Source organism: Ranitomeya variabilis, chromosome 1 (genome assembly GCF_051348905.1).
Source record: "Ranitomeya variabilis isolate aRanVar5 chromosome 1, aRanVar5.hap1, whole genome shotgun sequence".
Classification (NCBI taxonomy): domain Eukaryota; kingdom Metazoa; phylum Chordata; class Amphibia; order Anura; family Dendrobatidae; genus Ranitomeya; species Ranitomeya variabilis.
The window spans coordinates 227,928,776-228,000,864 of record NC_135232.1 but is presented as its reverse complement, the minus strand read 5'-3'; the positions used below and the strand labels follow the sequence as shown (position 1 = coordinate 228,000,864).

The 72,089-nt window shown below is 44.4% G+C and overlaps 2 protein-coding genes across 3 annotated transcripts; one reads left to right on the top strand and one right to left on the bottom strand.

The window, feature by feature from the left end:
- Positions 1 to 12,250: 12,250 nt before the first annotated feature.
- Positions 12,251 to 41,829, bottom strand: GTF2H3 (general transcription factor IIH subunit 3). 2 transcript variants are annotated; one of them, XM_077293218.1, is made up of 13 exons: positions 41,769 to 41,829; positions 39,758 to 39,837; positions 39,561 to 39,667; positions 39,316 to 39,476; positions 39,076 to 39,141; positions 35,585 to 35,614; positions 35,462 to 35,490; positions 35,298 to 35,372; positions 34,804 to 34,857; positions 30,793 to 30,861; positions 27,615 to 27,750; positions 17,252 to 17,288; positions 12,251 to 12,702 (listed from the first exon to the last, which is right to left on the bottom strand). In XM_077293218.1, the coding sequence occupies exons 1-13, from the start codon at positions 41,776 to 41,778 to the stop codon at positions 12,633 to 12,635; spliced, it is 924 nt and encodes a 307-aa protein (XP_077149333.1). In that variant the 5' UTR covers positions 41,779 to 41,829; the 3' UTR covers positions 12,251 to 12,632. The 2 variants fall into 2 exon arrangements, with proteins under 2 accessions (XP_077149333.1, XP_077149334.1); XM_077293219.1 differs by lacking the exon at positions 41,769 to 41,829 and adding an exon at positions 41,602 to 41,761.
- Positions 41,830 to 41,851: 22 nt separating this feature from the next.
- On the top strand, positions 41,852 to 66,627 carry EIF2B1 (eukaryotic translation initiation factor 2B subunit alpha). Its single transcript, XM_077293220.1, has 9 exons — positions 41,852 to 41,988; positions 42,459 to 42,560; positions 43,811 to 43,950; positions 49,621 to 49,737; positions 50,028 to 50,140; positions 50,478 to 50,546; positions 50,621 to 50,696; positions 63,722 to 63,847; positions 65,793 to 66,627. Exons 1-9 carry the CDS (start codon positions 41,976 to 41,978, stop codon positions 65,946 to 65,948), a joined length of 912 nt encoding a protein of 303 aa, XP_077149335.1. The 5' UTR covers positions 41,852 to 41,975; the 3' UTR covers positions 65,949 to 66,627.
- The last annotated feature ends 5,462 nt before the right edge of the window (positions 66,628 to 72,089 follow it).

Below are 72,089 nucleotides of genomic sequence, written 5' to 3'. Positions count from 1 at the left end.
CAGACCAAAGCGGATAGAATTTCGCACATCCCTCCCATAAACAAGCAGAAACCTGGACTGCGATCTCTACCAACAGAAGAAGGACTGCAGTTCCAGCACCACACTCTTATCTAATCATACTACCTTAGAGCTGGAGGATAGAACTATTTCTAGATTAAGGATGGATTCTAATCCTGGAACATCACTGGCTTTTTTGTATAAAACCGATCCGTTTTACACTCATTGCCTCTCGGATTTAATGTCTGCTCCACAATATGTAACCAACCAATTTCTGAAGGAGCAAAGGAACCTTACAGCGGTGAGTGATGGATCTGCACGCATATCTATGCAATATCTGCCGGTAGATGTGAAGGTCTAGATATTTATTTTGTTGTACAGATTTGATTTTTGATAACTCCTAATTGAACTCTGCTCCAAATTTTAATTTACCAAAATAGAAAACTAATGGAGCACATGCTGTATCATTATCTTCCAATATTGCTTTAAACAGATCTGATCTCAATGACTATTAAGTACCGTACTTTCTTTGTTTAAATGTTTCTATATATAAAGTCTTTATTACAAATGTCCTATTTCCGCTACAGCTCCTATGCAGAACTATGTGGCAGTGTTTTCCAAATATCCTCTTTTTTATTACTTAATATACATATGATCGCATAATGAAAGACAAATGTAAGGGAGCATCTGCAGGACTGGACTACATGGAATCTGTAGTCTGTTACCATGGAGATGCATAGGTCTACATCTAGTTGAAACCAGAAGTTTACATACAATATATATATATATATATATATATATATATATATATATATATATATATACACACACATACACATGTTTTTCTCAATATCTGAGTTGAAATTAGAATAAACCTTTCCAATTTTAGGTCAATTGGGATTACCATTCTTATTAATATTTTCCAGAATAATGTGAGAGAGAATGTTTTAAGGCATTTTTATTACTTACTGCAAAGTCAAAAGTTTACATACATTTCATTAGTATTCGATACCATTGCCCTTAAACTGAATGACTTGGGTCAAACATTTGGGATATCCTTCCACAAGCTTCTCACAGTAGTTGGTTGGAAGTTGGGCCCATTCCTCCTGACAAAACTGGTGTAACTGATCCCGGCTTGTAGGTTGCCTTGTTCGCACCGGCCTATTCAGCTTTGCCCATAAATTTTCATAAAATGCCTTACCACATTCTCTCTCTCATTATTCTGACATTTGGCAAATATTACTAATTATGGATCTTTAGTTACAATTTCTACAAGAAATAAAATGAGCAAAAACTGAAACCAAGCTCAATTTTTGTGTTTTTTCTTTAGTTACAATTTGACTATTTGTTGTGAACAGTCAGACAACAAAACTAGTTTCATGTACCCTGGGGGTCTTCCTGTTTACTTCTTGTTAAGAAGTAGTAAATGCTTTGACACCTAATTCAGAGGAGCTGTGTTGCAGTTAAGTGACCTGCCAGAGGGGCTTAAAGGGGTTGTTGAGGTTTGCCATGGAAGTCTGCAGTCGCTCTATGTGCAGACCTCTGAATCCTCACAGCACGCACACTTCATACTGGCAGGATTTTCTGCAGCGAGAATGAGCGGTCGCTAGACTGGAAGCATACAATTTGCTTACATGCAGTCATGTGCAGAGAAAATGTGATTGGCCTCGCTCAATTCCTTGTATTGAGCGAGGCTGCGCATGTCTAGTCAAAATGTGGACGGAAGTATGCAAATAACATACTTACTGTCACATGACCTCCCTCTCTCACCGCGAGCACCAGAGAATCCTGACAGCATGAAGTGTTCACGCCATGAGGATTGAGAAGTCTGCAATCACGTAGAGTGACTGCAGATTTTCATCCCAAACCTGAACAACCCCTTAAGGGCTCATACTCGTTTGTAAGAAAAATGGAATAGTGCAATCTGATAAAGAAAAATCGGATTGCACTCTGACCAATGTTAATCTATGAGTCAATGCTCTTCTGCAATTTTTTTATTCGCTCAGATTGGGATGAGAAAGAAATCGCAGTATGCCACAATTGTCCTCGAACTCGTCAATGCAATGGGTTTAATAAAAAATAACAAACACGGCACTCCGATTTTTCCACACCCATATACTTGTAAACGTGACATTTCATAAGCCGCGCACAGTAAAATCACATCGTGACCTGACAAAATAGAATATATATACATAGAATAGATAGATATAAAGATGTCAGTCACATATGTAATTAGTGCAGTGCTTGTGTAGCTTACTGTGCATGTATTTTATGAGTAAATAAATTATTTTACGAAAAAACTGGCATGGGGTCCCCCAAAAGTTTATTAACCAGCAGTGGAAAAGCAGACAGCTGGGGCTGAAGTTTATAGCCAGAGAAAGGGGTAATACCTATGGAGCTTCCCAGACTATTAATACCAGCTCACAGCTGTATACTTAGCCTTTATTGGTTAGTAAACTGGGGAACACCCAAAAAATGATGTGGGGCCCCCCTAATTAATAATCAACAAAGGCTAGTTGTTGGCTCATATTTATAGCCTAGGAAGGGAACATTAATATTAGCCTCCTCCCAGACTAAAAACATCAGCTCCCAGCCGCCCCAGAAATGGTGCATCTGTAAGACCGTAAATTAACCAAAAACATATTCACTTTACTCCCAATCCACTGAAGCCAATGCCCCCTGTAAAAGATTTAAAATAATAAACAACCATATTCCTCACCTGTCCGCCAAGAACATAATAATCCAATTGGCGGCAGCGCCTCTAGCTCTGCTACATCTACATGGCAGGCTGCATTATTGCATTGATGCGACTATACAGCCTGTCACCCAGCAGACACTGAGCTGCGCATGCTTGCGCAGCCGCCTCGCGGTCACATACTAAAGTTGAGCTGAGTTCATACTGAATGAACTCCATTGACCTCACTGATGTTACTGTGAGCGTGAGAAAGTTCCCCTTCCTAGGCTATTAATATCAGCTGGCAAGTGTCTGCCTAGTCTTTGTTGATTATTAATTATAGGGGGACCCCAAGTTATATAACCAGTAAAGGCTTAGTATAGTGCTTTGAGCTGATAGTAATAGCCTGCAAAGCTCCATCGGTATTACACCCTTAAAAGGTTATAAACATCTGCTTCCAGCTATCCACTTTCCCTCTGCTGGTTAATAAAAATTTTGGGGACCTCACACTATTTTTTTCACAAAATAATTTATTTATTAATAAAATACATGTACAATAAGCTACATATGAAAGCACTCATATCTCACTCATACTGTATTTATATGTAACTTTCTGTATCTATCTTTCAGTATATCTATCTTATATATAGACACATACATACATACAAGTGCTTCTGACAAAATTAGAATATCATCGAAAAGATCATTTATTTCAGTTCTTCAATACAAAAAGGAAATTCATATATTATATGGAGTCATTACAAACAGAGTGATCTATTTCAAGCATTTATTTCTGTTAATGTTGATGATTATGGCTTACAACTAGTGATGAGCACGTATACTCGTTGCTCGGGTGATCTCCGAGTATTTGTTAGTGCTTGGAGATTTATTTCGTTGCCTCAGCTGCATGATTTACGGCTGCTGGACAGCCTAAATACATGTGGGAATTCTCTGACAAACAGGCATTCTTCACTGGTATTCAGCCTGTCTAGCAGCTGTAAACCATGCAGCTGCGGCAACGAAAACTAAATCTCCGAGCACTAAGAAATACTCGGAGACCACCCGAGCGTCCTCGGGAAAACGCGAACGAGTATACTCGCTCATCACTACTTACAGCCAATGAAAACCCAAAACTCATTACCTCAGTAAATTAAAATAATTAACAAAAACACCTGCAAAGGCTTCCTAAGCATTTAAAAAGGTCCCTTAGTCTGTTTCCGTAGGCTCCACAATCATGGGGAAGACTGCTGACTTGACAGATGTCCATAAGGCAGTCATTGACAAACTCCACAAAGAGGGTAAGCCACAAGAGGTCATTGCTAATCCACAGTGGACCATTACGTGTGCACATAGCCTCAATGTCTTACCTCTTTATCAGCCAGTCTCATGTGAATAGGGAGGGTAAGATTATGTGCACACGATGCGGAAAACACTGCGTGTCCACAGCGTTTCCGCAGCTGCGAGTCCGCAGCAGTTTCCTATGAGTTTACATTACAATGTAAACCTATGGGAAACAAAAAACGCTGTGCACATGCTGCGGAAAAAAACGTGCGGAAAGGCAGCGGTTTACATTCCGCAGCATGTCACTTCTTTCTGCGGATTCCACAGCGGCTTTACAACTGCTCCAATGGAAAACCGCAGTTGGAAAACCGCAGTAAAACCGCTGTAAATCTGCGCTAAATCTGCAGCAAAAACGCAGCGTTTTTGCCCTGCAGATTTATCAAATCCGCTGCGGAAAAATCTGCAGTGGACCAGAATATGTGTGCACATAGCCTAAAGGAAACTAGGTATAGCTCACAATTAAAACCTTACATGGGAAAGATGGGTGGATAAGATGTACAGGAAAAAAAATCGTATAGCTAAAAATGTACTGTAATCTCGTCCTGCAAAGAATGCGGCCCTTCAAATTCCATTTTTTTCTATGGGCGGCCCATATACCCCTGTATTATATTGCTACAATAGATTTTGTTTGTGTTTATTCTTGGGTAGTGATGAGCGAATATACTCGTTATTCGAGATTTTCTGAGCACGCTCCGGTGTCATCCGAGTATTTTTTAGTGCTCGGAGATTTAGTTTTCTTCTCCGCAGCTGGATGATTTACATCCGTTAGCCAGCTTGATTACATGTGGGGATTCCCTAACAACCAGGCAACCCCCACATGTACTTATGCTGGCTAACAGATGTAAATCATTCAGCTGCGGAGAAGAAAACTAAATCTCAGAACACTAAAAAATACTTGGAGGACCCCCGAGCGTGCTTGTGAAATCTCGAATAACGAGTATATTCACTCATCACTATTCTTGGGATGATTTAGTTGATGTTATTTGAATGAAAAACATGTAGGACATATCCTCATAACATGGTATTAATGATTGGACCTGATATTTTCATATTTTAGTCACTGAAAAAGATAGATCACTGCCAGCTGAGCAGAATGGCTCAACTGAATGAAGAGAAGAAACAGTTTACTCTCCAGATGAGGAGGAGGTTGGCCCCAAGAGCCAGTCGGCTCTCCACCTTGGGAGGAGAGAGAGAAACCAGGAGTTTATCTACAATTACCTTTTCAGATCTATCATCTGTCAAATCCAGCATTCGAAGTTATGAGTCCACGTTGGCAGCATCCAGATACAGAAGTCAACAATCAGGATCCATGTCGTCAAGTAGTGCAGAGTGGTACAGCGGCCAGGGTCATATCAAAGTAAGTGACGTTATCACATTATCTAGTTTGGTAGCGGCTTTGGTGTATGTACTGCATATATAAACTTGTCTCCACCTGCTGTTGACCCTCTGCGAGTGAAATGTTTTCACTCCATAGCATACAGTTCTTTGGAATCAATGGGTCATAATATTATTATTGCACATTATATAGATATTTTTAAACAGCGCACACCACAGGATTTCATCTATTTATATAATTGCCTTGTAATGTTTTCATTTCCTATTCTGTCCAGATGTCACCGTATCCCAGAATTCCAAGCGGAGGAAGTTCACCAACCGCCATATTGGGACACCCAAGTGATGGGTGTCTTAATATGGAAACTGCTGCTGGTACGAAACTATTGGGCGGTACCACCAGCAGAACACCGTCGCACCACACACACAAACACTCTATACGCCATACGCACCACATACTCACATGCAGCCTCTTGCGCGGTACCACCAGCGGAACACCGTCGCGAACACGCCACCTGCCGGGATCAGCCGAATGATTCACTGACTGCCACCATCTTTGTACAGGAGGCGCGCATGCGCAGTTTTAATGTGACCGCAGCTATCTGTCTGCAAAGATGGAGGCGGTCTGATTTACTGCGCCTGCGCAAATTACGCACAGGTGCAGTGAATCATTCGGCTGATCCCGGCGGCAGATGCGCGACGTGTCTACAGGCAGAGCCGGTCACATTAAAAGGGGTTTTCCCACTAACGAAAGTTCATTTTAAAAATTGACTGTGTCTGACCGTGTATGAGAGCACACCACATCTCCTGGGCAGTGGAGGAAGCAAAAGACAATACTGACATTACAGCAGGGGATCACAGTGGATTCATTTTGTGAGGTAAAATTTTTCACTGACTGTTTTTAAAAAATATTTTACCTCACAAAATGGATCCTCTGCGATCTCCTGCTGTAATGTCAGTATTGTCTTTGAGGGGAGAAAACAGCACAGGAAGGAGAGACAGAGGGGATAGCACATGGGGTAGACAGGTCAAAGAGAGCACAGACGGGAGAAGTCAGCACATGGGTAAAAAAAGAGTAGATAGGTGTGTGAGCACATGGGCGGGGGGAATATTCTCAACACTGCAAAGCCTGCCCCCATCGCGACATTACCGCCCTCCCGCTGCGATAGCATCAGGCCTCCATCTAGTACACACATAAATGTCAAACAGTAAGCGAATACCATTTGTCAATTAACTTCTAGTACAATTTAGCCTTTGTTGTCTACGATATTCATTCCACTTTTTTATTACTACAATATACAGAGTAAATACTATGCTAATTTCCCCTACAAACGTTGGCAGTCAATAGTAATATTTTCATTGCTTAATTTTAATATCTTATTTTCTTCAGGATTCCCAGTATTTCTTTATCACTCTTCTACCAGCTGGAAAGGATCAACAAGGAAAGACGCCTAAACTAATAAGAAGCTGTTATTCTGCTCTTCATTCAGAAAACATTGGAAAAACCATTTCCCGGGCAGCTTATAGGGTTAAATAAGGGGCCGAAGGAAATACAATAATATGTTTTTATCTCACAGTGGGTAAAGAAAACACTACAAGAGAAAATGCAGTCATATAATATCATAAAGTTTTCATTGTTACTCGTTAGTGTTATTATACATACAATGATAAGAAAAAAAATAAAGCAATGAACTGGAATATAAGAAGGTATGCATATAACTTGTAGGCGCATGTTGATACTGGCCACTAAACAGACAAAACCTAAGATAAAAACTAGATGAACAAACACCCTACAGTAAATAAATAAAATAGTTTTGATTTAAACAAAAAAGAGTAAAAGACGTCCCACCACGTCAAGGTGACCCTACTCAGGACAGTTCTAACCACTTGTATTAAAACCTTACTATATGTCAAATTTTGTAAATATCATTAACGACCGAGACCCCTTTACTGGCAGTGTGAACATGCGCCTACACGTTGCATGCATACCAACTTATATTCCAGTTAATTTCTTTCAGGTTTTTCTTTAGGTTTCGGCACTCTGAGCAAATAAGTGCATGGCCTCTCTGAGCTGGACATCACGTTTATATACAGTGCCTAGTGAAAGTATTCGGCCCCCTGGAACTTTTCAACCTTTTCCCACATATCATACTTCAAACATAAAGATACCAAATGTACATTTTTGGTGAAGAATCAACAACAAGTGGAACACAATTGTGAAGTGGAACAAAATTTATTGGTTATTTTACATTTTTGTGGTTATTCAAAAACTGAAAAGTGGGGCGTGCAATATTATTCGGCCCCTTTAACTTAATGATTTGTTGCTCCACCTTTTGCTGCGATTACAGCTGCAAGTCGCTTGGGGTATGTCTCTATCAGTTTTGTACATCGAGAGACTGAAATTCTTGCCCATTCTTCCTTGGCAAACAGCTTGAGCTCAGTGAGGTTTGATGGAGATCTTTTGTGAACAGCAGTTTTCAGCTCTTTCCACAGATTCCTGATTGAATTGAGGTCTGAACTTTGACTTGGCCATTCTAACACCTGGATACGTTTATTTATTAACCATTCCATTGTAGATTTTGCTTTATGTTCGGGAAGACAAATCTCCGTCCCAGTCTCAGGTCTTTTGCAGACAGGTTTTCTTCAAGAATGGTCCTGTATTTGGCTCCATCCATCTTCCCATCAATTTTATCCATCTTCCCTGTCCCTGCTGAAGAAAAGCATGCCCAAACCATGATGCTGCCACCACCATGTTTGACAGTGGGGATGGTGTGTTCAGGGTGATGAGCTGTGTTGCCTTTACGCCAAACATATCATTTGGCATTGTTGCCAAAAAGTTCAATTTTGGTTTCATCTGACCAGAGCACCTTATTCCACATGTTTTGGTGTGTCTCCCAGATGGCTTGTTGCAAACTTTAAACGACCCTTTTTATGGATATGTTTGAGAAATGGCTTTCTTCTTGACACTCTTCCATAAAGGCCAGATTTGTGCAGTGTACAACTCATTGTTGTCCTATGGACAGACTATCACACCTCGGCTGTAGATCTCTGCAGTTCATCCAGAGTGATCATGGGCCTCTTGGCTGCATCTCTGATCAGTCTTCTCCTTGTTTGAGATCTTGGGTCTTGGTAGATTTGCAGTGGTATGATACTCCTTCCATTTCAATATGATCGCTTGCACAGTGCTCCTTGGGATGTTTAAAGTTTTGGAAATCATTTTGTATCCAAATCCGGCTTTAAACTTCTCCACAACAGTATCACAGACCAACCTGTTGTGTTCCTTGGTCTTCATGATAGTCTCAGGGTTCTGTTTTGAAGCACAGAGAGCATCACAGAGCAGGTGCATTTATACGGAGACTTGATTACACACAGGTGGATTATATTTATCATCATTAGGCATTTAGGACAACATTGGATCATTCAGAGATCCACAATGAACTTCTGGAGTGAGTTTTCTGCACTGAAAGTAAAGGGGCTCGATCTACAAAACTGATAGAGACATACCCCAAACGACTTGCAGCTGTAATTGCAGCAAACGGTGGAGCAACAAAGTATTAAGTTAAAGGGGCCGAAAAATATTGCATGCCGCACTTTTCAGTTTTTGAATTTCAACAAAAATTTAAAACAACAAATACATTTCGTTCAACATCACAATTGTGTTCCACTTGTTGTTGATTCTTCACCAAGAATGTACATTTGGTATCTTTATGTTTGAAGCACGATATGTGGGAAAAGGTTGAAAAGTTCCAGGGAGCTGAATACTTTCGCAAGGCACTGTAGCTCCCCATGGCTAGGTGTCCAATAGCCGGGAATCTGTCAGCAGTTTTTTTTTCACCTAATCTGAGAGCAGTATGATGTAAGGGCAGAGAACCGGATTCCAGTGATTCATCATTTACTGAGTTACTTGTTGGGAGTTTCAATAAAATCAGTGTTTTATAAGCAGGAGATTATCACTAGAGCACAAGTAAACCTGCTGCCATGTAGTCCTTCATACTCCTGAGCTCTTTATAACCCCGCCCACACCATTGAGTGACAGCTTTCTGACTATGCACAGTGTACACAGAAAGCTGCCAATCAGTGGGATGGGAAGAGTTATACAGACCTCCACATTCAGAGAATTAGACGATCTACAGCAGATAAAACAGGGATTTTCTCACAACTGCGACAAGAAGCCCAGTGAGTGATACATCGCTGGAATTAGGGCCTCTACATCATGCGGGTATTAGATTAAATAGCAAAAATCTGCTGACAAATTTCATTTAAGGGTTTGTCTGGTGAAAAAAAAAAGTTATCACCTATCTAGTGGACACGTGATAATTTATTGATCAGTGGGGGTTCGACTGCTGCAACCTGCACTGATAGGAATACAAATACCGCATTTTGCCAGTTAGAATGGAGCAGATGTGCACATTGCTCGATAGCCACTACATTCCCCATAGGGTTGCCGAGGGATGCGCTATGGAGAATGAATGTAAGGGCTCATTTCCACATGCGAGGCACACGTCCGTATCTCGCATGTGGAAACCAAGCTGTGGAGCCGGCACTCCAGAGCGGAGCGTGCGGCCGCATAGGAACACATGGAGCTGCACAGCTCCGCTCCAAAGTGCCGGCTCCACAGTTTGGTTTCCACATGCGAGATACGGACGTGTGCCTCGCATGTGGAAATGAGCCCTTACAGGAATAAAAGTGACTTGTTGGTGATTTGAGTCCTCTGTGGTGGATACCTTTTAATGGCTAACAGAAAAGATGGTAAATTGCAAGCTTTCGAGACTTTCAGATCTCTCCATCAGGCATTTGTTGGTGATAAAATGTTCCCGTTCTGTTGATCAGTGCGAGTTCAAGCAATCAAGTCCTCGCCGATCAGTACGTGGATTGGTGATAACATGCTTTCGCCAGACGACCTCTTTAAAGGTAGATATTCTTTAGATAAATCAGATCAATGCTAGAAATATTGTATGAGAAACCAAAGCAATTCAAAGCTTCACCCATCTAACTTGACTTATTCCCAAGGAGGAAATGAATATTTGACTTCCGTTAAACTATGTAAAATCTTTACAAAAAGCTTTCCAGATTTAGAGACCTAAGAGTCACCACAGTAAGACTAAAAACCTGCGTATTCAGACATTGCAGTCATGCTCCCTTCCATCCCTTTCCTATTTCTTGCTAACATACATTGCATTGGATTGACGATAGTATGGCAGCAGGGTTTGTCTTTTAAAAACAAAAAACTGATCTTTAAAAAAAATTAAACTTTCCTATATACCCATTTTAGATGTGCATCACATCACCTCATTGTTCCCAGGTAAATGCTATAGGGGAAGGCTATCATGACTACTTACCTACGTGTACGTCGGACACCCAACTGTGCAGAAAGTCTCTGATTTATTTATTTTTTTAACTTATATAGATTATTTTGTCTGTAATTATAATTTTACAGTTCACAATGAATGCAATTGATGACATTTCTGAATTATGGGTTGTGGTCATTTATCAGATATAGTCATAATGATTTATCATGGTTTTTCCTTCTGTCCATAAAAAAAAAAAAAAAAGTAAGATTTTTTTGATAAGCTGTCCACAAAAAATAAAAAAAGCAAAGTGGGCAACCCTGTTGACATCCTGGGTCATCAGCTGATCTTCACTTCTTGTAGCTTTGATGCTGCGCATATCTCTGCCGGAAGTTCCGTTACCGGCGTTCCGGTTAGTGACGCTTTTAGCGGAGGCGTGTTCTGTATGGTCATGTGAAACAAAGTGTCTGATGACTGTGCTGTTGTAGTTCTGACCACACCGCTCAGTCCGTTTTATTTAGGTCAGAACGGTGGTATACGCTTTTCACAGGAATTGTTACGATTGGGCAGCATCAGAGGGTGGAAAGTGTACACCCATGAACTTGACTGTAATAAACCAAAATGTTGAACGATAAATAAATTTACCCCTAAGGCACTAGTAACTTTGGTGCATTATAATCTCTATAACAGAGCAGAAAAAAAATGTAAAAAAAAAAAGTTACGGACCCAAAATTTTGTGAAAGGTGCTCTTTTAAAGAAGCCCTCCTCCAATGAAAGTTTATATCATCTTAACATATTGCCATCATCATATTATATAGCACTGTCATTTCTTCCTTTCTACCCAGTAAATTCTTCTCTTTTCCCTGCTCTATGTAGAAACAGGAAGTCTTGTATCCCTGCATTTATCATCCCCCTCTTCAACTCCTGACCCAGCTGCTCCCTCCGCCCCCATGCCAGGGACTTTTGCAGTCTCAAACAAAAAGGCAGCACACTGTAGCGCCATAGCATGCAAATATGAAAAATTGAATTGCATTACTGCATTAGAAACATTTGAAAATTAAATATATAAAGTTAAGAACGTTTAGCGCATAAATTGGCCAATTCATGTGTACCTGGAAGCCACGATAAGGCATTTCTCATTTCCAGGGCCTAAACAATGCCTTTTCTCTCTGAGAATAAAGTCTTCATCTGAATGGGAACCTAATGTGCCTTTTTGTTTGAGAGTATATGAGTTGGTGACTCTAGGTTCAGCACCTGTTCACACTTGGTCTGTGTTTGAATGTGACGGTCAGTTTTTTGAAGGACTTTTGCAGTGACTCATGAGTCATGATGGGAAAAGAGACTTTCTATTTCTACATAGAGCTTAGAAGGATTCACCTAGTCAGTTTTTCATCACGTGATGTCATAGACCTAATGGAAAAGAGAAGAATTAGCTGGGTAGAAAGGCAAAATGAGCAATTGTAAGCACACAGTGCTATATAATATGATAACTGCAATATATCAAGAGGATAAAAATTTTGATTGGAGCGCTTCTCAAGATAAACTTGAAGGTTTCAATTTGTTTTGTTTTTCTTACTCAGCAAAATTCTTTACATATATACTGTATGATATGCATATATAACATTAAATTGTCCACATTTTTTATTTTCTTTCATTTTTTTTTTTTTACAAAAATTGTGCATGTATAAATAACGGAAGCAAATAAAAATATTGCAAAGAGCAATGTTCTTGTTGATATAAAACACAATACTGTGCATGATTTATAAACTCTTGGAATTATCCGTAAGTGAGTTCTTATGACTTGTGCAGGTATCTGCCGAATATGAGCACCTCCTGCCACGACTCCTTTGTTGCCATGTCGCTTTCTTTGTGATGAGTGAATTATGGCTTTCCTGTTTGGTACTGTGTGGTTAAAATATGATATAGTGTTATTAATTAAAGAAGGTCTGAGAAGTTCATTTATGTCTTGTTGTAATTTGCAAAGCAACCAATCCTCCTCCTTAAAACAAAGGTTTTAATTTCTTCTTCTTTGCCTTCATGACCGGAGGCAATGAGATCTTGAAGGCAGTTCTGTAAAGAGACAGACGGATTAGTACTTTTTTTTTTTTTTTTAATTGGATGCAAACGTGAATATGAGTGTATATATTTCTAAAAACGGATATTATAGGTTAAAAGAATTTTGAGTAAATAAGTAGTGAAAATTCCTGTAACTCAAATCATTATTTGAGTTAATTTTCACTACTTATTTACTCTAATACAAACTGTACAAGATGTTGTTGTGATGGCAAATTTACAGAGTTGGGATACGTTCACACAGCCACAATTTCAGTCCAAGTACGGTCTGTGAAAAAAAAAGCTGACCGCACTCAGACCGATGTTATTCAATAGGGCTGGTCAAATGAACATTTTTCTTTTCATAGGCTGAATGCCATGCGTGAAAAAAAAAATGCAGGATGCACTAGCTTTTTCTATATTTCAGATGAGAATCACCTATTCATTTTTTTTTCTGGATGCAATAAGTATTGTTTCTCCTTACGGAGAGTGACATGTTAAGTATGTCGAGGTGAGGAGACTTAAAGCCGCAATGCTGCTCCTCTGGGAAATATGCAAATTGTCTCTTCAGAGAGGAAGAGAACTAGAACTCTAGTGCCACCTATTTGGCTGATTCAGAGGCGTCTGACCGCTACTTCCAATAGGTGGCACTAGAGTTCTAGTCCTCTTCCTCTCTAAAGAGACAATTAGAATATTTCCCAGAGGAGCATTGCAGCTTTAAGTCTCCTCACCTCGACATGCTTAACATGTCACTCTCTGCAAGGAGAAACAATACTTCTTGGATCCCGATCAGACGCCTCTCAATCAGCCAAACCAGATCTCCGCTTTGCACTGACGAGGGGCAGTACCCCGAAACACAGTGTCTGCAAATTGAGATTCTGGTTTGGCTTTTATCCTAAGTCATGTGACAAGGCTCGTTAAAGGGTCGACATTGACTGTTAGGATTGCTACTTCCAATAGGTGGCACTAGAGTTCTAGTCCTCTTCCTCTCTGAAGAGACAATTTGCATTTTTTTGTGGATGAAAATGGGACTATGTTTTTACATGCTTTATAATAACTTAGTCTTAGGCCGGCGTCACACTCAGCGTAAGACAATACGCCACGTATTATACGTCCGTACTACGGCTGTAATAAGGAGAAATGTTCCCAAAATATTGATTTGTAGTCAGGGTGTGTCAGCGTATTTTGCGCATGGCATCCTCCGTATGTAATCCGTATGGCATCCGTACTGCGAGATTTTCGCGCAGGCTTGCAAAACCGACATCTAATGGATTTATGTGCTCAAATGTTCGGGAAAACATATATACAATATATATATATATATATATATATATATATATATATATATATATATATATATATATATATATATATATATATATATATCATTGAGACACATATATATATTCTGTATTTAGATTTCATTCTGCGCGATATCTGTGAAAAGCCGGTAATTCAATTGCCGGCTTTTCATTTCTCCTGCACAAACCCGACAGGATATGAGACATGGTTTACATACAGTAAACCATCTCGTATCCCTTTTTTTTGCATATTCCACACTACTAATGTTAGTAGTGTGTATGTGCAAAATTTCAGCGCTGTAGCTGCTAAAATAAAGGGTTAAATTGCGGAAAAAATTGGCGTGGGCTCCCGCGCAATTTTCTCCGCCAGAATGGTAAAGCCAGTGACTGACGGCAGATATTAATAGCCAGGAGAGGGTCCATGGTTATTGGCCCCCCCCGTGGCTAAAAACATCTGCCCCCAGCCACCCCAGAAAAGGCACATCTGGAAGATGCGCCTATTCTGGCACTTGGCCACTCTCTTCCCACTCCCTGTAGCGGTGGGATATGGGGTAATGAAGGGTTAATGCCACCTTGCTATTGTAAGGTGACATTAAGCCAGATTAATAATGGAGAGGCGTCAATTATGACACCTATCCATTATTAATCCAATTGTTTGAAAGGGTTAAAACACACACACACACGATTTAAAAGTATTTTAATGAAATAAACACAGCGGTTGTTTTAATATTTTATTGCTCTCTCAATCCATTTGCAGGCCCTCGCTTGGCAAAATAATAAACGCACAAGATACATACCTTCTGATGTCCGATCACGTCCCACGAGGTAATCCATCTGAAGGGGTTAACTAATATTACAGGCACGAGCTGCGATAAACCACTCGCTCGTGCCTGTAATCCCCGGGTGCTGAAAGGAAAGCAGAGTGATCTATACTTACATTCAGTCGCGGTGATGCGCCCCTGCTGGATGTTCTCATGAACTGCAGCCTGGGAACTTTTTCCCACGCTCCAGGTCATATGAGGACATCCACCAGGGGGCGCATCACCGCGACTGAAGAAAATGTAGGTCAATGACCTACATTTCCTTCATTCGCCGGGGAGTTACAAGCACGAGCACACAGCTGCATTAGCAGGGCTCCTGCTTGTAAATTATTTTAACCCCTTCAGATGGATTACATCGTGGGACGTGACGGTTCAGCTGAGGGTATGTATCTTGTGCGGTTATTATTTTGCCAAGCGAGGGCCTGCAAATGGATTGAGAGAGCAATAAAATATTAAAACAACCGCTGTGTTTATTTCATTAAAATACTTTTAAATCATGTGTGTGTGTGTTTTTTAACCCTTTCAAACAATTGGATTAATAATGGATAGGTGTCATAATTGACGCCTCTCTATTATTAATCTGGCTTAATGTCACCTTACAATAGCAAGGTGGCATTAACCCTTCATTACCCCATATCCCACAGCTACAGGGAGTGGGAAGAGAGTGGCCAAGTGCCAGAATAGGCGCATCTTCCAGATGTGCCTTTTCTGGGGTGGCTGGGGGCAGATATTTTTAGCCACGGGGGGGCCAATAACCATGGACCCTCTCCTGGCTATTAATATCTGCCCTCAGTCACTGGCTTTACCATTCTGGCGGAGAAAATTGTGCGGGAGCCCACGCCAATTTTTTCCGCCATTTAACCCTTTATTTTAGCAGCTACAGCGCTGAAATTTTGCACATACACACTACTAACATTAGTAGTGTGGAATATGCAAAAAAAAAGGGGATATGAGATGGTTTACTGTATGTAAACCATGTCTCATATCCTGTCGGGTTTAGGCAGGAGAAATGAAAAGCTGGCAATTGAATTACCGACTTTTCACTAACACCGCTGCGTATTTCTCGCAAGTCACACTGCTGGTCCGTGTGGAATCCGTATTTTTCTCGCCCCCATAGACTTTCATTGGCGTATTATTTGCGCAATACGCTGACAAACACAGCATGCTGCGATTTTCTACGGCAGTAGAAAGCCGTATATTACGGATCCGTAATATACGGCTGATAGGAGCAGCCCCATTGAGAATAATTGTGCCGTATGTTATGCGAGTTTTACGGACGTAGTTTCTGCGCTCTTACGTCCGTAAAACACGCATGTGTGACGCCGGCCTTATAGTTTCCAGTTTTGTACTTTCGCTGATTCTCCAATATCACAAAGTAACTTTTATATACTTTTTTACCTTCCCATATCGCAGACTATGATGTGTTATTTAAAAGGGTTTTAACAATAATGGTCAATAAACTGGAGATGTCTTAAAATACTTGGTGTTGCATTGCCAACTGTGCATTTTCTTCCGCTGTGTCTCGTTGAACTAGACACCACTTCTGAAAATGTCCAGGAAAGGATCTTGCTCCCCATTGAATGTGTCTGACCAGTCAATATGGCGTGTATATGATATTCTGTCATATGTTCCTTAATTTTTAGGAATATTGAGTTAAGATCATAAAACTGGTACTTTGTGTGCATCAACTGATAATGTAGAGATAATCAATTTACAGACCCCTATAATTAAAAATGAATTAACGGTGGCTCAGTGGTTATCACCACAGCCTTGCAGCGCTGGGGTCCTGGGATCAAATCTGTAAAGAGTTTGTATGTTCTCCCCGTGTTTGCATGGGCTTCCTCAGAGTACTCTGGTTTTCTACCACACTCCAAAAAATCCTGATAGGCACTTTAGATTGTGAGCCCCAATGCGGACAGAGCTGATAACGTCTGTAAAACGATGTGGAATTAATGGCGCTATAGAAGAGTTTTAAATAAATACATTATACCGTGAACTATGGTCATCTGAAAACCTGTAAAATGTTAAATTCTGCCAGATCGAGTTTATGCTCCCATGATCCCATAATGATTAATGATTACGGACATTGTCCATACCGTTACAGACTGATGCTACATGACACACTTCCCTAGTGATTAACTAATTGGAAATATTGGTGCAGGAGCAGATAATTTTCCAATAGTAGTAAAGAGATCAGTGCGGCACCATGGAAAAGAAAAGTGCACTGTATTATAGGGGCTCTGTGGCGGGCATAATTCTGGAATATTAGCTCATCATGGGTACTTGTGAATTTGTACCTTAGGGTTTAGGTTGGATTTTACATCTAGGAGGTATTGTGCTCAGTTGCCGCTGAATGGCAGTCATAACTTATTTTATTGGCACCCCGATCTCTCCTATTTTAAAGCCAATGTGTGCTAGATGTAAGGCATCATTCACACTACTTACTCGCAGGTTGTGCAGATGGGGCTGAAATTACAGAATACTGAAGAAAAAAAAGAGACAAGAAAAAATACAGTGAATACAAAACAGTACAAGACTGGAGTTATTGAGGCTGTCCGATACTTTAGCATTGATGACCTATTTTTAGGATAGGTCATCCAAGTCTGATCGGTCGGAGCCCTACACCCAGCACCCCCGCTGATCAGCTATTCTCAGTGCCCGGAAATCCTCACTTGTGGAGCTGGCCGTCTTCTGATAGTGGTCCCGGCAGGGTACTGCGCATCCACCTCCTATTGATTTGAATAGGAGGCGGATGTGTCGTACTCAGCCGTGGCCACTATCAGATGACAGCCAGCTCCGCAAGTGAGGATTTCTTGCAGCCGGTGTCACCAAAAACAGCTGATTTGTCGACATCCGACACAGACACAGACGACCTATCCCAAGAACAGGTCATCAATGCTAAAGCAGTGGACATCCTCTTTAAGTGTCCGTTATAAAATTTAAAAAAAAAATGCAAAAACTTCTAAAAGAATCAGCAGGAACTTAATTTTTGTGTTTGGACATGAAGCAGTAAATAAGTAATTAAAAGGCTGCAGTTGTGAAGCAACTGGCTACAGAAATTAGATGCGTGTTACCATTGTACATAAGAAAACTGCTCTGCATGGATGCTATAGGCAACTAATATTTTTCAGCTTTGTTCATATTAAGGGGTTTTCCACTACTGTTATATTGATGACCTTAGGATAGGTCATTAATATCAGGCTGATCTGCCCCAAGCACACCCACCCATCAGCTGTTTGCAGCACCACTAAAGGCTGGGTTTAAACAGTGTGCTAAGCTAAATACCACCAGTCCGCCACACCGCTTGGTGGCCACCAGTCCGCCACACTGCTTCATGGCCACTAGTGGTTTCCTGCTGATCAGCTCCTATTAGTTGAATCAAAGTGGTGGAAAACCCATTAAGTGTAAGAATTATTAATTTATGATAACAATTAGTGAAGGGCACAGAATAAAGGACAAGAAGGAGAAAATCTAAATCCCCGTCCTATCAGAATTGAAGCCTACTCACTGAATGTAAACACTATGTTGGCAAAGCATGAGTGTAAAACACAACATTTAATATAATGCTAAAACAATTGCAGCTGCAATTCACCAAAGAACAAATATAAAACGCCTATCACAAATATAAAAAGTGATTTTTTTTTTTGTTCATGTGATAAGATGGTTTTATATTTGTTCTCTCGTAATTTGCAGCTGCAATTATTTTAAAGGTATATTAAATGTTTTACACTCACGTTTTGCTAACATAGCAAGATAACAATTAAAGAGATACTTAAAGTGGTGGTGCTACGACACACTTTGCTGATAAAAGCTCCTAATCAGGTATAAATGTTCACAGAAAAAAGGTTTAAAGTGGATAACTTGATTAAAAAAGACCTTTTTATATATTCTCTGATTTGCTTGTGGCCCCCTACATGTCATAGTAAACAGAAGAAATTGTGGGAAGAGTGTAAAGAAGACCCATGTGACCACAGCTGCCTCCTTCATTGTCTCAGGGGCCGCATCACTGCGGGGGGTCAAATAGTCCCCTACTACATTCCAGCTTCCCATTAGCCCACTCTTTTTTCTAAAAATGGGCAGTCATTATTTCACTCCCAAAAAACATATACCTGTCTAATAGTCATCATATGCTTGAATATGAATTCTATATATGTTATAAACCTATGTTTGTATACACTTATACGTGGAGCGCATATTCATTACTTTAATGAGCGGTACTATGTGACCGCTCAACAAAGTAACAAGCTGCCGCAGACCATCAGAGAAGTAGGGACATACAGAGAGACCGCACCAGGATGGGATGAGTATGACGGGGGAGGGTGAGCCATGCGATATTCACCTGTCCATGTTCCACTGCCGGGCTGTCTTCCGTGTCCTCTGGCTGTGACGTTCAGGTCAGAGGGCGCGATAAAATGTTTAGTGCACGCCCTCTGCCTGAAAAGTCACTGCAGAGACCCGGAAGACACAGCGGTGCGCGGCGGTGGAACGGGAACAGGCAAACAGCGCAAGTGCCAGGGGCCTGAGCAAGCGGCGACTCCGGCACCTGACCCCCATAGTGCACCGGTGTCCCCGCCTGCTCAGGCCCCCGGCACTCAACGATGAGAGGTGAGTATGCAATTTTTTTATTTCTTTAATGGCAGCAGCAGCATACGGGCCATATTTTTCTATGGAGCATCTTATGGAGCCATCAACCTTTATGGAGCAGCATATGGGGTATAATATTCTATGGAGCATCTTATGGGGCCATCAACCTTTATGGAGCAGCATATGGGGCATAATATTCTATGGAGCATCTTATGGGGCATCAACCTTTATAGAGCAGAATATGGAGCATCTTATGGGGCCAACTACCTTTGTGCAGCATTCTATGGAGCATCTTATGGGGCCATCATTAACCTTTTATGGAGCATTATATGGGGCATATTTTAATATGGAGCATCTTATGGGGCCCATCATGAACTGTATGGAGAATTATATGGGGCTCCTGATTCAATATGGATATTCAAAAACATTTAACCTACTGATGTCTCAATTAATTTTACTTTTATTGGTATCCATTTTTATTTTTGACATTTACCGGTAGCTGCTGCATTTCCCACCCTAGGCTTATACTCGAGTCAATAAGTTTTTCCATTTTTTTGTGGCAAAATTAGGGGGGGTCGGCTTATACTCGGGTCGGCTTAGGCTACTTTCACACTGGTGTTAACTGCATTACGTCGCAATGCGTCGTTTTGCCGAAAAAACGCATCCTGCAAAAGTGCTTGCAGGATGCGTTTTCTCTGCATTGACTACCATTAGCGACGCATTTGCGACGCAATGACACACATCGCAACCGTTGTGCGACGGTTGCGCCGTGCTGTGGCGGACCGTCGGGAGCAAAAAAGTTACATGTAACGTTTTTTGCTCCCGACGGTCCGCTTTTTCCGACCGCGCATGCGCGGCCGGAACTCCGCCCCCACCTCCCCGCACCTCACAATGGGGCAGCGGATGCGCTGGAAAAATGCATCCGCTGCCCCCGTTGTGCGGCGGAGACAACGCTAGCGTCGGGAACCTCGGCCCGACGCACCGCGAGGGGCCGAGCCCGACGCTAGTGTGAAAGTAGCCTTAGGCTACTTTCACACTGGCGTTAACTGCATTCCGTCACAATGCGTCGTTTTGCCGAAAAAACGCATCCTGCAAAAGTGTTTTCAGGATGCGTTTTTTCACCATTGATTAACATTAAGCGACGCATTGTGACGGATTGCCACACGTCGCACCCGTCGTGCGACGGATGCGTCGTGCAGTGGCGGACCTTCGGGAGCAAAAAACATTGCTTGCAACGTTTTTTTGCTCAGTCGTAAACGTCTTTTCCGACCGCGCATGCGTGGCCGGAACTCCGCCCCCACCTCCCCGCACCTCACAATGGGGCAGCGGATGCGCTGGAAACACCGGATTACGTACCGGTAATGCTCTTTTATAGAGCCACGACAGCACCCACTGAGAGAGGGGATCCGCCCCTAGGAACAGGAAACCCTACGGAGAGATAAAAGGGGCGGTCCCCCTCGCTCCCACAGTTTGGGTTACAGAGATTGCGAGGAACCGCCCACCAGTATTAGTAGGCAATTCTATATTATCATTTTATCTTATACTACTAATATTTACAAGAACCAATCACCCTTATTTGTGCTTATATGCAAACTAATATATATATAAGGGAGGGAAGTGAAGGGGTGCTGTCGTGGCTCTATAAAAGAGCATTACCGGTACGTAATCCGGTGTTTTCTCTTCGCCACGACAGCACCCACTGAGAGACTTTCAGAGATAGTTATTTGGGGGGGATTATCGTGTTAAGAACCGATCTACCGAAACACAGGTCAGTGGAGGCAGATAAATCTAATCTATAGTGACTATAGAAGGTAGTAGGAGACGACCAGGTTGCGGCCTTACATATGAGTTCTATTGGAACTTCTGCTCGCTCTGCCCAGGATGATGCTATCGCCCGGGTGGAGTGTGCCTTTATAGTCTCAGGTGGATCTTCCCCTTTAGACAAATAGGCCAGGTATATCGCCTCCCGAATCCATCGGGATAATGTGTTTTTCGTAACACCAGCTCCTTTCCTTTGACCCTGGAAGGAAACAAAGAGAGCCCTGCTCTTCCTCCAGGCGCTAGTCTTATCTAGATAGGTTATTACAGCCCTTCTCACATCTAAAGTATGGTATTTTTCTTCTTCCTGATTTGTAGGATTATTGTAGAAGGCAGGAAGAAGAATTTCTTGAGATCTATGGAATTTGGTACTCATTTTAGGTAAGTAGGAAGGGTCTGTCTTTAGGACAATCCTATCTGGCAATATTGACATAAATGGAGGATCTACCGATAGTGCCTGTATGTCACTTACCCTTCTTGCCGATACTAAGGCAACAAGAAGAGCTGTTTTGAGGGAGACATGTTTAATGTGAGCAGAATGTAGAGGCTCAAACGGGTGACTTGTTAAGGCTTCAAGGACCAGATTAACATCCCAAGGAGGTGAGTTGGGAATATGGACTGGTTCTGCTCTCTGGCAGGCTGAGATGAATCTGGATATCCATCTATCTCCTGCAACGTTGTGACTATACAAAGCCCCTAGCGCTGAAACTTGTACTTTCAAGGTGTTAACTGAAAGGCCTAAATCACGTCCTCTTTGGAGAAATTCAAGAATAATAGGGACTGGAATTTCATTTGACAGGGCTGAGGGATAGAGGCCTAAAAATTTCTTCCATACTTTTACATAGATCGATGTAGTGGATCTTTTTCTACTCAGCAATAGGGTATCAATTACTTTATCAGAGAAGCCCCTTAGTTTTAACAGCTGCCTCTCAAATCCCAGGCTGTCAACCGTAGACCCTTCACATGAGGGTGGTTGAAGGGCCCCTGGAAAAGCAGATCTTGATTCTCTGGGAGAATCCATGGATCCGAGATGGACATGGCTCTGAGCAGGGAAAACCATGGTCTCTTTGGCCAGAATGGAGCGATCAATATTACATTCGCTCTGTCCTCTCTTATCTTCCTGATGACTGTTGGAAGAAGAATCATCGGGGGAAAGGCATATGCTTTCCGAAATGTCCATGGAATCTGGAGGGCGTCGAGAACATCGGGGTTGTCTGTTCGAAACATTGAGGCGAATGTTTTTACTTGCCTGTTGTCTCTTGTGGCAAAGAGATCTATGTCGGGCATACCCCATTTTATAGTTATCATACTGAATATCCGACGATTTAACACCCACTCTCCCTGATGGAGGGTATGACGACTGAGAAAGTCCGCTTTTGCGTTGTCTATCCCTCGGACATGTAGTGCTGATAAGGACAGAAGATGATTTTCGGCTATAGTCAAGATGTTTTCGGTTATAGACATGAGAGTGCCTGATCTCGTTCCGCCTTGATGGTTGACGTAAGCCACCGATGTCATGTTGTCTGAGAGTACCCTGGTATGTGTTCCGTGCAACTGTGGGAGGAATTCACATAGGGCATGATAGATGGCTTTTAGTTCTTTTTTATTAGAGGAGTCGTCTAATTCCGTAACCGACCACAGCCCCTGGACAACCTGGTTCCCCAAGTGTGCTCCCCAACCATGAGGGCTGGCATCCGTAAAAATTATGTTTGAGGGTTTAATCTCCCAGGGAACCCCACTAACTAGATGATCTGGCTGTAGCCACCAGGTTAGGGATTGGATTACGTCATTAGAAAGGGAAATCTTACCGTTTAACCGCCCTTGTAATTTTATCTCCTCATGTAAAATTGTATACTGTAAGGACCTCGAGTGGAACTGGGCCCACGGAACCGCTGGGATACATGATGTGAAGGAGCCAAGCAAGGACATGCCTTCCCGGAGGGAAATTATAGGTTTATCTAGTATGGACTGAACTTTATCCCTAATTTTTATCTGTTTAGATTCTGGGAGGAAACACTTTTGACTTACAGAATCTAATATAATCCCCAAAAATACCTGCCGGGTTGTCGGAATCAGTCTAGATTTTTCCCAATTTATTACCCATCCCAAGTTCTGTAAGGATGAGATCATATGACATAGTCTTTGCTGACATTGTGAGGGGGATCTTCCCACTACTAGCAGGTCGTCTAAGTACGGGATTATGAGTGTGTCTTTTAATCTTAGATAAGACATAACCTCTGACATTAGTTTAGTAAATACCCTAGGAGCAATTGATAGTCCAAAGGGCATTGCTGTGTACTGAAAGTGCCGTATACATCCATTTAATATAACCGCTACGCGGAGAAATTGTTGATGCTCTTTAAAGATTGGTAGATGGTAATACGCATCTTTCAAGTCCAGAACCGCCATAAAGCAATGGGGAAACAGGAGTTTTACGGTGGATCGAATGGATTCCATTTTAAAAGTTTGATTTTCTAGGAAGGTGTTCAGTTTTTTAAGATTTATGATGGTTCTGAATGATCCATCAGGTTTTGTAATTAGAAACAGCGGGGAATAGAACCCTTTCCCTTCCTGAAGAAATGGAACCTCCACCAAAACTCCTTTGGATAGCAGATTCATTACTTCTTGCTGTAATGCCTCCTGTTGAGACTGTGACTTTAAGGAAGTCAATAGAAATGAGTCCGAAGGGACTCGGGCAAATTTTAATTTTAAGCCAGAGGTGACGAGATTATTTGCCCAATTGTTCGAAGTTATTTTCCTCCATTGGTCTGAAAAAGAGGATAATCTACCTCCCACAGGTAGATCTGCTCTAACGGGGCTTGTCTTCAGATTTAAAAGGGCGCTTCCCAAAGAATGCACCTCTTTGTTTGGCGTCTCTAGGGGTCCAGCGATCTTGGTTTTTAAAATCTTTTCTTTTATTAAATATGGGCTTCCGGAACGCTTTCCTATAGAATGGAAGGTAATTATTATTAGGGAAGCCCTTCTTTCTTTCCCCCGCTTTAGTTAGAATCTCGTCCAGTTTGGTACCAAACAGGTACTCACCCTGACATGGGAGGCCACATAACTTAGACTTTGTCTGTGGATCGCCTTTCCAGCCCTTAAGCCATAGGGCTCTGCGTGCCGCGTTTGTGAGACCTGCTGATTTGGCTGCCAGACGTATAGAATCGGCCGATGAATCCGCCAAAAAAGCTGTAGCCCCTCTAATTAAGGGTATAGAAGACAGCAGTTTGTCTCTGGAAAGACCACTTTTAAGACCTTCCTCTAAGTCACTCAGCCAGACCAACATGGACCTAGCGGTGCATGTAGCAGAGATAGATGGTCTGAAGGCTCCCGTACACGACTCCCAGGCTCTTTTTAATAGTGAGTCGGCTTTACGGTCTAACGGGTCCTGTAATGAACCTGAATCCTCCACCGGTAGCAAAGATTTTTTAGATGTAGATGCTACCGCAGCGTCCACTTTTGGCGCTTTTGACCATGTCGAAAACTCTTCATCATTGAAGGGATACCGTCTCTTTGAGGATGGAGGTAAACCCCTTTGGCCCTGGCTTTCCCATTCTTTTTTAACTAAAGATTTTATTGCTGCTATCACCGGAAAAGAAGGCCTTTTCTTTTCCGATAAGCCAGCGAACATAATGTCCTGCTGTGTTCTGGGAATTTTAGAATCTTCGATACCCATCGTATTACACACGGACCTGACAAGGTTGTCAATACTATCCGTGGGAAAGCATGTATCCTGGTCCTCGTCCGAGGAAACATATTCGCAGGAGATGTCAGAATCCGCTTTCTCTCTATCCGAAGATGGGTCAGATATAGGGGATTCATATCCTTTTTTACTTTTAGTATGCGGCTCTTTATCAGAACCTCTCAAGGCTTGTAACTCTTGCCTTATCATGAGCCTGATGTCCTCAGATTTAATTGAGGCATCCTCCCGCAAGGTAGAAGCAATACATGATTTGCACAGTCTCTTTTTATAACTATCCGGGAGGGGCTGGAGACATAATGCACACTGTTTGTGCTTCGTTTTCTCTGTTTTCTTTCCCTAGGTGTATAAAGGGAAAGGGAACACCAGTCAGCTTATGAGGGTAGATGCACACTTACCCCAGTGAAGCTTTTACGGTACCGATTGACGAGGAGATTTAGGTGGAGAACCGGATTTTTTCCTGGAGGATCCGCTCTGTTTGGAGCGACTGCTGCTGCCCCGTGTACGTGGGGTAGCCGCGGTGTCTTCTATGGAGAGCATCGCAGGGGTCTGTGACGAATCCATTGTGGACACCGGGCGCTTGTGCCGGCGTCCTTTTACATGGGGGCCGCCATCTTCTTCCGGTTGAACCCGGAAGTGCTAACCACTTCCGGGTCGCGGCCATACTGTATGCACTCGCGCTGTCACCGGCATCAGCGCGGGTGCCGTCCACCTCCTCCTTCACCCGGAGTTTCAATTCTGGACTCCCGGGGAAATCGTGGAGCTCCACGCCGCCTGAGCGCTCGCCAAAGCGCAGCGCTTACCTCTCCTCGGCGCTAGGTCCCGCAGACTGCCCGGATGGATCCCCATGAGCCAGGAACCCCAGCAGTTGTGGCCTCATGGTGTCTGCCAGCAGAGGGGGGAAGCTGAGAAGAGGACCCCCGACGCTGCATCCAGCCCTGGAGCCCTTGCCGTCCTCACAGGTAAACTGCGCAAGCGGCATCCAGGCTAGGCATCCTCTTCTCCGTGGATTCCCATAGGAACAGGAAACCAAACTGTGGGAGCGAGGGGGACCGCCCCTTTTATCTCTCCGTAGGGTTTCCTGTTCCTAGGGGCGGATCCCCTCTCTCAGTGGGTGCTGTCGTGGCGAAGAGAAAAAATGCATCCGCTGCCCCCGTTGTGCGGCGGAGACAACACTAGCGTCGACACCGAGCCCGACGCTAGTGTGAAAGTAGCCTTATACTCGAGTATATACGGTACATTTTTTTCTTCTCTCTCAGCTCTGCTGTGTTGTAACAATATTGCAACCCTGTCTGCCTGTGAGATGGAAGCTAAAGCTGAGAGGAAGAAGCAGATTTCAGTTATCAGGACAGCAGAGAGCACCCATTACACTCACACTGGTAACAGTGGTAACCATGTCACATCACACAGATAAGTCCCCTTCATGTAAAATAAGCTCTGGAGGCAGAGTTATCTCCCAAGCAGCATCTGCCCTATAGCCTGGAAGGGGTCACTTATATAAAGTGATAAAAGATGATTTCTCACCAACACCACATCTTATATGAGACCCACTGGAGGACTGTTTTCAGCATTCTATAATCTGTATGCCCGTATCAATAGTTTAGATAGGTCAAATATGGTGACAGATTCCCTTTAAAATATAAAAAAAAAAATTAACCCAGTTGATAAAAATAGTAAACAGAACACAAATAACATTTTTTGGTCACTACAATACTGCAAAAAATGCTGTAACAAGCAATGAAAAAGTCATGTGTCCCAAAATGGCATCAATAAACATGTTGTCTGGCCCTGCAAAAAATAAGACCGCACACAGCTCCAATGACCGAAAAATTAAACCGCTAACGCTATGGGTCTTGGAAAATGGCAACTTTTTTTTTAAATTTATGATTTTCTTTTCAACACTAAAATATAAAAATTCGACCAGTTTGGTCTCACTGTAACCTGATGAGAATCATATTGTGACATCCTTTTTAGAACACAATGTATGCTGTAAAAATATTTCACCGTACTTTGAATTTTTTTTCCCTGTTTTCCAGTAAGCTATCTGGTAAAATTAATATTGTCAATCAAAAGTACAACTGGTCCTGCAAAATACAAGTCCTCACATGTCTATGTGGATAGAGAAATAAAGTTATGGCTCTGGGGAGGAAAAACGGGGGGGGGGGGGGGGGGGGGAGATGGGGAACAACAAAACAAAAATTGGTTGTCAAGCGAAGGGGTTAAAAATGCCGGTACACAATGGCATAGCATGGGATGCAGGCACTTGGGACATGAAGTATTTTGCACCCCATAAGAGCACATTTAGACAAACTGGTATTCCGGAACAAACATTCCTAGGGACTCTAGTTTCCCGATTATCAACCTCTAAACTGGCCACCAATCATCTGATGGACAAGTAATGTTCAGCAGGTGGAATTATCTACAGTGCTATATGACACATCAAAGGTACATATATTAGACTGGGGCATCAATTTTAAAAGGTATAAATTACAAAAAAAAAAAAAAAGGCTTTGTTCCCTTGGTGTCTGCAGCATTACCTACATGGTGGCACAGCCCATTTAAGGCAAAAGGTGTATAGTTAGGTCTAGTGTGGGGGCCTAAGAGGCAAAGAGAATTTCTGCTCCATAAACTTTCCTTATCCCCTACATTACATATACCGCAATGTATTTGATCAGAAAGGAAAGGTTACCGCTGGCTGATACTTACTAGATAGGCAGACAGAACAAACATAACCAATTTCTATCAGATTCCGATGGCAGAAACATGCTGCCCTGTAATCCACGTGAACAGGAGGGGGAAGGTTTAGCTGCGACCGTTGATCCGGATCAGGGAGGAAAACCCACTAATGAACAAAGAATAGAGACGACAACTGAAAAAGTGAGAGATACAGTGGGGCTTCAATCTCAAATTAAAATAGGCCTCAGTATGTAATGAAAGAGTACATATGTATGTTACTTACACAAATAATGAAAGGGTTGAGTACTACTTAGATATTGATGGCCTAACCTTAGGAAAGATCATTAATATCAGATTGGTACAGGTCTGCACCCCACTGATCATCTATTTGCAGCTCCGGCAGCGACTGGATGTTAACAGTTTAAATAAACAAAACAGCAGGGCGCCATCTCTGTGTAGTGGTCATTCTTGGGTACTGCAGCTGCCATATCTACTATATAATTGTCTAAGGGTACTTCCGTCTGTCCTTCTGTCTGTCTGTCTGTCGTGGTTATTCGTTCGCTGATTGGTCGCGGCAGCCATGACAGGCAGCTGGCGAGACCAATCAGCGACGCGCACAGTCCGGAAAAAAAATGGCCGCTCCTTACTCCCCGCACTCACTGCCCGGCACCCGCATACACCCCTCCGGTCACCGCTCACACAGGGTTAATGCCGGCGGTAACGGACCGCGTTATGCCGCGGGTAACGCACTCCGTTACTGCCGCTATTAACCCTGTGTGTCCCCAACTTTGTACTATTGACGCTGCCTATGCGGCATCAATAGTACAAAATGTAATGTTAAAAATAATAAATAATAAAAAAAAAACCTGCTATACTCACCCTCTGTAGTCCGCTGAGCCGCCCGCCATCTAACGTTGCAGGTTGCGGTGGCAAAGATGGTATGGCAGAAGGACCTGCCATGACGTCACGGTCATGTGACCGCTACACGGTCATGTGACCGCTACACGGTCATGTGACCCCTACACGGTCATGTGACCCCTACACGGTCATGTGACCCCTACACGGTCATGTGACCCCTACACGGTCATGTGACCGCGACGTCATCACAGGTCCTGCGCTCAAACCAACCCTGGGACCGGAAGCTGCCGTGGACTACAAGGGGCCCTCGGAAAGGTGAGTATATGTTTATTTTTTAACCTGTGACAAACGTGGCTGGGCAATATACTACGTGACTGGCCAATATACTACGTGGCTCTGTGCTGTATACTACTTCGCTGTGCAATATACTACGTGGCGCTGTGCTGTATACTACGTCACTGGGCAATATACTACGTAACTGGGCAATATACTACGTGGCTGGGCAATATACTACGTAATTGGGCAATATACTACGGCGCTGAACAATATACTACGTCGCTGGGCAATATACTACTTCGCTGGGCAATATACTACGTCGCCGGGCAATATACTACGTCGCCGGGCAATATACTACGTGGCTGTGCAATATACTACGTGGCTGTGCAATATACTACGTGGCTCGGCAATATACTACATCACTGGGCAATATACTGCGTGGCTGGGCAATATACTACGTGGACATGCATATTCTAGAATACCCGATGCGTTAGAATCGGGCCACCATCTAGTAGAATCATAGAATGTTAAGAGTTGGAAGGGACCTCCTGGGTCATCTGGTCCTACCCCCTACTCAAAGCAGGATTTGCTAAATCATCCCAGACAAGTCTGTCCAGCCTTTGTTTGAAGGTTTCCATTGATGGAGAACTCACCACCTCTCGTGGCAGCCTGTTCCACTCATTGATCACCCTAACTGTCAAAAAGTTTTTTCTAATATCTAATCTGTGTCTCCTCCCATTCAGTTTCATCCCATTGCTTCTAGTCCTTCCTTGTGCAAATGAGAATAAAGATGATCCTTCTACAATGAGACAGCCCTTGAGATATTTGAAGACAGCTATTAAGTCTCCTCTCAGTCTTCTTTTTTGCAAGTCATATATTCCCAAATCCTGTAACCATTCCTCATAGGACATGGTTTGCAGACCGGTCACCATTCTGGTCGCTCTTCTCTGAACTTGCTCCAGTTTGTTGATGTCTTTTCTAAAATGTGGTGCCCAAAACTGGACACAGTATTCCAGATGAGGTGTGACCAAAGAGTAGTAGAGGGCAATAATGACTTTACGTGATCTAGACTGGATGCTTCTGTTAATACATACCAGAATTCTATTTACCCTTTTTGTTGCTGCATCACACGGTTGACTCATGTTCAGTCTGTGATATATTAGTATACCCAAGTCTTTCACATGTGCTGTTGCTTAGCCCTATTCCTCCCATTCTGTATATGCTTTTTTCATTTTTATTATATACTTAAATAGGAGCTGAACTGCAGCACCTTAGGACAGCCAGTACAGTGTATGCAGCTGCGTTATTCTGGCTTTGTACACTGTTACATCTAGAGAAGTCACTGAATTCATCATCTTCACTCCATTTCCACCATCTTGCAATGAATACGATTTGCCCATGACATCATCATCTGGCAATGAGCACTGTTCGGCCATGACTTCTGTGGTTCTTCTTCCAGCACTGCCAGGTCCCTGCCTGTTCCACAAAGCATTGGAAGAGGGGCTGACATACTGGGAGGGAACATAGACCGAGCCCCTTGGGGACCGCGATGATGATGTTTATGGTTCATGTGGATTTTTTCTATAAAGAGTTTGTCGGGGACTCATCAGTATCTGTGTGCATCAATGGGGGTGTGACACCCAGTACACCACCTATTCCTGGTGCTGGCGGCATCCATATGTGCTGAGTTCTGAAGCTGTACAGCACAGTTTCGCAAACTGCATAGTGGCCGCGGCTGGTTACTGCCCCATTGATTCGAATAGAGGGCAGATGTGCAACCTGGCCATGGCCAATATTTTGTTGACAAAGCTGTGCTGTATATCTCCACAATTCATCACATACAGATGCCACCAACACCAGGAATGACTGATTGGTGGGGTACTGGGTGTCTCACTTCCACCAATCAGATATTGATGACCTATCCTAAGGATAGGCCATCAGTATAAAAGTACTGGACAACTCCTTTAAGATTGTGTGTTTGTCTTAAGAATAGATTTAAAAAAAAAATAAATAAATAGATTAATGCATTAGTGAGATCACGGCACTATCACTGGGGATGTGTGGGCTTTCTTACCAATAAATACTGCAGCAGAGAGTTCACTTGTGGGATCTTCAGATATAGACCACCTGTTATGTCACAGGCCTGTAAGCACAAAAAGAACTTCCATGTACACAAGCGATGCTTCCATCATCTAGGTGTCCTTCACAAGGCACCTAGATGACATTTTCAAAAACCCTCCATCACCAGAAATATAAAGGAAATAAATACAAAATGCAAAGAGCATACCAAGTTTAGAAGTTACCGTATATCTTCTATGGTAAGGAATAACTTCCTGCTCACTGAGCCCATTTTCGATCCAGAGAGTGGGACTCTGCATGGCCCCCTACTGAATGGGGTGGAGGTCGAGACTGGGCATCTTATGCTCCCTTCGTTCTCTATAGAACTGCTGGAGATAGCTAGGCATTGTGCTTTGCTTTATCTGGCAGTGCCATAGAAAATTAATCGCATGGCCATGTGCATTACTTGTGAGCCCCATTCTCTGGACTGGAGGGTGTTAAGCCCACAGGGTTCAGGATGTTACCCCTTAGGTTAAGGATAGCAGAAAATGTCTAAACTTTCGTACAAACCCTTTGAAGACTTCTTCATGTAGATAAACTACTGGCTGCAGAACACCAGTAAAGTATATTATTATTTCCTGATTTTTATCTGGTCTCACAAACAGTTATGGTAAACGCCAGACGATGCGCTCGTAATGTGATAGTGAGGTAAAATATGGAGTCTGGTTGACGGCATGCAGAATGTGAATAAACTATTTTATCAATCAAGAGCACCAGGGCGGATGACGCTGCTAATCAACATGCAGTCACGAACATACTCTCCAAACCATGATGGTTTATGCCAGAAAAACAAAAAAGTTGTCTGAATGTGATTTTTCGTGCAATTTGGTTTAATCCTAAAGCAGACATGTTGGGTCTTTCTTGTTCCTTTAACCCCTTCACAACATATGACATACTAGTAAAAATTATTCATGGGATTGCCTATTTAACCCGGGCAGTAAGAGCGTAATGAGAAAAAAAAATTGAAATAAAAGAATTGCATTTTTTTGTTTGCAGAAACACTGCAAATAATTGCAGTAACAAGTGATAAATAATATTGTGTCTACACCAAAATGGTATCAAAATAGTATATATATATATATATATATATATATATATATATATATATATATATATATACATACACACACACACAGTTTGATAACATTTTAAATCGTGCTAACTCTTAGCACACAAGAGAATGCCATAAAAAAAACAAAATCTAAAATACACAATATCGGAAATGTGTTTTTTGTGAAATTTCATTATACTTAGAATTGTTTGTTGTTTTCTCATACGTTGAATGGTATTATTCAAAACCACAACTTGTGCTGCAGCAAGTAAGCCCTTATACAGCTATGTCAACAGAAAAAGAAAAAACGTAACACTCTTGGAAGAAAGGGAGAAAAGATTAAAGTATTTAATAGTAATGGGATTTTCCAGAGCCCAAGACAGCATCACAGGAGAGAGGCCATCCGCCCATCAAGGACAGGAACGTACTGAATAAAAGGGCGGAACCTCTCATCCACATCAGTTGGGTTACAGAACATGACAGGAACCACCTAGACAGTTATATGTACATCTGCGGTGCACAGTATCGCCCCCTCTTCCCTGGGTGGGGGAAGAGGACAGAGGGCTAACTTAGGAGATAGGGCAAGGGCAGAGGCCCCGATGTCTTCACTATCTGAAGTATCCCAGGGAGTAGGGCGAGCTAGGGCGCCCCCTAGTGTTAGGGCCAGAAAAGAAGCCTCTGCTCCCGGGTCACCCGACAGCTGTGTCGTGACACCCAGGTATCCGTCAGCCTTCCTATCCAGAGGGTCTTCAGGATACCTATGTCTTCAAAGGGTAATGTATATTTTCAGGATGATATGGCTGCAAGTATCTTTGGAACTTTATCCCACAGGGCTGTCTCCTTCCTTATCAAAGGGGTACCTTCTCTTTGAAAACGAGGGTAGCGAACCTTTCTTTTCTGTTTTTTTCCATTCTTTTTTAACGAGAGCCTGAATTTTCGCATTTATTGGAAATGTACACCTCTTCTTATGCTGTAACCCACCAAATACAATTTCGACTGCACTGATTTCGGGTCTATGATGCCCAAGGGAGCCTTTACAGCCTTGACCAATCTGTCTGTGTCTTCTACAGGGAAGCAAGGTCTACTCCCTGTATCGCCATCAGTGGATGAAGAATTAGATCCACACCTTCTGACTTCACCGATTCATCATAATCAGATGATAATATTCTGGTTTTCTTTCTCCCCTTCTTATCGCTTTATGGATTAGAGCCTTAAGGGAATCTTTAAATACTGCCCTAATAACGGATTTTAAATCCATGGCAAATTTGGGGATTCCTCACAAATAGTTTTCTGAATACATACTGAACAGAGCTTCTTTTGCCATGAGCTGGGTAACGTATCCTGCACATCGCACACTCATTATTTTTAAGATTTGTGCTACATTTCTTAGGCATTTCCTAGTAATTATACATGAAAAAGGACCCAATTACCATGGTGAACTTACGAAGCTCACTCATCGCTCAGTTGTTTAGTAAGGGTACCAGATTCGGAGGTTGGGTCAAATAAAATCACACGATGGTTCTCCCCTGGAGGCGGTGGATCCATGACCCACTCTGCTTCCCTGGTTGACTCTTCTCCTGTCACTCGTGTGACTGCCACTGCTGCGCCCACTCTGACACTGCTGCTCCTACTCCATAATCACATTGGAAAGGAGAGCCAGAGAAAACTTGCTCTTAGGCGGTCAGACCCCATTTTAAATGAGGGACCGACCACAGCATCTCCTCCCACTTAGACGCCTCCACTGGACCCCAGGAATAGAAGTTACCACTTTCAGGTTAAAAGTCACCAGCGTGCTCATCACCAGGGTGTGCCAATCCCAGCACATGCACAGAACCAAGACGACACAGCTACTTGCATCTGCACAAGCCCCCACTGGACCTGCGGCGGCACATCCGGGACCCGACAACGGCGTTACAAGCAAGGAGCAGTTCTTCTAGGCGGCCGCGCTGGGCATGGGATAAGCGTTTCATGACTTTCCGCACCCGATACTTCAGATATAGGCTTCCTCAAGGACAGGAAAACCAACTGATGCAGGGGAGAGGTTCCTCCCCTATATTCAGGTGGTTCCTGTCCTTGATGTGTGGATCCCCTCTCTCATGTGGTGCTGTCACGGGGGAAAGGAAAAAAATCGAAAGCGCAAAAATGAAAAATCACATCAGGAAGGGGTTAAAAGTGCTGGAATTGTTAAAGATCTAAGTACTGCAACACATCATTGTATAATAAGCTATACACGGCACCAATGCCTCGAACCTGTGCCAGTCACTGCATGCATAACATCCTCCAGTCCATTTACATTCTGTAAGCAATCATCCAGTCACCATAAAACCTACGTAATGCTGGAAAGTGATGGAAATAAGCTAAAAAGCACAGAGATGGATATATGCTTATAAAGTCCACTAGTTTGATGATATAAAATGCATTTCAGCAGCTTAACTATGGAGTATAGCAATAGTAGCAGACAAAATCTATGTGATTGCTATGAAACATATATTTCTACGTTCAGATAATTTACATTAACTCTTTTAAAAGTATGTTTCCTGAATTTAGATTACACCAGGACATCTATACAGTTTATTATGAACAAGTGTTTATCATCATGTTCAAGCATTTGCTATATAACAAATTTATTAACCCCATGAGGTCTGCAGAGGGTATGTTTGGAATGATAGTGTCTCCTTCAAATTATTGCTCCAGAGGCAAAAGACAAAAAGCAAACATTGTGGCATCCAGTTAAATATGCTGACGCTATAGAAATAAATATATTTGTTATTAAGATGCTATGTGTTAAATGGCTAAAAGGGCTGTTTATTACAAAAAATAACATAGAAAAGGTCCTACATTTGTAACTAGCCACCTACGTGCAAGGGAAATGTTAATACCACACTGGAGCCTTCAGAATTAGGGCTAATACCTTACCTGTTGTAGAAGTCCAGAATCTGTGTCCAGTACACAAGCATCAATGAGAATGTTCTGAAGAATGCAAAAAAAAAAAATAGGAAGTTAGCTTCATTTGAAGGGTGGGAAAAAGTAAGATTTATGGATTTCTTGGAGAGATTTCCAGTCCAACTATTTAAAAATACCAATATTGGATTATCCATTAGCACCTATAAAGCATATGGCAAGCCCCATTACTTTCTAGAGCATTTTCTGTTTCCACATATAATCAGCTATCCATAGTGTCTGACCAATGATCACAAAGGCTGGAATCCAACCAGCTTGAGTCATTATTTTTCCCTGAGATAAGCAGTGCCAGATTCATTTAGCCCCCACTGGGGCCCTTCTTACCCATCAAAACCACACACATTGTGATAGTGATCAGCCAAATAGGTGTACCGTATAGTCGGCTTAAAAAGCAAATACAGGATTGAATGAAGTCTTTCTCAACAAGAGAGCTGAACAAAGACAAATACCTGTTTTTGAGCTGCAAATATGACGTTCATGAAGTTCATGTACTGTAGAGCACTATCTTCTGCCGCTTTAATCACCTACAGAATGACAGATTGTATGGAGTGTCAGAATGGTCGTCTATATAAACCTGTATGCCGGAAATGTGCCCCAGTCCCCACATACTCACTAGTATCCTGGATTTCACTTCCTCTCCGGCTGTATAGTAAAAGAGAAAATCAGATAGAAATGTTATTAATACAGAGACGACTAGTACGAATCAATGCAAATGACACATTCATTCCAGTGATACCTTTACTTTCTTTGCTTATCCGGTTAATATCTAGGATATTCATGATAAGGAAACAATATCACAACAATTAGTTATTCTCACAGCCGGTGTAGTCAGTAATGTACATTAAAAATTACCCATAGCATCTTAGGCCACGGTCAGTATTTGTTCAGTATTTTACCTCAGTATTTGTAAGCCGAGCGGAGTGGAACAATAGAGGAAAAGGAAAAGTATAATAGAAACACGTCACCACTTCTGCATTTATCACCCACTCCTGGTTTTGGCTCACAAATACGGATTTAAAATACTGAATGTGTGAACGTGGCCTTAGAAGAATGGGCCTCGAGAAGTCAGATGATGCAACTACTACTAGTCTACAAATGCTATGCTCCTGAAGCTTACCCTCAGTGACGCACATGACCCATCACATCTGCCATTTGTGACTCAGAGAACATAGAACCCTACGGGATTCTCCACTGTGTCATGGGTACAAGGAAACAACATGACAATGTGCTTTATATGTTGTGATGATGATCGATCTGAGAGAGATACTGGTGAGAAGTGGTGGACTTTAATTAAAGAGGGTGTCAGGGCACAGGCATCAATGAGTTATCCACAGAATAGGTCTTAAATAGCATATTGGTGGGGGTTCGCCACCCGGCTGTCGTTCTGGAGGTGGCTGTATGTTATAGGTGCAGCTCTGTGCCAAGTGTAGCGGCCACCACCAGGTTCTGCAGAACAGCTCTTATTTTTTAAATAGAATCTATGCTGCAATAACCGGCAGCAGCGGTCACACGTTGCATGGGACTGCACTTGGCAGCTCCATTCATAGCGTTAATATTTGGCCATTGCCAGGGCAAATAACAGCTGAATGGTAGGAATCCTTGGTGTCAGACCTCCACCGATCTGCTATTGATGACTTATCCTTCAGATAAGTCATCAATCCCTGTTTGGGCAACCCCTTTTAATTCTACATACTGAGTAGTCATATATCTTAGTCCGTTCATTTGTGTACTAGTCTACGTGAAGGTCTTCCTAGTAAATTATGTAAAAACATCAGCAGTGTATATTGTCTATGTGACTAGAAAATGGATGGCACTTTACCGAATCCACAAAGTACTCATCCAGTTAAGTATATAAAAGCCTGCTATCAAATTAGTTGCATTATCCAGGATTATCCGGACGTATGCGCCGAAGGGGATATAGACTATAATGGTGCTGGCAGAGTGAACGTGTGCTCTGTCAGCATCATTACAGTCTATGGCATAGTCGGCTCGGTTGAACCATCTGTGCATGTGTATAGGGAAACTCAATACAGATTGCTTAAAATAAAAAAAAAATGAACCAAATCACAGATTTTAAATATTCTTAAAGTGTAGATTCACTGTTGAGAATCCAAAGATGGCTTAATACTTTTATAAACAATAGTGGTCCAGTGACGGTGTAAGGCAATCAAAGTATTAGAGGGTTATCCTATAACAGCCTGTGCATATTGTGCGTTGCATAGCAGAACTTAATCTTCTAAAGGATGAACAGAGCCATAACTGAGATTAGATTTGGTTGCTATCAAGTTACCGTACCCCTTCTTTTTTTGCAAAAGATCGTTGGTCACCAATAACAACCCCCTTTTCTGAGGCACCTCACCTTACAGGGAACAGACCCATCTCCCACCCTTCCTGTATTTCATCCTAATGGGGCATATAGAAATATGCTGCTCACTTAGAACAGCTTCTTTAGTCCATATTAAGTTCAATTAGTACATATTTTTGTACCTTTTTAACTTCCATTTTATGGTGTAGTTTGCCTTAAATAATTCTTTAATTCATGTAAAAAAAAGATAATAATAATAATTTTTATTTATATAGCGCCAACATATTCCGCAGCGCTTTACAACTTATAGAGGGGACTTGTACAGACAATAGACATTAAAGCATAACAGAAATCACAGTTCAAAATAGATACCAGGAGGAATGAGGGCCCTGCTCGCAAGCTTACAAACTATGAGGAAAAGGGGAGACACGAGAGGTGGATGGTAACAATTGCTTTAGTTATTTGGACCAGCCATAGTGTAAGGCTCGGGTGTTCATGTAAAGCTGCATGAACCAGTTAACTGCCTAAGTATGTAGCAGTACAGACACAGAGTGCTATTAACTGCATAAAGTGCATGAGAACACGATGCAAGGAACCTGATTATGTGTTTTGGTTTTTTTTCTATTTTTAATAGGCCACACAGGGATAGTTAGGTTAACGCGTTGAGGCGGTAGGCCAGTCTGAACAACTGCGTTTTTAGGGCACGCTTAAAACTGTGGGGATTAATCGTATTAACCTAGGTAGTGCATTCCAAAGAATCGGCGCAGCACGTGTAAAGTCTTGGAGACGGGAGTGGGAGGTTCTGATTATTGAGGATGCTAACCTGAGGTCATTAGCGGAGCGGAGGGCACAGGTAGGGTGGTAGACTGAGACCAAAGAGGAGATGTAGGGTGGTGCTGAGCCATGGAGTGCTTTGTGGATGAGGGTAGTAGTTTTGTACTGGATTCTGGAGTGGATGGGTAGCCAGTGTAATGACTGGCACAAGGTAGAGGCATCGGTGTAACGGTTGGTGAGGAATATGATCTTGGCAGCAGCATTCAGGACAGATTGGAGCGGGGAGAGTTTGGTAAGAGGGAGGCCGATTAGTAGAGAGTTACAATAGTCCAGACGGGAATGAATAAGAGAAACAGTAAGAGTTTTTGCAGAGTCGAAAGTAAGAAAAGGGCGAATTCTAGAAATGTTTTTGAGATGCAAATAAGAAGAGCGAGCCAGTGATCGGATGTGGGGGGTGAATGAAAGCTCGGAATCAAGGATAAACCCAAGGCAGCGGGCATGTTGCTTTGGAGTAATGGTGGAACCACACACGGAGATGGCAATGTCAGGCAAAGGTAGGTTAGTAGAGGGAGAGAACACAAGGAGTTCAGTTTTTGACAGGTTCAGTTTCAGATAGAGGGAGGACATGATGTTAGAGACAGCGGTAAGACAATCACTGGTGTTTTCTAAGAAGGTCGGAGTGAAAGCAGGAGAAGAGGTGTATAATTGGGTGTCGTCAGCATAGAGATGGTACTGGAACCCAAATCTACTGATTGTTTGTCCAATAGGGGCAGTATACAAAGAGAAGAGGAGGGGCCTAGGACTGATCCTTGAGGGACCCCAACAGTAAGGGGAAGGGGAGAGGAGGAGGAACCAGCAAAACATACAGTGAAGGATCGGTCAGAGAGATAGGAGGAGAACCAAGAGAGAACGGTGTCCTTGATGCTGATGGAGCGGAGCATAGTGAGGAGGAGCTGATGATCCACAGTGTCGAATGCTGCGGAAAGATCCAATAGAATTAGCATGGAGTAGTGACCATTAGATTTAGCTGTTAGTAGGTCATTAGAGACTTTAGTGAGGGCAGTTTCAGTAGAGTGTAAAGAGCGGAAGCCAGATTGATAAAATTATTATGGCATTTTTCCACAACTGCAAGTGTAATAAAAGGATACAGCAAAGAGCTTTCGCTAGAGATCCTGCTAGAACAGTGTCGGTCCGCTGTCTTTTAATTTCCCCAGCTAACATGAAACAGGAAAGCATCAAATGATAAATAAATCGGGGTTAACCATTGCATTATCAAGATGTGCCTACAAGTATAGAAACATTGCTATAATATATGAAAGTCCACAGAACAGGCTCTGTAAGAGACAGCAGTGACATGATATAGATACTCCCCGGTTACAAGTCCTTACATTTTGTCATGAGGTCTTTAATCTCATCAGCAATCAGGTCATTGGCAGCCGTCAGTAATTCATATTTGCCATCCTTGCTGCCGGATGCGTTCGATTCCAGAATTGCAGATTCCCCAGTCAAGTCTCCACATCTCCACTGCTTGCCTGGAAAAAGAAGGCGACTAAAAAACAAACACCATATATTATCATTACTGCATAGAAACAAATGACGGCAGCTTATAGTATGGGATCATTGAGAACAGTACCTCTCCTGTAAATGGCTGGCAATTACAGCAAGTTTGTTATTGCGGCCCATAAATAAGTGGGAATTTCCCATCACCATAACTGCATCAACGCATTTTGGAAGAGTGACCTATAAGACAGTAGGAAACCGTGATCATAATTGTAAGATATAGATAGAAATGTAGAATCAGGGAAATATGACAGATCCTGAACTACATACCACTGATTGACTGAGGGCCTGCTGTCCCCACCAAATAGGGTTCACATCAACTACGATTACTAAGAGATTAACGTCCTCATCTATTAAACATAGTAAGAAAAAAAAGCAATTACCAATGAAAAAAATAAATTCTTCAACATTCTGTATTGTATATATCATACATAGAAGCAAATTGAAGTCCTCTCAAATGCCTAAAAGGATTGTCCACTATGTGCAGGATAGATCACAAATATAAAATTGGCGGGTGTCCTCTACCTAGGCACCTACAATGATCAGCCATTATCAGCAGCCAGATGTAAACTGTCTACAAAGTGGGACAGCAAAGCTCCGCTACACAGCTTGTGGCCACTGCCAGGTACTGCAGGTGATCTCCCATTTTCTTCAGTAGAAGCTGATCTGTCGTATACGGCAGCGGCCACTAAACTGTGTGTTGGAGCTTTCGTAAACCAGGCTGTACAACTGGCCACCACCAGAGTTGATGACAGCTGATTGCTGCGGGTGCTGGGCATTGGTCCTCCACCAATCGTATATTAATGATCGATGCGGAGAATGGGTCATCAATGTAAAAGCCGTAGACAACACCAAAAAATTATCTTCATTGGTTTGAAGCTGCTGATAGACACAGGTCCGGATCACAGCTAGATATTTTTTGCTGCTCTGCAATTAAATAAACCTTACTGAAAATCTAATGGTAAATTGACATTAAATGTCATATTTTATATCAATTTTTCAATCACTAACCTCAGTAATAAAAATAACAAAACAAGGATTGTGAAAACTAATGGACTTTGACATCAGGTACAGTGCCATATAGATGAGCAGGATCCATTATCATTGTTTAATAAATTGGATCGGTCATCAGATGATTGTGCTGTATACAATGGCAGTATAGCATTATAACAGGTCCACTATCCTAATAACTAAATAGCACAGTTTGTTTTGACCTAACAGGAGTGATCAAATAATAAATCGGACACAAAGTATATTCCTGAGAGATCATAGAATGGTAGAGGTGGAAGGGACCTCCTGGGTTATCTGGTCCTACCCCTGCTCAGAGCAGGATTCACTAAGCCATCTCAGACAGATGTCTGTCCAGCCTGTGTTTGAAGACTTTCATGGAAGGAGAACTCACCACCTCTTGTGGCCGCCTGCTCCACTCATTGATCACCCTCACTGCCAAAAAATTTTTTCTGATATCTAATCTGTGTCTCCTCCCATTCAGTTTCATCCCATTACTTCTAGTCTTTCCTTGTACAAATGAGAATAATGAAGAGCCTTCTACAATGTGACAGCCCTTGGGATATTTGTAGACAGCTATTAAGTCTCCTCTCAGTCTTCTTTTTTGCAAGTCATACATTCCCAAATTCTGTAACCGTTCCTCATAGAGATGACAGAGATGAGCGCCCCAGTCATCTGTTGCAGACACCCTATTCCCAACTGTCAATCATAAAAGTGAGGGGCATAGAAGAAGCCAAACAGTATTACGTTTTTGAGCTTTTTGTCTGGTTCCCCAGATTACGTTGTGCGACAGCCAGATGACAGATCAGGTTTGATAAAAATAAACATATATATATATATATATATATATATAAAGCGATCATCATTAGGGGATCAGACTATGCACAAGCTTTGTTTTCTGCCTGTTGCCATGGAGACACATTGAGCTGCATACATAAACAAGTAGCTTATTTAAATTCAAAACAATTCGCAGTTATTTTTTTTTTATTGAATTCACCAGCAGCGACGTTACAACATATTAATCGATCAGCAGGGATAGCAATGGGGGAGGTGCTCGGGAATCACTGCAGACACGTACAGATCCTACATGTGAGGCTCCCACATACCACAACATGGAAGTCACAGAACGTAAAGCGATCCCACTCTTTGCTGCACCGCCTCGGATGTGGGCTGCGGGTATCACCCGGGGGCTGTCACGTGGCAGCTGAGCGGGTCACTGCAGACACAATGGCGCCGCCGGCCGTCGTGTCAAGTCCCTGCCTCCTCCACTCACCTGAAGCCATAATAATAAACGTCCACTGCCGCACACTGGAAATAGAGCACTTCCGGCCCGCTCTGATGACGTAGACTGTTGGAGGCGGGGCATGAGGGACGCCATGCGGCTGTTAACCCCCTCACTGCCGCGTGACGTAAAGTCTCCTGCAGCTTTCCGCTGTTCTGCTCTCCCCGCCGGTTCTGTGGGGACTATAGAATAACGGCCATGAACGAAACCGGTAACTACATAGGTGACAGCCGTGGCCGCAGCAGGCATATGGTGCCCAGGACGGTGTGGGCATCCTGCTGGCACCAGTCTCCCCCACAGCACTGACACTAGCACAGCTGGGGACTCCCTGACTACAAGGCGGGCACCCTGCTTCACTGCCACCTGTTCACACTGCAGGGTTTCATTATACCGTTGGTTTTGTGATCATAAAAGCGCCACCAAAAACCGCTCCTAATGATTTGGATGGGAAAGCGCCCGCTGTTCCTCTTCAGCCCAGCAGCTCTCATAAGGGACGTGTCTGTGACTGCACAAGCCCATAAGAAGATGCCCGGCCTTTATTTTATTTATCCATTGCTAAATTAATTTAATAAAACATCAGGAAGACCCCAAAACTAAACTCTACCCCCCAATGTGCGTCCGATTCCTAGCGCCGCTCAGTGTTTTTATTGATATTTTCAGTTCTTATTCTTCTCTTTGCAGATGTGATTGAATATTTCAAGCGGCAACTGAAGGAGGATCCAAATGTGGCCACCGCTGTTGCGGCCATTAAAACTTTACTGGAGTTTCTGAAGAAAGACAAAGGTAGGTCTGGCTTTTACTGCAACCACTTCACACCTGTAATAAGTATGGCTGGAACACCGTGAGCCCGCAGTGCCGTGGAGCAAGTAGCAGATCACTGTAGATCCCTAGGGTGATCCATGTACAGGTGTGCCAGAACCGGGTGTTGTGGACATAATATGGACTGTATCATAGAAAGAGATTCCAGACCTAAGAAATTGTCCTACATGTCTATTGGATAGGTGCTGGATCGGTAAGGGTCCGACTGCTAGGGCCAATCGCCAATCATCAGTGTCATACATTTTAGGTGCATGTTTGACTGATGCTTCCTTTAACTCCTCTTAGACGTGATCTATTCAGGCGTCTGACCCGGGATACCCCCTTTGAAGTGTTCAACTATTTTGACGTCCCTTTCTTACGTACTACATTCCCCAGTGTAAAATAAATAAAGAGACTTGCACCGGCGCCCAGTATTCCAGGTCCTGCATGACATTATTAAGCCCCGCGAAGCAATAGCTGCTAATGGGCTGCAGTTGTGACATGTGACATAGCATAACAATGTCATGTGAGCCCTGGGAAACCCAACATGAACATTGCTGGAACAGTGGCAAAGCAGGAGGCGAGCATCCTTCTTTATTTTATACTGAGGAATATGATATTTAAGAAGGTGTTGTCCGAGTAGTGAACAAAACCTTTCACCAGATTTTTCATCTTGATCTGGACACAAAATTGAATCACATTACAAACTTTTTATGCTGAACTGGACCCATTAGCTGTGTCACATTACAAATCCTCCTATCATTTCTCCTAGCACCGTCTGCCCTGCTGTACTGCCCTTCCTCCCGCACTGCCTGTCCAGAGATGAGTTACACATATGTCCGTTTTGCTTAACAGACATGGGTGGGATTACTGACACAGCTTTGGCTTGTCAGTGTGGGAGGAGCGGCAGTACAGCAGAGCTGATAGAAGGGTTTGTAATGTGGCACAGCTAATGTGTCCAGTTCAGCATGAAAATTATTGTGGTCCACCACTCTGGAAGCTCCTTCTAAACTCAGCTGTGCTGCCCTTTCCCCCACATTGGCCTCATCAGAAAAGCGTGAGCTATCTGTGCTCTAATTTCACATTATTTTCTAATCATGCAGGAGGATAGATCAGAGCTGAATTATCATTCATTTGAAGCTATGAAGTATTATTTGCTATTTTCTTTTCTCAGCCTAAATATCTCCCTTGTTGTTACTAGTTAGCAGTTTCTTACCGCGAGATTTGTGTTCTAGGTGAAACTATACAAGGTCTGATTGGAAGTCTAAAAGATGCAATCGAAACTATGTCAAAAGTGGATTCCTCTGTTGCCGTCTCCTCTGGAGGGGAGCTCTTCCTGAGGTTTATTACACTCACTTCTGAGCTGGAGCATTCTGTAAGTGTTCTTTAGGGCTCATACTCCTCTGTGCATAAATCAGACCAATGCATTGCACTCTGACTAATGTTATTCACTAATCATCTGCAATTTTTTTTCTCAGCTAGAATCTAGTTCCAAACCTCACCAGCCCTGTATAACGTTATTCTGTAAAAAAAAAAAATGAGGTTAAAAAAAAAGCATTTATAATGTCCCTGTATCCTATGCTAATCTCGCACCACATATTTAGGCAGCGTCACTACACTTCTATAGCCAGGTGTACACTTCCCAGCTTCAGAGTTGCACTGCGCATGACCGGAACCCATCTTCTGAACTTCTGGTCATACGCACTGCACCTTTGAAGCCTGAGAATCGTACACTCAGCTTCTGAAGCACAGTGACACTGCCAAAATGTGCGGCGATGACGACACTCCTGCAAATTGTTATTACGCCCATAGGGGCATGATAACTTGGAAAGAGGGCTGAGTAGTCTGGGGAAACTAACGCCCCATCGACTAGTTACAGCCTTAAAGGGACTCTGTCACCTGAATTTGGAGGGAACAATTTTCAGCCATAGAGGCGGGGTTTTCGGGTGTTTGATTCACCCTTTCCTTACCCGATGGCTGCATGCTGGCTGCAATATTGGATTGAAGTTCATTCTCTGTCCTCCGTAGTACATGCCTGCACAAGGCAAGATTGCCTTTCGCAGGCGTGTACTATGGAGGACAGCGAATGAACTTCAATCCAATATTGCAGCCAGCATGCAGCCAGCGGGTAAGGAAAGGGTGAATCAAACACCCGAAAACCCCGCCCATATGGCTGAAAATTGTTCCCTCCAAATTCAGGTGACAGAGTCCCTTTAAATAGCATAGCAAACGGGGACAATATAAATGGAGGGCATGGGGACCTGACAGGTTCCTTTTAAAGTGTTTTTTCCCACAAGGTACTTTTAAATAGATCTTGGAATAATAAGTTCTACAACTGGATATGTTTAAAAAAAAAAAAGTGTTCCTGTACTGTGTAATGGCCGTGTCTGACCGTGCAGGAACATGGTCTCATCACACCACATCTCCTGGGCAGGGGAGGAAGCAACAGAGTATACAGGCATTACAGCATGGGGTCACAGAAGATTCTTTCTGTGGTGTAAAACATTTCCCTGCCTGTTTTTAACCTGTTTTACCTAAAAAAAAAAAATCAGATGTGATCCTGTGCTGTGTAATGTCTGAAGTGGCGTAATTTGAAGCTCATGGGCCCAATACAAAAGCTCCAACAGGACCCCCAATTACTACAAGTCTTTTTATATAGGCAAAATAAACTTTTTGGGGCCCCTAGGCTGCAGGGCCCAGGAGTGATTGGAACCAATGCACCTATTGTAGTTATGCCCCTGAATGTCTGTATTCTCTCCTTTGCTTCCTCCCCTGCCCAGGAGCTGTGCTATGATCAGACCATGTTCCTGTACGGTCAGACACAGCCATTACACAGTACACAGCAGGGGCAGATTTATAAGATTCTCTCAGCACAGGAGCATTATATTTCAACACATCCAATTGTGGAAATTATTATTATTCCAAGATCTATTAATTATAATGTTGATTAAAATTTACTTTGTTTGTGGGAAAACCATTTTAAGAGGCTTGGAACAGCTGCGATGGTAGTAGTGTGGCAGTGGGGTTATTGTAGGCTTTTCTAAAGAGATGGGATTTTCAGGTTGCATCTGAAAGTTTCAATCATGGGAGACAATCTGATCTGCTGAGGTAGTGAGGGGCAGAGGATGGGTGATGCTTTGGGGAAATCTGGGAGACTGTTGTGTGAGGAACATACAAGGACAGAGGGAAGAAGGAGATTGTCTGAGGAGGTATTTGGACATTAGTTCAGCGATGTATGAGGGAGACAGATTACAGGCAGCCTTGTATGTCTTTGGTAGTATTTTAAGCAGAAGTTTTGGGGTACTATAAAATGTGCTTATATATCCAACATATACAGGTAAATTGTTTAATCCCTTTAAGGAAAAATATACTCTATCAAAGGGGTTTTTCAGGATGAAAAGTCTGCAGGTGCCAAGTTGTGACAGTGTGCAATGTACACACTGTCATTATGCTCCTGTATTCACAGTGAGTGTTGGCAATTACACAACCAAACGTATGCGATATGCAATCTTGCAGTCATATGCCGCTTCTCTCAATCTAGTTGGCAAGTAACCACCAGTATGCAAATCGCATATATGTGATGAGGTGACCACTAGCACAAGGAATACAAGGGGAATCCTAACAGTGTTCATGTGCATTGTCACAATTCAGCAGTCACACAGTATGACTGTTTTTTGCTTTTTTTTAGTCCAGAATCCCCATTTAAACATCTGATTTTAGTTATTTTTTTATAAATTGCATTTAAGTAGACTGTGGTAATACACTGCAACAAAAGTCAACTATTATACCTATATTACATGCCTATGACAACGTATGTGTCAAACAAGTAATTCAAGGTTGGATGTGTTTAGTTTAAATGTACTAATGAGAAAAAACATCACTATTATTGAAGGGAAGTTGTCACGATGAAAATGAAGTCCAATCTGCAGGCATCCTGTTATAGAGCATTAGGAGCTGAGCCGACATATATAGTTCTGTGAGTATAACCTGTGTTTTCATCATTTTAAACCCTCTGCTCTTTCTGGGATTTTGGGTCCTATCAGTGACTGACAGCTTTCTTTGTACAGGTCCTTCTCAAAAAATTAGCATATAGTGTTAAATTTCATTATTTACCATAATGTAATGATTACAATTAAACTTTCATATACTATAGATTCATTATCCACCAACTGAAATTTGTCAGGTCTTTTATTGTTTTAATACTGATGATTTTGGCATACAACTCCTGATAACCCAAAAAACCTGTCTCAATAAATTAGCATATCAAGAAAAGGTTCTCTAAATGACCTATTACCCTAATCTTCTGAATCAACTAATTAACTCTAAACACATGCAAAAGATACCTGAGGCTTTTAAAAACTCCCTGCCTGGTTCATTACTCAAAACCCCCATCATGGGTAAGACTAGCGACCTGACAGATGTCAAGAAGGCCATCATTGACACCCTCAAGCAAGAGGGTAAGACCCAGAAAGAAATTTCTCAACAAATAGGCTGTTCCCAGAGTGCTGTATCAAGGCACCTCAATGGTAAGTCTGTTGGAAGGAAACAATGTGGCAGAAAACGCTGTACAACGAGAAGAGGTGACCGGAACCTGAGGAAGCAGTGGACTGAGTCTGGTGTGGAAACATCCAGAGCCACCGTGCACAGGCGTGTGCAGGAAATGGGCTACAGGTGCCGCATTCCCCAGGTAAAGCCACTTTTGAACCATAAACAGCGGCAGAAGCGCCTGACCTGGGCTACAGAGAAGCAGCACTGGACTGTTGCTAAGTGGTCCCAAGTACTTTTTTCTGATGAAAGCAAATTTTGCATGTCATTCGGAAATCAAGGTGCCAGAGTCTGGAGGAAGACTGGGGAGAAGGAAATGCCAAAATGCCTGAAGTCCAGTGTCAAGTACCCACAGTCAGTGATGGTGTGGGGTGCCATGTCAGCTGCTGGTGTTGGTCCACTGTGTTTCATCAAGGGCAGGGTCAATGCAGCTAGCTATCAGGAGATTTTGGAGCACTTCATGCTTCCATCGGCTGAAATGCTTTATGGAGATGAAGATTTCATTTTTCAGCACGACCTGGCACCTGCTCACAGTGCCAAAAGCACTGGTAAATTGTTTACTGACCATGGTATTACTGTGCTCAATTGGCCTGCCAACTCTCCTGACCTGAACCCCATAGAGAATCTGTGGGATATTGTGAAGAGAAAGTTGAGAGACGCAAGACCCAACACTCTGGATGAGCTTAAGGCCGCTATTGAAGCATCCTGGGCCTCCATAACATCTCAGCAGTGTCACAGGCTGATTGCCTCCATGCCACGCCGCATTGAAGCAGTCATTTCTGCCAAAGGATTCCCGACCAAGTATTGAGTGCATAACTGAACATTATTATTTGATGGTTTTTTTGTTTGGTATTAAAAAACACTTTTATTTGATTGGTCGGGTGAAATATGCTAATTTATTGAGACAGGTTTTTTGGGTTATCAGGAGTTGTATGCCAAAATCATCAGTATTAAAACAATAAAAGACCTGACAAATTTCAGTTGGTGGATAATGAATCTATAGTATATGAAAGTTTAATTGTAATCATTACATTATTGTAAATAATGAAATTTAACACTATATGCTAATTTTTTGAGAAGGACCTGTATAAGTGTGCTTACAGAGACAGCGGTCAGTCACTGATAGAACTGCCCACTGGATCCCAAATCCCAGACAGAGCAGAAGTTTAAATGGTTAAAAACAGATTATGCGGATATATATATAGATAGATAGATATATAGATATATAGATATATATAGATATAGATATATATATATAGATAGAGAGAGAGAGAGAGAGATATATATATATATAGATAGATATAGGTAGATATAGATATATAGATAGATAGATAGATATAGATATATAGATATAGATAGAGAGAGATAGGTAGATAAAGATAGAGATATATATATATATATATATATATATATATATATATATATATATATATATATATATATACATATATATATATACACTCACCGGCCACTTTATTAGGTACACCTGTCCAACTTCTTGTTAACACTTAATTTCTAATCAGCCAATCACATGGCGGCAACTCAGTGCATTTAGGCATGTAGACATGGTCAAGACAATCTCCTGCAGTTCAAACCGAGCATCAGTATGGGGAAGAAAGGTGATTTGAGTGCCTTTGAACGTGGCATGGTTGTTGGTGCCAGAAGGGCTGGTCTGAGTATTTCAGAAACTGCTGATCTACTGGGATTTTCACGCACAACCATCTCTAGGGTTTACAGAGAATGGTCCGAAAAAGAAAAAAAATCCAGTGAGCGGCAGTTCTGTGGGCGGAAATGCCTTGTTGATGCCAGAGGTCAGAGGAGAATGGGCAGACTGGTTCGAGCTGATAGAAAGGCAACAGTGACTCAAATCGCCACCCGTTACAACCAAGGTAGGCCTAAGAGCATCTCTGAACGCACAGTGCGTCGAACTTTGAGGCAGATGGGCTACAGCAGCAGAAGACCACACCGGGTACCACTCCTTTCAGCTAAGAACAGGAAACTGAGGCTACAATTTGTACAAGCTCATCGAAATTGGACAGTAGAAGATTGGAAAAACGTTGCTTGGTCTGATGAGTCTCGATTTCTGCTGCGACATTCGGATGGTAGGGTCAGAATTTGGCGTAAACAACATGAAAGCATGGATCCATCCTGCCTTGTATGGAGCATCTTTGGGATGTGCAGCCGACAAATCTGCGGCAACTGTGTGATGCCATCATGTCAATATGGACCAAAATCTCTGAGGAATGCTTCCAGCACCTTGTTGAATCTATGCCACGAAGAATTGAGGCAGTTCTGAAGGCAAAAGGGGGTCCAACCCGTTACTAGCATGGTGTACCTAATAAAGTGGCCGGTGAGTGTATATATCTACTCGGCTCCCCCTGCTCTATAATGGGTTTGTATTTTCATGGTAACCGGTTCCCTTTAAACTTGCAAGCATATCATCTCCAAGGATTGTACACAAGCATGTATCCTATAATACATCTTTATTTTTAATTTTTAGAACTATGCTCTATGCAAAGAAAGGATGAGTGAACGAGGCGAACTATTTCTAAAAAGGATCTCCTTATCAAGGGACAAGATTACAAAACTCTGCTGCCCGTTTATAAAGGATGGTGCTGTGAGTATGGAAAATATCTTAAGACAAACTTGTGAAAAGTAAACAGAGTATCTGGCACAGCGCACACCAGCATCGGGATGTGAGCAACGCTGATGACGGAGCGTCGACACATGGCTGGAACTGATCTTGATGATGAATGATTTGATCAATCTTATAGCACCCATCTCCACACATAATAGTCAGGAAACAATTGGATAAGTTATGGTATATTCTACTACAGTGTCACTTAGTGGAGATATTAATCCTACTGTATTACTTATTTAACCTTTTAATTTCTGTCCATTTTGCAGAAAATTTTAACCCATGCTTACTCCAGGGTGGTTATGAAGGTTTTGGAAGAAGCTGCAGCTGCTAATAAACGTTTTAGTGTCTATGTTACGGAATCCCAGCCAGACTTATCAGGGTGAGCACGTCACGGTCCTCTAAGTGGCAATATGGTCCTTAAGCTTCACAGAATTACAATGACCGGTGGCTGACATTTCTATACTAGCGATAATAGTTTCCATATGCCTAATACAAATTGCAGAGGTTTCCTGCTCCCACATTTAGTCAATTCAGAGTAGGCGAAGTGGGACTTGTGCTTTACCTTGCTGAGATTTACAGCAATACAAAATGAGAGTTGGATGCAAATTGTATTAGAAAGAATGCTGCTGCAGTTATGGAAAGATAGTATTTTATTAATATAATGGTTACAAGAGGCCTGTGTTACTTACCTTCAACCGTTTATTTCTGTCCTATAGGAGGAGTATGGCTAAAGCTCTGCAAAACATTAATGTTCCAGTCACCGTGATCCTGGATGCCGCAGTAGGGTGAGTTAGTGATGTGTTGAAAATACAAAATGAACTTCTATAGCGTTTCAAGACTTGTTGTTTCACTTTGACAGTTATATCATGGAGAAAGTAGATCTGGTGATTGTTGGAGCTGAAGGAGTAGTGGAGAGCGGAGGAATAATCAATAAGGTAAATTACAATTTGTTTAAAGAGTAACTCCTATGCTTGGAGATACAGCTGGCGTGGGGATCAGAAAAGGGATCAGGAGACTCCAAGTGTGCTACATAAACAAGCAGTTCCCTACTGGGCTGTAAAGGACATACTATACATGTGTAGGAGTATATGCTGTAATAATAGGACAACTCGTGGTCAGTTTAGTTTATGGGATCCCCATTGTCCTGGTTACATTATTGCCGCAAGAAAAACTTTAGCTCTAACACAATGGATTAGGTTCAAAACGGCCCGCAACCAGCTGAATTCTCTTCATATACACAAAAATAGGAGTTTTGGTTACCGTAAAATCTGTTTCTTGGAACCATCATTGGGGGCCACAGGAAACCATGGGTGTATGCTGCTGAAGCTACTACGAGGCTGACACTATGCACAAAAATTAGCTCCTTCCCAGCAGAATACACCCCACCGACTGGCACTAGGTTAATCAGTTAGTGAGAAAGCAGTAGGAAAAGCAACATGAAAGCATAACGTAGAAGGAAATAAACAAACCGTAAAAATAGAAAAAACCATTAGTACCGCTGTCAAGCTTGGGTGAGTGCTGTGTCCCCCAATGAAGGGTCAAAGAAACAGATTTTATGGTGAGTAACAAAAAATCCTGTTTTCTCTATCGCTTCTTTGGGGGGGACACAGGAAACCATGGGACGTATCTAGAAATGGAAAACAGCTCATCTCCATTCAGGTCTGAAAACTAAACACTGCCGCTTGTAAGATTCTCCTACCTAGGGTGGCATCAGCCGAGAGGCGTAGGTATGGACTCTGTAGAGCTTGGCGAACGTGTGAGTAGAAAACCATGTTGCCGTTTTGCAAAGCTGTAGAGCAGATGCCTCGATGGCGAACGGTCGAGGAGGCCTCCGCTGCTTGGGTAGAGTGGGCCTTAATCCCACTGGGAGGCTCTCTGTTCTGGTATGCCTCCAAGATGGTGGCCCAGTTCCAAAGAGCAATTGTAGCCTTGGCCGGCAGAAGGCCTCTTTTGAGGGCCCTCAAGGATCATGAAGAGAGAATCCATCTCCCAGAAGGAGGTGGTTCTAGAAAGGTAAACGTGAATCGCCCTGACCAGGTCCAATCTGTTCGGAGATCTCTCCAGAAGGTGAACAGGAGATGGACAGAAAGAGGGGAGGGCGATGTCCTCGTTGAGATGAAAACCACCTTTATCCTGGTGCAGAATAAGGATTTGGGAGCGACATGAAAGAGCTACCAGCTCCGAAACCTGCCTAATGGAAGTGTTGGCCACGAGAAAAACCACCTTCCGAGAGAGAAGAGGCAAAGAGACCTTCTTGAGTGGCTGAAAAGGGGGACTCCTGAGAGCCTCCAGAACCAGGTTGCGGTCCCAGGGATCTACTGGGGGCCTATAGTGAGAGGCTGCATGAGCCACTCCTTGAAGAAAGGCTCTGACCTAAGAACGTGAAGCTAAATTCTTTTGGAAATGAATAGTCAATGCAGAGACTTGGCTCTTCGGTGAACTGAGAGCTACACCTGCATAAAGCGCTGATTGAAGAAAGGAGCATTCTTGAGTAAATTGAAGATCTCTGCTTACTAGGGCCTTAAGGGCCAGTCTGGATGACCAGCACCTCTTCCGCCTTGATTTTCTTAAACAGCCTGGGAAATGGGGGAATAGATAAGGAAGAGAAAACTGACCAGGGACCTGGAGACAAACTGTTGGACCTTTCTGTTAATTCTGGAGGCCATGAGATCCACATCTGGGAGTGCTCCATCATAGACAAATCTGATAGAAGACATCTTGATGCAGAGACTATTCTCCCGCTGCGAGACCCTTGCGACTGAAAAAGTTGGCTACCTAATTATCTATGCTGGGAATGTGCACTGCCGAAATTGCCAGAAACATGTTCCCTGCCCAGAGAAGAATCTTGGAGACTTTGGCCACGGCCAAAGGACTCAAGTTCCTTCTTGGTAGTTGATATATGCCACTGCCGTGGCATTGTCAGTCTGGAGTCGCACCAGTAAGTCCCTGAGAAGGTCATGCCAGTGGAAAAGTGACAGAAGAATCCCTCTAATCTCGAGAACCTTGATTGGCAGCAAGGTTTCTTCCGGTGACCCTGGACCATGAGGGTGCGGAAGACCGCTCTGCAGCCAAGGATACTGGCATCTGTTGTAACCACTTGCCAGTGAGTAGGAAGGAAGGACCGACCCTGCTGAATGAGGGGGGAGTACAGCCACCCAGTAGGGGATGCCATGGCTTGAGACAAGATCAGGACAAGATGATCCAGGGAAAGGATAGACCAGTTACATTGGGGCAGGATGGTCTGCTTAAGTGGCTTGGTGCGGAACTGGGCAAAGGATATTGCCTCCCCTACCATCCTGCCTAGAACCGCCATGGCCGAGCAAAAGGATGGAGATCGCGGGGCCTGAAGAGAGCGAAACCCCTGTTGGAGAGCTGCTCTCTTTTATTGGGGAGAAAAAGACCCTCGCCTGAAGGGTGTTGAAAAGTATGCCCAGGAAAATAAGACACTGAGTTGGAACTAGACTAGACTTTGACCTATTAACAATCCAACCTCGCAGACAGGGTGTCGAGAGTGAAGGACAGACTTTCCTAGGCTAGGGAAAAGGATGAAGCTACGTAAGATGGCTATCTTTGTAAAGAATCTGTGTGCGGTTGCCAGGCCGAAAGGGAGAGCAACGAATTTAACGTAGTTTTGCCATACTGCAAACAAAAGGAATTTCTGATGACCCGGAAAAATGGCATCTTGGATATAAATCTAACACAGTATCACCTGTGATTCCATGGAAGCTATTACATTCTGAAATGATGTAGGCAAACTTTTTTTATTCAGCAACTTGAGATCCAGGATGGGTCGAACAGACCCTTCCTTCTTTGGAATTACAAAGAGTTTTGATTAGAAACCTGAAAAATGTTCCTGAGGTGGGACGGGAACGATGACACCTATGTGAAGGAGAGAGGCTATGGCTGCGAAAAAACCCAAGTTCAGGGAGAGGTCCCTTGGTGGATGGGATTTGAAAAAACGATCTCGGGGTTGCAAAATGAATTCTATTTTGTATCTTAAGGATACCACTTCTCTGACCCAGGCATCCTCGACAGAGGCGAGCCAAGCATCCCTGAAAAATAGGAGACGGCCACAAGTGGGAAACTCCCTGGGCAATGGTGGAGTCATGTGGAGAATAATCTACTAGGTCTGCTTCTGGAGGATCTGCCTTGTACATTGCGATGACGCCAGGATGGTGCCGGTTTGAAAGGGGGCCTTCTCCATTCCTGCTGGCTTGCGGCCTCTCCTGGCGAGAAATTTCCACAGGTGAGAAGGGACGAAAGGTCTGAAATTTTTGCTTAGGTGGGGGACGCCAAGTTTTGGCCAGAGGAAGAAGAGAGCTTTTTTCCCCGTTGGCCTCTATTATAATCTGGTCCAGCCTGGTTCCAAACAGTCGTGATCCCTGGAAGGGCAGACTGGTCAGAGATTTCTTGGGAGACAAGGCTGTTTGCCACACCTTTAGCCAGATGGTCCTGCGGATGGCCACTATATTACTGGACACTTGAGCTGCACGGCAGGCGGCGTCCAGGAAGGCGACCACTAAGTATTTTCCCACTTGTTAGATCTAGTCCGCTAAGTCAGCTAAATCATCAGACTCGGCTCCCGCAAGGATGCCGGGTTGCTTGGCCCATGCAGATATAGACTGACACCCATGTGGTGGCAAAGGCAGGGCATAGGGTGGAACCTACCGCTTCAAATGCTGGCTTGGCAAAGGACTCCATGAGTCTGTCATTGAGATCCTTGAGTTGCCCTGTCTATAAGGGAGAGGACGGTGTTGGTGGATAGTCTGGAGACCGGAGGTCCCACAGCCAGAGAAACAGTCCAATTTTGGGTGAAATCTGAAGCGGTGGGGTTTAGGATACCGAAGTAAAGTATGCAGTCAGTCCCAGTCTGGATGCTGGAAAATGGCCCACAGGGGGAAGAGAAAAAGGCGCCACTCAAGGGGCATGTGCGTGCCGGACGCGAAGAAAAAAAAAAGCACCCAGGACAATTCTTCAGATCACCTGAGCACTCTTTGTGTTAGGGGCTAGGGTCTTGCCGAAGAGACAGGTGAGGATATGCCGTACTCTGTCTCCACGTGGGAGAACAGTGTGACTGTTCACTCTTTTTCCCTCCAGAGGTAGATGAGAAGAACCTTCTGAAAAAGAAAAGAGAAAACGTTACTGAAAACCGAGGTAGATGTGGGTCTAGTGAAAGACCCGTGTCCACGTCCTACTGATGCTAAGCTTAAACTGATTAACCTAGTGCCAGTCGGTGGGGTGTATACTGCTGAGGAGCTAATTTATTTTTTTTTGCATAGTGGCAGCAGCATACACCCCTGGTTTCCTGTGTCCCCCAATGAAGCGATAGAGAAACAAGTGCATGACATTATCCTCAACTGTCTGGCCACAAAGTAACACATTACAGCACCATTGCTGTTCCTTTTTTCCCCTACAATTCCTCATGGTGATGACTCGGACAAACTGTCTCCACCTTCCTTTCTCAGACTGAGAGCTGCGTTATTAACTTTTTAAAGAACCAGTCTGAGCTGTCTCTTAATGAGCCTAATTAGACAGCTCAAGTCTTCTCTGTCTAAAAGGGTGGAGTAGGAGGACGCTGTAAGGGAAAGGCATTTCTATACTGTCAACTGCCTGTTTGCGTCAAATATTATAGATTAATGGCAAAAAATATGACCCGACAACTTCACTGCTAGTCCATGAAACAACTCAGCTCCTGCAAAAACTATTTTTGTGAATCTTTACTGAATAACACAAAATGCTCTTTAAAATTAAGTCCACTGCAGTTGAGGTACATAATAAAGAAAAACAAAAAACAATGTATCTCCTTACAAGCCGCTTGAATCGGGATATGTCCAGATACAGTCATCAGGATTCAGTCTTTAAGAAATGGATAACGGCATGTAGCTTCCAAGTGATACATTTTAGAGATTGGTATAGCTGGCCGTCATTTGGATTTCTCTCATCCATTATAGTTCAGTGCCCCTCGGGGACTTGGAAAACTCTCCAATTATGCCACGACTTGTCCTTCTTTCAACCGAGAGCCACCTACATTTGTGATTGAACTCCTTTTGTGATGGTTACTCGCATTTGAAATAGTGAGGTCACTCAACCTCTGTTCATAATGGAGTATAAATTTCTCCTACACCTCATTGGGGGACACAGGACCATGGGTGTTATGCTGCTGCCACTAGGAGGACACTAAGTTAACACATAAAGAATAGCTTCTCCCCTGCAGTATACACCCTCCTGCTGGCTCTAAGTGAACCAGTTCTTGCTTAGTGTCTGTAGGAGGCACTTGGGTCTGCTTTCAGACCCCACCGTTTTTATTTTAATTTTTTATTCAATTTTTTTCATTTTACTGAGCGAATGGGGGCGACGGATCCTTTCTAGGTTCCAATCTCCCCCGAATCATCAACAGGCAAGTACGTGGAGCGTTCCTCCCGTATCCTTTCCTGCAACGTTGGATGCCAGCCCTGAGCTCACCTTACGGGCGATGGTTCCTTCGCGTTCCGATCTCCCCCCTCCATAGCAGGCGACCAACATGGAGTAGCCCTCCATCTACCTCTCCTGGAGCCAGGTGCATAGCCGGACATATTATGTATGGCGTCCGTGCAGCCCCCACTGCATCACCACTGATTTAGCGGATGATGCAAGGCGGCAGAAGCTCTCCACCCCCTCCCTGACTATGGCGACGGTGGATTGAGCACCGGCCCACCGCATCTACCGTGAGTACACTGTGGGGGCCGAGGCGCTGGGGGGGGTCCTGGTCCCCGGGGTATGGAAGGTCCGCACCCCTAACAGGGCATAAAGCCCGGGTCCGTGGGTGGTCCGCAGTGCGGTATTTCTATGAAGGAGCGTGGCTGAGTGAGGGCAATTATAGCAGTTGCGACACCGCAAGTTTTAAAATTTAGCCCCCGGCTTTTCCCCTTCATGCAGGCCGGAGTTTGGCCACGCCCACCGGCAATTACCGCTGCCCAACTTTTCTAGCGCTTCTCGTTCTCTGAGAAGCGCTCTCACAGATCTCGGCGGCCATCTTGGGACACCCACAGCGCTGATCCAGCTCTAATCACAGCCTTCAGGACCATACATTGCGGACCTCCCCTGGGGACTCAAGACACAGGACCTGGGTAAGCTGCAAAACTATAGCTTAACCCTTCCCCTGCTAGTAAGCGCTCTCCTCAAGACTACTATGTCTCAATCAAGGCCTCACAAAAAGTCTGGGAAAACCCACACTGTATTCTTCGCTGCATGTACCTCTTGTGAGGTCTCATTACCCCGGGGTCACAATACTGCATTGTGCACAGCTTGTGAACCAGTGACTGTTCAGGAACCACCTTTTACTGATACCGAACCTAGTGAGCCTGGTCCCCGAGTGGGCTACCTCCCTTACCCGGTCTATGGCATCCTTGGCAAAAGCAGTAGAATCGTTCCGAGACCCCTTCTCTAACCAGGGCACTCTTACGGATGACGCTTCCGATCGTCAAAACCCCTCGTACTCTAGGGGTTGTACCTTGCCTAGGAGCTCTCGCTCTTCCAGGAAAAGGACTCATGCCATATCCCCAGACCATCACCGGGTTTCGGGTTCTGAGAGCTCCATTTTTCGTTCCCCTTCCATTGGGGCTAGTAGAGAACTTGTTTCAGAGGACGATTCTGACACGTCCCTAGATCAGGAATTTCATCACGATCAGGAGACTCTCGACTGAGTCAGTGAATAAGGCTTTGAAACTTGAGGAGGAACCTTTATCTAAAACGGATCATGCCGTGTCCTTTAAGAGGACTAAACGAGCTCAGAGTGTTCGCCACTCATCCCGAATTTAAGGAAATCGTCTCACAGGATTCGTCCAGATAAACGATTCACAGGGCAGAAGCCCATGGAATCAAAATATCCCTTTGCTCAGGATCTAAGAAAAGATTGGTCTCAATCTCCCCCAGTAGATTCTCCGGTATCACACCTGGCTACTAAATCTATTTTATCCTCTTCGGAGGGCGCCTCTATAAAAAACCCAACCGATCGTCAGATCGACAATATGGCGCGTTCAGCCTTTGAAGCCTCAGCAGCCGTACTCTTCCCATCTTTTGCCACTACGTGGGTGGCTAGGGCTATGACCCACTGGGCTGAGGTCTTGTCTGCAGCAGTGATGGATACCGATCTCCCTCCCGAGATAGCAGACCTCGCTACTCAAATAGCAAGAGCTGGAGATTTTGTAGTGACCGCGTCCCTGGATGCTGCTAACCGTGCTTCGCAAGCAGCAACAAACGCCATCACCATCCGGAGGTCCTTATGGCTCAGGGACTGGTGTGCGGATTCTCCTTCCAAAAAGTCATTGACTTCTCTTCCATATCAGAGCGGTCGCCTTTTTGGCGATAAGCTCGACCAATTAATTTCCGACGCCACTGGAGGGAAGAGTAAATTTCTTCCACAACAGAGACCTTTTCGGGACCAGCAGCAGGAGGCTCGGTCCCGATTTTTTTTCGCGTCAACTCAAACTGGTCCTCTACTTCCACTTCTTCCGGACCTGGCCGGGCACAACGTAGGGATAGAGGTCCTCAGACCTCTTACAAACTTTCCCCTTCTTGGAGAGGCAGGCCTAGGCAGTCAGGATCCAGGGGGTCCAGACCGGGCAGGTCTCCCACACAATGACTCCCTGCGGTATCCGGAGGACACCTTCAAAGTAGGCAGCCTCCTGCTTTCCTTCAGTGACGCGTGGCTCTCGGTCGTTCACGACGAATGGGTCCGCGACCTAGTGTCCTCAGGATACAAGATAGAATTCTCCGCTCCTCCACCAAATTGTTATTTCCTGTCTTCTCCTCCCAGGGCAAAGGCATCAGAATTCTTCCAGGCCTTAAGCTCCCTAAAGGAATACGGAGTTATTATCCCGGTCCCTCAAAGCAAAAGGTTTCAAGGTTTTTATTCAAACCTGTTCATTGTCCCAAAGAAGGATGGTACAGTACGGCCCATACTGGACCTAAAACTGCTGAACAAGTTCGTCAGGGTGCGACTGTTCCGAATGGAATCGCTTCGTTCTGTCATCGTCTCCATGGAGAAAGGCGAGTTCCTGGCGTCTATAGACATCCAGGACGCGTACCTCCACATTCCTATTTTACCTTCTCACCAAAGGTTTCTTTGCTTCGCAGTTCAGGAAGATCACTTTCAATTTGTTGCTCTGCCCTTCGGCCTTGCCACCGCTCCCAGGGTATTCACCAAGGTCATGGCGGCCGCTGTGGCCATCCTTCATATCCGAGGTGTGGTGGTGCTACCGTATCTAGAGGATATCCTCATCAAAGGCACCTGCAAGGAGGCCGTGAACATCACAATACTCTTTCGCACCTGGGTTGGAAGATAAACTTGAAAAAATCTTCCCCAGTTCCGGCTCAGCGAATTTCCTTTCTAGGAATGATACTGGACTCGGTCCAGGGGTTGGTACTTCTTCCCCCGGAAAAGATCTTAGTCTTACAACTGGAAGCTCAAAAGCTCTCCCAATCGCATACTCATTCTCTGCGTTTCAGTATGAGAGTCCTCGGCAGGATGGTAGCAGCTATGGAGGCGGTCCCATTCGCTCAACTACACCTCCGCCCCTTACAACATGCTCTCCTGGCTGTGTGGGACAGGAACCCGTTCTCTCTCGATCGTCGTTTCCTCCTTTCCCAGCGAGTCAGACAGTCTCTCAGGTGGTGGTCTTTGAAGTCCTCCCTGAATCAAGGGAAGTCTTTTCTCCCAGTACATTGGCTAGTTGTGACAACAGATGCCAGTTTTCTGGGCTGGAGAGTGGTGTTCAACCATCACACTGCTCAGGGCCGCTGGTCTCTTCAGGAAGCACCTCTACCCATCAACATCCTGGAAATACGGGCAATCAGGTTGGCTCTTCTCCAATTCCATCCCTTCCTGGCGGGTCATCCTATCAGGATTCAGTCCGACAATGCCACGGCAGTGGCATGCATCAACCGACAGGGGGGAACACGCAGCAAGGCAGCCATGACCGAGGTAGGCCACATTCTCCGTTGGGCCGAGGAAAACCGCTCAATGATTTCTGCGGTTCACATCCCGGGAGTGGAAAATTGGGAGGCAGATTTCCTCAGCCGTCAAGGTCTCGACTCCGGAGAGTGGTCTCTCCATCTGGAGATCTTCCACCAGATCTGCTGTCGTAGGGGAACCCCGGACGTGGATTTGATGGCCTCACGGCTAAATTCCAAGGTTCCCGACTTCATAGCTCGGTCCCGCAATCCAACAGCCATCGGGGCAGATGCACTCGTTCACTCGTGGCATCAGTTCCAGCTTCCACATACAGTTAGGTCCATATATATTTGGACAGAGACAACATTTTTCTAGTTTTGGTTATAGACATTACCACAATGAATTTTAAACAAAACAATTCAGATGTAGTTGAAGCTCAGACTTTCAGCTTTCATTTGAGGGTATCCACATTAAAATTGGATGAAGGGTTTAGGAATTCCAGCTCCTTAACATGTGCCACCCTGTTTTTAAAGGGACCATAAGTAATTGGACAATTGACTCCAAGGCTATTTCATGGACAGGTGTGGGCAATCCCTTCATTATGCCATTCTAAATTAAGCAGATTAAAGGCCTGGAGTTGATTTGAGGTGTGGTGCTTGCATTTGGAAGGTTTTGTTGTGAAGTAAACATGCGGTCAAAGGAGCTCTCCATGCAGGTGAAACAAGCCATCCTTAAGCTGCGAAAACAGAAAAAACCCATCCGAGAAATTGCTACAATATTAGGAGTGGCAAAATCTACAGTTTGGTACATCCTGAGAAAGAAAGAAAGCACTGGTGAACTCATCAATGCAAAAAGACCTGGGCGCCCACAGAAGACAACAGTGGTGGATGATCGCAGAATAATCTCCATGGTGAAGAGAAACCCCTTCACAACAGCCAACCAAGTGAACAACACTCTCCAGGAGGTAGGCGTATCAATATCCAAATCTACCATAAAGAGAAGACTGCATGAAAGTAAATACAGAGGGTTTACTGCACGGTGCAAGCCACTCATAAGCATCAAGAATAAAAAAAACTAGACAGGACTTTGCTAAAAAACTTCTAAAAAAGCCAGCACAGTTCTGGAAGAACATTCTTTGGACAGATGAAACCAAGATCAACCTCTACCAGAATGATGGAAAGAGAAAAGTATGGCGAAGGCGTAGTGCAGCTCAAGATCAAAAGCATACCACCTCATCTGTAAAACACGGCGGAGGCAGTGTGATTGCTTGGCCATGCATGGCTGCCAGTGGCACTGGGTCACTAGTGTTTATTGATGATGTGACACAGGACAGAAGCAGCCAAATGAATTCTGAGGTATTCAGAGCCATACTGTGTGCTCAGACCCAGCCAAATGCAGCCAAACTGATTGGTCGTCGTTTCATACTACAGATGGACAATGACCCAAAACATAAAGCCAAAGCAGCCCAGGAGTTTATTAAAGCAAAGAAGTGGAATATTCTGGAATGGCCAAGTCAGTCACCTGATCGCAACCCAATTGAGCATGCATTTCACTTGTTAAAGACTAAACTTCAGACAGAAAGGCCCACAAACAAACAGCAACTGAAAACCACCACAGTGAAGGCCTGGCAGAGCATCAAAAAGGAGGAAACACAGCGTCTGGTGATGTCCATGAGTTCAAGACTTCAGGCAGTCATTGCCAACAAAGGGTTTTCAACCAAGTACTAAAAATGAGCATTTTATGTAAAATTATTGAATCTGTCCAATAACTTTTGGTCCCTTTAAAAACAGGGTGGCACATGTTAAGGAGCTGAAACTCCTAAACCCTTCATCCAATTTTAATGTGGGTACCCTCAAATGAAAGCTAAAAGTCTGAACTTCAACTGCATCTGAATTGTTTTGTCTAAAATTCATTGTGGTAATGTCTATAACCAAAATTGGAAAAATGTTGTCTCTGTCCAAATATATATGGACCTAACTGTATATTTCCCCCGCTTCCCTTACTGCCGAGAGTCATCAAGAAGATCCGAGCGGGGGGGATACCAGTAATCCTGATTGCGCCAGATTGGCCGCACAGGGCCTGGTACGCCAAACTAGTTCAACTAGTCGCCGATGTCCCCTGGCGATTACCGAATCGCGCAGACCTGTTGTCCCAGGGCCCCATTTACCACCAGAACTTCGAGGCCCTGTGTTTGACGGCATAGCCGTTGAGTCCTGGGTGCTAACAAAGGCAGGCTTCTCTCAGAAAGTCATTTCTACCATGATCAGCGCTAGAAAGCCTACGTCTATGCGTATTTATCATCGCATTTGGAAGACCTTCTTCTCATGGTGCAAGGACCGAGGACGCTCTTCTCTTGAATATTCCATTTCTTCCATCCTCAAATTCCTTCAGTCGGGTTTGTATTTAGGTCTCGCCCTTGGTTCTCTCAAAGGGCAGATTTCAGCCTTGTCAGTCCTGTTCCAACGTAGAATTGCCAACAGATTACAGGTGAAGACGTTCATTCAGGGAGTCTCCCATGTGGTGCCGCCCTATAAGATGCCGTTGGAACCATGGGACCTTAATTTGGTCCTCGGAGTCTTGCAGGAGGCTCCTTTTGAACCTCTGCAGGACGTTTCCCTGTCTTTTCTGTCATGGAAAGGTGCCTTCCTGGTTGCGGTCACGTCCATCCGACGAGTCTCAAAGCTGGTGGCTTTGTCTTGTCAAGTTCCTTTCCTCATTTTTCATCAAGATAAGGTGGTTTTGAGAACATCCCCGTCTTTTCTACCGAAAGTTGTCTCATCTTTCCACCTCAATGAGGAAATTGTCTTGCCTTCACTTTGTCCGGCACTAGTACATCGCACCGAGAAGGCTCTTCACACACTAAACTTGGTGAGAGCTCTTAGGAGATACCTCTCGAGGATGGCGTCTTTCCGGAGGTCAGACGCCCTGTTTGTGCTCCCGGAAGGGCCAAGGAAAGGTCTAGCCGCTTTCAAGGCTACGATAGCCAAGTGGATTCGTTCAGCTATCCAGGAGTCATACCGAGTTAGAGGTCACCCCGTCCCAGCAGGTATTAAGGCTCATTCTACTCGGTTGGTGGATGCGTCTTGGGCCATCCGGCACCAGGCATCGGCAGCACACGTCTGCAGAGCTGCGACTTGGTCCAGCCTGCATACGTTTACAAAACATTACCATGTCCATTCTCTGGCCTCAGCAGATGGGTCCGTCGACAGATGAATTTTGCAGGCGGCTGTGCCGCATCTGTAACCTGTGGGTACAAGGAGCAATTACAGTTGGTTGTTCCCCACCCAGGGACTGCTTTAGGACGTCCCATGGTCATGTGTCCCCCAATAAGGCGTAGGAGAAATAGGGATTTTTGTGTACTCACCGTAAAATCCTTTTCTCCGAACCAATCATTGGGGGACACAGCACCGACCCTGTTAGCCTATTGGCTTTGGTTTTTCTGTGTTGACTTGGTTTTGACATAGTTCATTCTTGTTAAATGTTAAGCTCCTACTGCTTTGTTACCGAACTGGTTCACTTAGAGTCAGCAAGAGGGTGTATACTGCAGGGGAGGAGCTATTCTTTGTGTTAACTTAGTGTCCTCCTAGTGGCAGCAGCATAACACCCATGGTCCTGTGTCCCCCAATGATTGGCTCGGAGAAAAGGATTTTACGGTGAGTACACAAAAATCCCTATTTACGTATGTGCCCTCACAGTTTGGCTATTAGGACCTGAGAGAATACAGCACACTTGTAGCACTTCATACTTTCCCCACCGTTTTACTACCTGTATACATGGCTGTCGTCACTGGTGAGAGGGTGAGGTGGGGTGGTACCTTCATGAATACAGGGGCTCATACCTTTTTAAGGTGTTCTTTTATTTATTTATTTTCTTTTATAGTGGGACATGGGCTATGAGATCAGCAGATCTGTCCATGAATTACGCTGCTTCTAACCAAGCAGTAGTATTAAAGTCTTCTTGAACAGCAATATAGCTTTTGATGACATGAGAACCCCATTGTATAACATTTTGTAATGGATTTTATTGCAGATTGGCACAAATCAACTGGCCGTATGTGCCAAAGCTCAGAATAAACCATTCTATGTGGTGGCGGAAAGTTTCAAGTTTGTGCGTCTCTTCCCACTAAACCAGAGAGATGTACCGGACAAGTTTAAGGTGAGAGCACTATAAGAATAATATATGGTTTATAGGAGCTTAAAAGACTGTCAAGTTAGCAGAGGTAAGACTCGTGAAGAATGCAGCCATCATATGATCTGTCCAGTGTTCCTGTATCTTTCTAGGGATTTATTTTTCTGTACAAGCACATATGTTGTTATAATTCATTGAGATTGGCCACGTTACTTGAAGACATGTTTAGGACACATGATTTTGTGGCACTTACTAATACAAAGATATGACAGGTTATCCTCCTGTACTACTTAGTGCATCTTTCCTCACAGACTGCACAGCTCTCCTGTCCTCAAAGGCTGCTGGTGGAGGAACGTGTGACAAGAGGTCTATCAGGTTCCTCCATATCAAAACATTGAGGAGGCTGATGGACTTGTATGGACAGAAGTGGTCTACAGTCTGTGAGATCACATCAAGTGAGGAGCAAAGAAAAACTTTAAAGGGCCACTGTCACCCCCTCCAGCCGTTATAAACTAAAAGAGCCACCTTGTGCAGCAGTAATGCTGCAGTCTAACAAGGTGGCTCTTTTAGTTTTTGCTTTTGTTATTCCCTCAATAAAGCGTTTTATAATTTTCCCTAAATACCTGTCTTTGTACCTGGAGGCAGGTCTGAAGCCTCCTCTGTGAAGCGCCCAACTGCCGTCACTCTTCTCTTCTGGGGCGATGGTCGCCGCCCCCTGCGCGCTGTTCTTCTTAAATCCGGCGCCTGCGCTGTGCGTGCCTGCCTAGGGCAGGCGCAGTGTTCATTGGCCGTCATAGCTCAGATGCCGGGTGCCTGACTGCGCCTGTGCGGGCAGTGCGGCCACCCTGTTACTGAATCCCCGCCCCGCACTGTGTTGTGCATTATGCACAGTGCGGGCTGGGATTCCTGGGCAGATTCCTGCACAGACCGACGCTGGAAGGCGGGGGAGCTGGGGGAGCGTCTGACAAGCGCAGTGCGCATGCCCAGGAATCCCAGCCCCGCACTGTGCATAATGCATAACACAGTGCGGGGCGGGGATTCAGTAACAGGGTGGCCGCACTGCCCGCACAGGCGCAGTCAGGCACCCGGCATCTGAGCTGTGACTGACAATTAAGACTGCGCCTGCCCCAGGCAGGCACGCACAGCGCAGGCGCCGGATTTAAGAACAGCGCGCAGGGGGCGGCGACCACATCCCCAGAAGAGATGAGTGACGGCAGTTGGGCGCTTCACAGAGGAGGCTTCAGACCCGCCTCCAGGTACAAAGACAGGTATTTAGGGAAAATTATAAAACGCTTTATTGAGGGAATAACAGAAGCAAAAACTAAGAGAGCCACCTTTTTAGACTGCAGCATTACTGCTGCACAAGGTGGCTCTTTTAGTTTATAACGGCTGGAGGGGGTGACAGTGGCCCTTTAAGTTCTTTTTGCCCATTAACAGCTTAGTAATGGCACTTTGTATTATCCAGCAAAAGTAAATCTCACTGTATCAGATCTATACCTGACCAATGGATGCCAAGTTCCTCAGGTGTAGCTTAGATACAGCAGTTCTTTTCCACATGTTATGGATGTCTCGGCTCATTTTGGAATATCTTATTCGTAACCCATTACTTCACAAAAATGTAGACTGTATAGCTTGGGGCTGGATTTTTTACATCTGTAGCAATATGACTGAATGAAGAACCTGAATTCAAAGATTACGAGGTGTGTCCATATAGTGTATGCTCTGTGTCAAGACAATATCGTCTACAATGATGCTTTATCCATACATGGGGTAATTGCCTTTTATTACACAAACAAGCAATGTTCATAATGCAGTCAGGTAGTGGTAACATTGCTAATAACTGGATCAGCAATTTCCCGATAATGTCAATGCTGACCAAAAAAAGCATGCTAATCACTTATGGGTGAAGATTTGGGAATCGGTCAGTGTTTACATGTACAGGTTGTTACAGTCCTGGTTTTGTTTCTTTCAGTACAAAGCAGACACGCAGCAGCAGAAGAAGGACCTAAAGAAAGAGCACCCCTGGATTGACTACACATCACCCTCCCTAATCACACTGCTATTTACAGATCTGGGAGTCTTGACTCCATCAGCTATAAGTGATGAACTCATCAAACTATATTTATAACAGGATATTAAAGTTAACCCTACAATACAAGGCATGTTGTAAATAAGAGATTGCTGTGACAAATTCTTTCCCTAAGATATCAATTTCATTATGTAGCTCTGTAAAATAACTATGGGCAGTTATGTTTTCAGACCTTGTACAGATAGAAAAATGTCAGGTAGTGCAGACCACAACTGTCTAATCATTCATATGGCTTGAAATGGTGTCGTTACCCATTATACACTTCCCCTTTCCCTTCCAACCTCATGGTGCAATCGTCAAGCGCCGATGGTCTACAATGGTAGGCTGGAGTCAACAGAACGATGCTGTCACCCCAATCAATGTTTGAAACGATTGTTATTTTTACTATATTACAGGATGTAGGAAAACATTGCATTATATAGTACAAGCTCTATAGAGTGACAAAAGTTAAAATATGTATTAAAGGCATATTTGGGATAACTGCATCAGTAAAAGTCTAATCTATTGAATATAAATTAACCCATACATTGAACACTATAAAGAACATCGAAATACCAGAATTGCTGTTTTTGGTCACCGTAGTCCCTCAAAAATTAAACAAAAACTACATTCCCGCCATGAAAAAAAAAAAATCCCTCCCACAGATCCATCCATAGAAAAATAAAAAGTTAGGGGTCTTAGGAAATGGGAACAAACCAATTTTATTTTATTTTATTTTTTTTTACAAAATTAAACATTTCTTAAAACCATTAACATAAAAAGAAAAACAAAAACATGTTTGGCATCACCATAATCATAGTCGCCTGTAGAATCAATACAATCAGTAAAATCAAACCAAAAACAAAGAGGGGATTGTGCATGACGTCAGATAGGGCCTACTAATCAAAAGAGGTAGGAGGCGATTTGTAGGCTATGGACCACTGCCTTTGTCTGCTGGACCAGGGTCCTGGGAATTGATTCACTCATGTCTAGTTAATACTGTTCAGTATAATGAGTGAATTTCCACCCATCTCGGAGAATGAGTTTGTAGGTACAACACATGGGTAAATTAATTCACATAATTGATTTAAATACGTGACAAAGAGTAAATGGTCCCTATGCACTTGAAGATTAAGTGGTTGTTGCAAATGACAAGAAATCATGAAAGAGTTTTACTAAAAACACTTTACATGTCCATTTCAAAAATATAAAAATTCAGTTCAAAATTTACATAATCTTAAAAATGTCAATCAATTGTGTAATAAAACTGTGCACACAGTATCGAATCAATACAGCCTGCTTTATATACAATAAATAGACTGACACTTCAGTCCAGCTAACAGGTATACACTAAGGGTAAAAGGTAGCTTGGCACCAGGTTCTCAATATAAACATGTGCATATAAGCATGTGACTAGTGCATATTGCTAAAAATACCTTTTCTCCTACGTATCATTGGGGGACACAGGACGAATGGGTGTTATGCTGCTGCCACCAGGAGGACACTAAGTTAAACACACACAAAAGATTAACTCCTCCCCTGCAGTATACACCCACAGGCTGGACAACCCAGAGCCAGTTCTTACTTAGTGTCTCAGGAGGCACTTGGGTCCTCAGGACCCCACCAATTTTTGTTTTTAACGGAAGGGAGCGACAGGCAGATTTTCAGCTCTGATCTCTCCCGCACCTACAACGGGCAAGTACATGGAGCGTTCCTCCTGTATCCTTTCCCGCGACGATGGATGCCAGCCCTGGCTCACTTTCCAGTGTGGCGACGGTTCCTTAGCGTTCCGATCTCCCTCCCTCCCTCTCAGGCGACCACGGGGACTAATCATCCACCTAAGTTTCCTGGAGCCAGGGCACAGCCGGACAGAATGTTATGGCGTCCGTGCAGCCGCCCACTGCACCACCACTGAACATAGCGGATGTTGCACGGCGGCAGAAGCTCTCCACCCTCTCCCTACTAAGGTGAAGGTGGATGGAGCATCGGCCCCATCGCACAAGGTAAGTGCGGGGGCCGACCAGCTGTCAGGGGACCGCCCGTTCAGGGATCTCTCATTCTCTTTTAATGCGGCGCTGCAGCCGCGGGGCAGCTTTATAATGTGGGCATGGCGAGCAATACGGCGCTCTGTCAGGGCGGTGGCACAGTTTACCGGCCCTGCGCCGGACTCCATCATACAGCAGGGTGGCGGTGACAATGGCAGTTTTTCCGACGCGCATAGCAGGGAATCCAACGCCCGTCCACGACACGCCCCCTTTTCTCTCTCTCTCTCTGGGCGCTTCTCGTTCCCGAGAAGCGCCCTTCTCACATCTCGGCGGCCATCTTGGACCAGGAAGTGCACTGGCGGCTCTGCAGCACCGCAGCGCACAGGACTTCAGGATCTCCCTGCCAAGCACCGCAGAACTTGGTGAGACGCACTCAGTCAGATTGTCTCTTCCCCTGCAAGTACACTCACTTTATGGAAAAGATGTCACAGTCTAAGCAAAAACGGACTGGAAAGACCCACTCTGTTATTTTTGCTGTGTGCACCTCCTGCAAGGTATCTCTGCCCCGAGGTCACACTACCCCGCTGTGCTCCGCCTGCCAAATGTCTGCGGCACAGGATACTCCGGCCTCTGACCCGGAATGTAGTGAGCCTAGTACCCCCGCATGGGCGTCCTCCCTTGCTCGTTCTGTGGCATCCTTGGAAAGGACGATACAGTCCCTCCGTGACCCGTCCCTTACCCAGGGCACTTCCACGGATGATGTAACGCGGCCTAAGAACCCCTCTCGGCCTAGAGGTCGTACCGTTTCCAGAAGCCCTCTCTCATCTAGAAAGAAGTCCAGGGTAACATCTCCGGTCCGTGATCAGCCCTCCGGCTCAGAGAGCGAAGTCTCTCGTCACTCATCCCCAGCTCATAGCAGGGAATCTTTTCTGGACGACGCATCCAGCGTGTCCTGTTCCCCAGAGTATCGTCACGACCAAGAGACCCTAGATTCTCTCATAGACTCTGTAAGTCAGACGCTACAGTTAGAGGACGAAACCCCGTCCAAGGCGGTTCATCCCGTGTCATTCGGGCGAACTACTAAGGCTCATAGATTTTTTCCTACGCATCCTCAATTCAAGGACATTGTCGATCTCCACAGAGTCCGTCCGGATAAGCGCTTCTCAGGTCAGAAGGCTATGCAATTGAAGTATCCGTTTGCTCAGGACCTTGCTAAGGAGTGGTCTCAGTCACCCTCCGTGGACCCGCCAGTGTCGCGGCTCGCCACCAAGGCCGTTCTATCCTCCTCCGAGGGCGCGTCCATCAAGCATCCCACTGATAGACAAATTGATCAGATGGCTCGCTCGGCTTTTGAAGCTTCCTCGGCTTCTCTCTTCCCTTCTTTTGCCGCCACATGGGTTGCAAAAGCCATGACCCATTGGGCTGAGTCTTTAGCCTCTACAGCACTACACGCCGACTTACCCCCCGAGGTTTCACACCTGGCCACTCAGATTGCCAGAGCGGGGGACTTTGTAGTTTCCGCATCTTTAGACGCGGCCAACTGTGCCTCACAGACAGCGGCCAATGCTGTCACGATCCGCAGATCCCTTTGGCTCAGGGACTGGAAAGCGGACTCAGGATCCAAAAAATCTCTCACGTCCCTTCCATACCAGGGCGAACGCCTTTTTGGGGACAAACTAGATAAAATAATCGCAGACTCCACAGGGGGAAAGAGCAAATTCCTTCCCCAGCAACGGACCTTTCGCCCCTTTCGCAACCAACAGGGCCGAGGCCGATATTTCCGTTTCGGGTCCAATTGGTCCAATCCTTCTTCCACGCCACCCGGCGTCGGGAGAGGTCAGCGCAAGGACAGAGCCTCCCAGCCATCCTACAAACCTTCTCCCTCTTGGAGAGGCAGACCCAGACAACAGGGGTCCAGGGGGCCCAGAACTAACAGGTCTCCAACTCAATGACTCTTGGCAGACGCCGAAGGACACCGACAGAGTTGGCGGCCGCCTACTCTTCTTTCGGGACGCGTGGCTCTCGGTAGTTCCCGACCGATGGGTCCGCGAACTGGTATCCTTCGGTTACAAGATAGAGTTTGTCTCTATTCCCCCATCTCGTTTCTTCCAGTCCCCCCCTCCCAGAGCAAGGGTCCGTCAGTATTTTCAGGCCATAAGATCGCTATGGGAAGACGGGGTCATCATCCCGGTACCTCAAAACGAGAGGTACCAAGGTTTCTATTCCAATCTTTTCATTGTACCAAAGAAGGACGGCTCAGTACGTCCAATACTGGACCTCAAGCTCCTCAACAGGTACGTCCGTGTACGTCAATTCCGTATGGAGTCCCTCCGCTCGGTAATTGCCTCTCTGGAAGAGGGCGAGTTTCTTGCATCTCTAGATGTTCAAGATGCTTACCTGCACATTCCCATTCTGCCGTCTCATCAGCGCTTCCTCCGCTTCGCGGTCCAGGGGCACCATTTTCAGTTTGTCGCCCTACCTTTCGGGCTGGCCACCGCTCCTCGGGTGTTCAACAAGGTCATGGCAGCTGCCGTGGCCATTCTACATGCTCGAGGCATAGTGGTGTTGCCCTACTTGGACGACATTCTTATAAAAGGCCCCTCTTTCCGGTCCTGTTCAGAAGCGGTAGACGTCACTATAGATACCCTTTTGCGCCTGGGCTGGAAAATCAATTTCAAAAAATCTTCCCCAGTCCCGGCCCAGACCATATCCTACCTGGGAATGATCTTAGACTCCTCTCAGGGTCTAGTACTTTTGCCTCCGGAAAAGGTGTCTACTCTACTGAGAGAAGTCCGGAAGCTTACTCAACCTCACTCTCACTCCCTACGCTTCTCCATGAGGGTACTCGGCAGGATGGTGGCGGCAATGGAGGCAGTGCCCTTTGCGGTTTTTCACCTCCGTCCCTTACAACACGCCATTCTGGCAGTATGGGACAGGAATCCCGCCTCGCTCGACCGCCGTCTCCTTCTCTCTCGCCCAATCAGACAGTCCCTCAGGTGGTGGACCAAGAGGTCCTCCCTGACTCGGGGGAAGTCCTTCCTTCCGGTGCACTGGCTGGTTGTCACAACGGACGCCAGTCTCTTCGGCTGGGGTGCAGTGTTCCAGCGCCACTCGACTCAGGGTCGCTGGTCTCCGCAGGAGTCCCAGCTGCCCATCAATATCCTAGAGATTCGGGCAATCAGACTGGCTCTCCATCATTTTCAGCCGTTCCTCTCCGGCCGTGCGGTCAGAGTCCAGTCCGACAACGCCACTGCGGTAGCCTACATCAACCGCCAAGGGGGCACTCGCAGCAGGGTGGCCATGGTCGAGGTGACGCTAATTCTCCGCTGGGCCGAGACACATCATTCCATACTCTCAGCAGTTTTCATCCCAGGCGTGGAAAACTGGGAAGCGGACTTTCTCAGTCGCCACAGCCTCGATCCCGGAGAGTGGTCTCTCCATCCCGCAATCTTTCACCAGATCTGCTCTCGATGGGGGACCCCGGACGTGGACCTAATGGCATCTCGACTCAATTGCCAGGTTCCCGTCTTCATGGCCAGGTCTCACGACCCCTCTGCCTTCGGAGCCGACGCTCTCGTCCTCTCATGGCAGGGTTTCAGACTCCCATACATCTTTCCTCCAATTCCTCTTCTGGCAAAGGTGATCAGGAAGATCAAGGCAGAACGGATCCCAGTAATTCTCATCGCTCCGGACTGGCCGCGCAGGACATGGTATGCCGAGATGGTTCAACTGGTCTCAGACGTACCTTGGAGGCTGCCGAGTCGCGCAGACCTCCTGTCTCAGGGGCCCATTTACCACCCGAATTCAGAGGCCCTGTGTTTAACGGCGTGGCCGTTGAGTCCTGGGTACTGAGGCAGAAGGGGTTACCCCAGACGGTGATATCTACCATGCTCCGCGCACGCAAACCTTCTTCTATGCGCATCTACCACCGCGCCTGGAAGGCTTACTTCGCCTGGTGCAGGAAGCGGGGACGTTTCCCCCCCCGTTTTTCTATCCCTCACATTTTGGAATTCCTCCAATCAGGTGTGGACTTGGGTCTTGCTCTCAGCTCTCTTAAGGGCCAAATTTCTGCTCTCTCGGTTCTCTTTCAGAGAAAGATTGCAAACAGATTGCAGGTCAGGACTTTCATCCAGGGTGTTTCTCATATGGTTCCGCCTTACAAGATGCCCTTGGAACCATGGGACCTGAACCTAGTTCTCTGTGCTCTTCAAGAGCC

Coding starts and splice junctions, on each gene's coding strand:
- GTF2H3 (XM_077293218.1), bottom strand. Junction 39,668..39,757: donor AGGCCCTCAGTCAATCAGTG/GTATGTAGTTCA, acceptor ACTGTCTTATAG/GTCACTCTTCCAAAATGCGT. Junction 12,703..17,251: donor CCCATCTGCACAACCTGCGA/GTAAGTAGTGTG, acceptor GTCTCTTTACAG/AACTGCCTTCAAGATCTCAT.
- EIF2B1 (XM_077293220.1), top strand. Junction 49,738..50,027: donor CGTTTATAAAGGATGGTGCT/GTGAGTATGGAA, acceptor TCCATTTTGCAG/AAAATTTTAACCCATGCTTA. Junction 63,848..65,792: donor ATGTACCGGACAAGTTTAAG/GTGAGAGCACTA, acceptor TGTTTCTTTCAG/TACAAAGCAGACACGCAGCA.